The sequence below is a fragment of the Meriones unguiculatus genome, chromosome 1, assembly GCF_030254825.1.
Source record: "Meriones unguiculatus strain TT.TT164.6M chromosome 1, Bangor_MerUng_6.1, whole genome shotgun sequence".
Lineage (NCBI taxonomy): Eukaryota > Metazoa > Chordata > Mammalia > Rodentia > Muridae > Meriones > Meriones unguiculatus.
In genome coordinates this window covers 100,031,125-100,096,969 of record NC_083349.1, presented here as the reverse complement: position 1 = coordinate 100,096,969, position 65,845 = coordinate 100,031,125, and the positions used below count along the sequence as shown (strand labels likewise).

Below are 65,845 nucleotides of genomic sequence, written 5' to 3'. Positions count from 1 at the left end.
ACCTCACTGGACTGCAAGAGGAAATAGTTTTATTTCCCCTTCATTACTGAAAGACACAATGGACAGATTTGGACAGATTTATGATGTGGGCTTCTTTAATTCTCCATGACTATTAAAGGAACGAAAGGAGGCATGATTCAGTTTGAGGTGTGAGCAAGGAAACAAGAGACTAAGTGGGGAATTTTGAATCTAAATTGCTTATTTCATAATTCATCTACGAATGGCTCATTTCCAGTCTTTTTACTTTTACCCTCGGGACTCTACTAAGTAACTACTGTGCCTTCTAATATTATTAACCTGATGACAGGATCTTTGCTAATGTATTTCTCAAACCATGTGGCTCAATTCAGTGCTTCTTAGTTTTAGCTGCACATTAGAATCACCTGGGGGCCTTTAGACAGGCACATGCCAAGACCACACACTAGAAACAATTCTAATGTGTGTCCACAGTTAGAACTGTTGGCTTAACGTAGAATTTCTCCCAAGTAAAATCGCTTTGAGAACAATGCTTCTTAAATGTTTTGGTACCAAGAGCCCTAACATTAATAACAATTATGGAGGGCCACAGTAGCTTTTATTTATGTGGATTATGTCTGTCAATAGTTGTATTAAAAAGTGAAGCAAAGTACTTCATAAATACTTAAATGAGGATTTACTAAAAATAATGAAAGCATTACATGTTACATAGCACATTTTTGGATATAAGAACCCTACGTTTTTCAAAAAAACAAAATGATTTTTGTAAGAGCACTGGCATTGTTGAACATATATTTTAAAAATCTTTAGTGTCTAACTTCTTAGAAGACAGCTAGCTTCTGATAGTTACTGATAAATTCAAGCTGTTATTGGTTGAAGTATTTAAAAAAAAAAAGCCTGCCCCCCACATATGTAGCAGGAAGAGAGAAACATATTTTAATAGAATCTACAGATAACTGTTGGAAATCTTCATTACTGAACTGAAAGATGACAAATATGGCCTAAAAGTCAGATGCCATCTAGAATCTTCAGCCAAACTTCTTTACTCTGTTTTAGATAAAAGCTCCTGGTCTCGTTTGCTTTGAATGGATCGTTTCTTTGTATAACATGGCTGACTGGGAATCTAATAAATATTGACTCTGAATTATACAGACATTCAAATGTTGAGCATTTCATTATATATTATAATTACACTTTTAAAAAACCACTGATTTCATCAGAAAAAAAAGCTATGCAAAAAGGAAACTTGGAGCTTACGGTAGCAGAAACAATAGAAAAAGTTCCCTAAATCCAATTCTATTTGAAAGTTCCAATGTTATCATTGGCAACAAATAGTGTCAGTTATTGTCCTGAGGGTATAGGTACCATTTATTCATTTTAAAGCAAATGTCTGCCAAATACCCAAGTCTGCATACTCATAATTTATTAGCCATTGTTCTTTCAATTACAAAGTGGTATTTCATGAAAAAAGCAAATAGTTGACAATGCATCTCAAACAATGGCAGAACTGAGATAACAACCACCCTTCAGCGGGTAACAGAACTGCTCTATTTATGCTTCCCACTGTCATGCAGCATGAGAAAAGGGAGGACACTGATGCTTCCAGGCAGGATGTGACTGGGCTTATCATCGCATCTTGAAAAAGAAACCTATCCAGAAATGATGCTTGCTCACATACTAGAAGACAAGCACCATGGGGAAGTGATGGAAAAATGAGTGAAGTGAGGTGAGCCTGATGCCTTCCCTAGCTGACCTTACTTTCCAGGAGCCAGTGCCTCTGGGGGATTGTAAGCAGCGTGAGATGATCTCTGCAAGAAAAACAAAACAAAACAAAACAAACAAACAAACAAACAAAAAACCAAAATGGAGTTGAATATTTGGGAAGTCATGTGGTGGTTAGATTTGCAAAAGGAAGGTTAGGAAAAAAAAGAGGTTCACAGAAATCAGTGAAGTTTTTTTTTTGTTTGTTTGTTTGTTTTTTAATTCTGCAAGGGCTCAGTTGAGGACTGACTAACAACACACACAAAGATACTGCTCAACACAGGAGAAAGAACTATGAAAATGGAGCAGAAAGAACAAGTCCTGAGGTGCTGATAGAGTCAGGAATATTTCATGCTTCTGCCATTGAGTGGAAAAATCTCCAAATACAAACAATGAATTAGCATGTCGAAGAGAGAATTGCCTCAGTGGTGAATCAAAGGAGCCTTGGATTGCCCACTGCTAGCAAAGTTAAAAGTAGCTCTCCAAAAGATCAAAATGTTTCCAACTTAATCAACCCTATTCTAGGACAAAGATAAAAACTACTTAAAGGAATACAAAATAAATTCCCAGCATTTAAAATATTAAATTTTACTATGCCTGTTAACTATTAAAATTACTTGGTATGCAAAGGAATAGGTATATTCAATCCATAGCAAGGAGAATAAAAATCTACTGTAGAAAAAGATACAGATATAGGTGATCAGATGAGGCTAAACAGTTCTTATAACTGTATTCCATGTATCTAAGAAGGTGGAAGAAAATATATAAACATACAACCGAAGACATGGTGATATAAAGAGGATGTAAACCGGTCATATAAAGGAAATGTCTAAGATGAAGAAAACAACATTAATGAGATGAAGAGCAGATTAAATACTGCAAGAGAAAAGAGTTGTAAACTTGGAGAGAAATAAAATAAGAGTGAAAGAGATAAAAGGCAGACAAATAGAAAGAGAGAGAGAGAGAGAGAGAGAGAGAGAGAGAGCAACACATAGAACTCCCAAATCTAATGGAAAACTTTAAACAAATGACTGCATGGGCGACTAGAGATGCCAAACGAGTGTGTAGTATGTATGGGAACAGAGTGGTTAGACATATTTGAAGAGGTTATAGCTGATAAATTTCCAAATTTTAAGAATACTTAAAACCACTTGACCAAAGAAGCTCAGTATATCCAAATCACAAGAACACAAAAATGAGTTCGACTAATGAATTACACAATTAAATATAAAACTTGAAAGAGCGTTTGCTGCTCTTCTAGGGGACTGGAGTTAGTTTCCCAGCACCTACACGGGTGCCACCCATAACTCCACCTCCAAGGGGATCTAACTCCCTCTTCTGACTTCCTTGGGCACCTGTGTGCACCTGGATGTACACCCAAAGAGACACACAGATATACACATACATAAATTTCAAAGTATTTTTTTAAAAAGAGAGTATTACAAGTTGGGTGTGCTGGTGCACATCTGTCTTTTAATTTTAGAACTTAGGTGACAAACGCAGAGGGATTTTTAGGAGTTCAAGGCCAGCCTGCTCTACACAGAGAACTCCAGGGCCCCAGAACAGTCACGGCTACATAAAGAGACCATGCCAAAACAATATAATACTAAAAAAAAATAGCAATAGCAGCAGCAACAATATAAAAAAATGAAAAAATCAAAAGAGCAATTTTTTAAAAAGACATTATATACAGAGGCCAAAAAAAAAGGATGATAGCAGAACTCTTCTCCAAAGTAAAACAAGTCAAGATCCACTGTAGCATTATATTTGAAGCACTGAAAAAAAAAGTCTGTCAGCATAGATCCTATACTCAAAGAAAATAATAAAAGTTAATGATGATGAAAAAGACTTTTTCAGCATACACACAGAGAGAACCAGTTGCTACTGTACCTAAAACACAAGAAATATTGAAGATATATTTTAGGTACACAGGAAGCTGTACCAGATGAGTATAAGCCTCTATACAAATAAAGGAAGAAAACTAGAAATTGTTAATATGTTTATAAGGGACTTAGACATACTCATTTAAACATTCTTGTTAAAAGTCACTCCTTGGTGAAAAGACAATTTACTGTGGGTTACCTAACATACAACTAAAATAATACAAAGACCCAAGAGAGGAACAATAGAAGTCTCTCATGGTTCACAAATGACCAGGTCAGCTATTCTTTAAGATTATGATACACTAAAAATGTATACAATATAAATCCAAACACACATATACAAACTCCAATTGAAAAAAAAAACAAAAAACAATACCTTGCAGACAAAACCAAAAAACCCTGTATTGTAGCTAGGTCAGTCAACAAAAGAGATAAAACAAATTAGTCTTAAAAAATTCAGTTAACCATGGTAATCATAGAAAATGGTAAAGATTAACAAAATGCAGATAGAATACATAAAACATAAGTAGTAGAGTAATATATATGTCTATCTGATCATATCAATAACCACACTAATTACAAACCTCTCTTTTAAAAGACATCTACAGTGGAATTATATAAAAAAACAAGACTTATCTGTATGCTGTCTCTAAAGACTTATGATATTTCTTACCATAGAGGGGTTGGGTAAGATGACTCAGCGGATAGAGATGCTTATTGCCAAGTCTGGTGACCTTAGTTTGATGCCCAGACTCCCCAGGGTATCGGAACAATTGACTCCAGAGGGTTGTTCTTTGCCCTCCACACAAGCAACATAATAAGCCCCCCAAGAAGATAAATTTAATGAAATGCTATTTTATTCAATATGTACACTTTTGCCTGAATGTATGTCTGTGCACTAAATTCATGCCTGGTGCATGAACAGAGACCAAAGGCATCAGATCTCCTGGGACTGGCATTACAGATGGTTGTGAGCTCTCATGTGGGTGCTGGGAATCAAACCTGTGTCCCCTACAGGAGTATCCAGTGATCTTAATCTCTGGACCATTTCTCCAGCCATGTAACAAAAAAGATTTTAAGAAGAACTTGTGCTTCTACAAAATTTGTTTTAAAAAGGAAGTATGAAGATGGAAAAGTACACCACATTAACATTTATCAAAAGAAACCTCAAATGATTCTATTAATAGTTGAAGAAAATAGACTGAAGAGCCAAAGATATTACCAATTACAGAGTCATTTAATAAGGATAAAGGGATAATTTTTGAAGGGACATTATACTTATATATAAACATTATATACTCATCAGACAAGCTTAGAAATGAGTACTATAACAATTTATAGAACTGCAAGGAAAAATAGACAAATTCACAATTATAATTAGACATTCCAACATCGTTTTTTGAGTAATCAATAGAACAAGCAGATTTTGGAAACACATCAGCCACCTTGACCTAGGTTGCACTACTAGAACACTGTTCCTTTTAAAAATAGATCAATAACCATTCTTTTTACCCTCACAAGGGAAGATTTACAAAGACAGCTTTAATTCTTAGATATGAAACATTCCTCAAGACTAAAAAAAATACCGATGTACATATCCTTTGACTATGATGGAATTAAAGATGAGAGCAATAAAAATCAGTAAGGAAAATCTTCACCTGTCTGAAATTTAAATAACACAACTTAAAGAATGCGTGGGTTGAAGGTCGGAGAGGCAGCCTCGGGGTTTGAGAGGGCTTGCCGCTCTGCCACAGGACCAGGGTTTGGTGGTCAGCGCCAGTGTCGCGCAGCTCACCACCACCTGTAGCTCTGGCTTCGGGAGATCTGACATCCTCTTCTGGCCTTCGTGGGTACCCTCACACATGTGGCATATACACGTACACGCGCTGTGTAAAGAAATAGATCGAAGGGAAACTGAAGTAACCGAACTGAATGAAAAGAAAAAATCACCATAGTGACACATGTGGAGCATTTAAGGGGGGAATTGTAGTAACTCAAGGCTTCCTGTTAGAAAGTGGAAATGTGGTAAATTACTGACTCAAACTTACAACTGTCCACATCAGACATAAAAAAAAGTAGGAATACCAAAGTTAAACCAAAACAAGAAGAAAGGAAATAAATACAGATGAGAAGAGAAGTTAATGGAATAGAAAATAAAGCAGAAGCAGAACAGAGTGACCCCAGTCATCTCTCCTGATGGTTACAATTAGAGACTGGCCATGTGGAGCATTGGTGGGAATGTGGAGAAGCTGAAATTCTCACACCCGGTGGCTAGGAAAGCAAAGTTGTACGTGCTTTGTGTAATGACTCTGCAAGACAGAGCGGCTGACAGGTGGTTGTCTGGGATCAGGTAATGCAGGGATGGATTCCCAAGGAAGGAGAACATTTTGCAGGTAGCAAAGATGTTCATTTTTCTGTCTATGAACTCGCAGGTGTATGTGTATGTTAAAGTTGATCACAGTTTATATTTAAAATGTCTAGTTTAGTGTATCATAATTATAGCTTTATAAAGTCGTTTAAAAGATACGCATTTTGAAATTGAGATCTAATAAAATGGTACTTTCTATTCTTTCATCAAGAAATATTTTAAAAAGAGTTACTTTTACTTATTAATTTCAGTGTGTGTGTGTGTGTGTGTGTGTGTGTGTACTTGTATGTGGAAGCTTGGTGTGATAGCTTCCTGTCCGGCTGTCCATTATTCCCTTGAGGAAGTGTCTCTGTCTGAACAAGCCCTGACAGTCCCCTTGACTCCACTCCTTCATGAGTAGGATTACTACCCTCGGGGGAACACTCTGCTCATTGTGTGGTTGCTGGGACCCAATCTCCAGTCCTCATGATTGAAGGCAGTCTTAACCACTGACCTGTCTGTGTCTTTAGTCCGTTTTGATAGATTTTTAAGTAAATCTAGCTACTTTAATTTTAATTTTTATTTCTCTAATGTTTTTTACTCTACACACTGCAGTAAAAATGACTACATCATGTCTTTCATTTTCATTTATATATATTTAAATATTGTGTATTTCCTATATTATTTTTTCCATTTTTTTTGAGAAAAGGTCTCATCATGTACAGCATCTTCAGTGTTTAAAACATAAAGCTTACTCGTTACTTTCCACAAGAAGAGTCTGAGAATAGGAAAAGTTGCAATAAAAAAAAAATAGCGAATGTTAAAGATTTCCAGAAGCACCTAGAATGAAGTAGGGATGGAAGAATGAATGAAGAAAGGTGAAAGAAGGATATTTGGTGCATAAGACTCAAGAAAGGCTCTTAACCTCCCCCAACCCTGGTCCAGAGACAGCCGTATTTTCTTGTGCTGTGCCAGACTAGTCCCTGACACATGCTGGCAAAGGTGGGAGTGAATGGAGATGGTCGTATTGAGTGCCTAATCATCAGGGCTACCTACAACTCTGGCAGAGTGAATATCGTTGCTGTTAACCACCCCTCCATTGGCTTCAACTCTATGGTCTACTTGTTCCAGTATGATTCCACCTACAGCAAGATCCACAGCACAGCCAAGGCTGAGAATAGGAAACTTGTCATCAACGGGAAGGCCACCTCTATCACACTTCCAGCAGTGTGGTCCTGCCAACATCAAACGGGGTGATGCTGGTGCCAAATATGTTGTGGATCCTACTGGTGTCTTCACCACCGTGGAGAAGGCCAGGGCCCACTTGAAGGGTGGAGCCAAAGTGTCACCATCTCTGCCCCTCTGCCAATGCCCCTGTGGTTGTGATGGGTGTGAACCATGAGAAGTGTGACAACTCACTCAAGATTATCAGCATTGCCTGCTGCCCTGCCAACAGCTTTGCACCCCCACCCCCACCTCCACAGTCATCCATTACAACTTTGACATCATGGAGGGACTCATGATCACTGTCCATGCTATCCAGTCAGAAGACTTTGGGTGACCCACCTGGGAATCTGTGGCATGATGGCTCTGAGGCTGCCCAGAAGACCATCCTGGCATCCACTGACACCACCAAGCTGTGGGCAAGGTCAGCCCAGAACTGAAGAAGAAACCCACTGGCATGGCCTAGCCCCAGAGGATCTATCATGGTTGTGACATGCCATCTGGGGAAAGCTGCCAAAAATAGTGACATCAAGAAGGTGGTGAAACAGACACTGGAGAGCCCACTAAAGGGCATCCTGGGCTACACTGAAGACCAGGTTGTCTCTTGTGACTTCAATGGTAACACTTACTCTTTTGCCTTTGATGCTGGGGTTGACATTGATTTCAGTGACAATGCTGTAAAGCTCATTTCCTGGTACAACAATAAAGGGGGTCGGACTATGGACTTTGAAGGAGTAAGAAGCCCTGGACCACCCAGTCCTGTAAGAATGAGACAGAGAGAGAGAGAGAGAGAGAGAGAGAGAGAGAGAAACAGAGAGACAGAGACACACAGAGAGAGATCCTTGGTTGCTGAGGAATTCCTGTCCCAACTCAGTCCCCAATACACTGAGCACCTCTCCTCACAGTTTCCTGTCTTAGACCCCCCCCAGGAGAAGGGGAGGGGCCTAGGGAATTCTACTGTCTTGAATACCATCAATAAAGTTCACTGCACACCCCCTAAAGGAATCAAGAGGTGTGCAAGTGGAAGGTAGGGGTTTGTAGATTTGTGGGAGGTTGTAAGAAATTGAGTTAAAACTCAGATGATCAAAAACAGTCACTACACAAAATATTAAACATTTGTACAAGTTCCAACATCCTCTTTAAATGCACCTGAGTACTTTTGGGTACTAAATGCCAGGCCTATATGTGTATTTGTGTACAAATGCTCTTGAGTACATAGAGAGATATGCTGCTTAGGTCTCGCTTCAGGGAAGGACTGCTCCAGCTGTTGGAGTTCTGCTGGCTACAGCTTTCTTGGCAGCACAGTCTCTTGCAGAAAGCCCTCCATCGAGATGAACTGATAAAGACCCAGCCATTTTGACCCATCGCAGGACCACCTTGACTGCTATTTCAGCTCCATGGCCCCCATCTGGTGTAAAGGTCCCACTTATATGTTGACACCTGCCTCTGCCCATTCCTTGGGTTTGTCCCAAGGGCATGCCCTAAACACATCCTACTTTCTAAACCCTTCAGAGTCTGCTTCCTGTGGATGCCAAAGTGCAAGAACATCTCACTAAAAAATACAACACAAATCAGAGACCTAGGGAGAAGGAAGCATGGCAAAGTGATGTTAACATTTTAGCTTAAGCAATTCCACAGTTTTATTTTGAATGGCTTTCACTTAGCATGCTATTGTGGTTCACCCTTTTTTTTTTTTTTTCCCAATATAGGCCTGGAATTTATTCCTCTTCTCTCTCAAAGAGAAAACATGAAAAAAAAAAAAAAAAAAAAAAAAAAAAAAAAAAAGCAAAGAGGTAAGCAAGATAGGTTCTTCATTCCTTAACCATTCAGGAAACCCACTTATTTCAAGGTTGCTTAGTAAAGAGGAAGTATACTAGGAACTGTTGATAGTGGTTTGTTCTGAATACTGAACCAAAAGAAACTTCTAAAAAGGTCTGATTATGGGAACTGTCCCTGGGTATCCCAAGGAAAACAGCTAACATTAGGCCTGGATATGTAAACTGCCACACAAACCCTAGACCCAAATACAGCGATCCGTAGACTAGCAAAGAGACACCTCCATTCCGTTTTCAATTGCAGCACCGCGTGTTTACTCCCTAAAAACACCCTGTAGCAGCCAAGCTTAGGAAGACGTGTATACGTGTGTGCTTCTGAAAGATTTCATTAACTTTGGTTCCCTGGAAAATAGTTCCTTGTGTCTTTGTTCTGATTTTTCTAAAAATTCAATGTAGCTGGGAGCCGACTTGAGACAGAAGGAAGCCTTATCCTCATTGCGGAAGAAGAGACCATCTTCATACCTCAGGCCGGAAGTACCCTACCACTAAACCACTAAACCACCCGGCTAGCCCTGCTTCTTCCTCCTCCTGCCGTGCTGGTGACTGAACACATGTGCCTCACAACTGAGACCCATATCCAGCCAGTCTGTGTGTTTTTCTTTTTTAAGATAGGATTGTCTAGATAATAATGATTTATGCTGCCAAAAAACAAAAATCACCCAGTGTCTGCAGGAGATTGTTTCTTCTGGTATTATCCTCTCAGTATCATAATCCACAAACATGTAATCCCTTGTATACAAATGGCATAACATTTACATATAAAAGGAGCATCCCCCGCCCGTAGACTTTAAACTATCCATAGTTTGATTATAACAGTTAATGCCACACAAACACATATTATACTCTTTATGGAATAAAGATGTTCCTTTATTCCTTACTAGGATATTCACATACAGCACACATACAAACTCCTGTTATCTTCGTTTTGTGTTTAGTTGAATTTTCGACTCTGAACCACTGAAGTAGAAGGCCACCTCTCCTTTTGGAGACAGCCATTAGATATAATTACCTTCGCAGGCCACTGCAGTATTTTACGTCTCATATATTTCAGTAGTTATTTCGACCCACCAATTACCTGCCATTTTGGGAATACAGTGGTCTGTCTCTTAAAGGCGAGGCAATTCTTTCCGAGCAAAGAGACACAAGGTCAAAATGGCCACCTCTAGAGAAGTGGTCCTCAACCTGTGGGTTCAACGATCCTTTACAGGGCGCGCTTAGGACCATCCTGCACATCAGATACCTACACTGCCATTCACGACAGCAGCAAAATTACGGCCAAGACGTAGCAACAAGAACAGTTTTATGGTTGGGAGTCACCACAACTGTATTAAGGGATCGCAGCATTAGGAAGGTTGGAAACGGCTGTTCCAGAGAAACGCTTTCTCTAGGGGCTTCCAGGCTTTTCTAGGAAGCTTCCGGCTTCCTCCAGGGAGGTCTCACTTTCCACAAGTGTCAAATGGGGTTAGCGGAGTAAACGGGAGCACCTAGGTCCCGGGTACGGAGAATTGCACAAACACTGACTCTGTCCAGTCCCATCCATGAGTAGGTGCAGAAAACCACTTACAGCCCCCAGGGCCTGTTAAACTCTTTTCCTTTCCGTGACTCCCTTCTAAGGCTCCGTGGATCATAGAAAGTCTTTTCCATGCTCTTTCTTCCTTTCGAGCTCTCCAGGGCAGCCCAGTCCCCTGGCTAGGTGGCGTCTTGGGGAGGGGGCCTGCTGGCTTCTGTGTGTGCTGCGCAGCGGGAGGCCACAGGAGGCGATGGGGAGGCGGGCACAGTCAACCCGGGGGTGGAGAAGGGGGAAGGCGACCGACGCGCGTTCCCGGGCTCGTGACCGTCGGCGGCCTGGGCAATCCGCGCCCACACTCTGTTGCAGAGATGGCAGGCGGCAGAGCCCGGCGCGTCGTGGGCTCCCTCCACCTGCTGCTGCTGGCCTCCGTCCTGTCCCTGACAGCCGGGAGTCGGAGACCGGGCTCCACTGCCTGGACTCAAGAAAAGGTGAGGGGTGGCCGCTGCGCGCTCTACCTCAGTGGCTCGTGGAGGGTGCCAGGACGCGAGACTCGGTCACCTTCTCCCGGACTAGCGGGAGGTGGGTCAGAGATGCTGCCCTCCTGCCCGGTCCCTACTCGGCACCCGGGGGGGCCCTGCTCTCTTTCCCAAGCCTGGGCTCCAGGGCCGGTCTCTATGCTGAGCTGGAGATTCCTGGGGGCTGGGTGATGTCACCGCCTCCCTTTGGCTGAGCTCTGATGGGGGTGCTGATAGGCACAGGAAGTGTGTCTCCCTGGCTGTACAAGAGCAGGGATTTGGGGGCGCCACGGTCCACTCGCGACCCGCGAGGCCAGCGATCCCCAAGCTCACAGAGCTCCTGGGTGTCTAGACTGCGCGTTAGGGGTGTGTCCGCGGAACCCCAACTACCGCCTGCAAAGATGTTCCACGGGGTTTGAGTTTCCCTGCGGACACAGCGCCAACGTATTGTTAGACACTTAAACTCAAAAGAGGCCCATGCTGTTTTCAGATAAATGAATTCAGTTGTGGAAATCTCATTTAAGGAATACAGAATGAGAACGATTTGCCAAGTTGCTCAGTGTGAAGAAAACAGATTCACAATTACTTCCTTTTCTTGTGCAACTGTTTTGAAACCATCAAACTGCTAAGGGCTGTGCAAATGTTGATGGTTTCGGAGTAAAACGCCATGCCTTTTAAGAAACTAAGAAAGGCATCAGTCGAGGGATACAAACTACAAACAACACTACCAAATGGCTGTTCCCAACGCTTTCAGCACTTCTGCACGTCCGAAATGCTCATTCCCAGTTAGCCTCACGCACTTGTGTTATGAATGGCCCACTTCAGGTGAGCTCAAGCTTGGCCAGCTTCTCCCCGGGGCTCATGACAGATCCCCATTACACCCGGAGCGCAGTGGGGGTGAGGGAAGTCAGCTCGCTCAGCTTCAGTCACTCCCGGGGGATTAAAACTGGCATCCCGCAGGGGCTTGAAGCGCTGCCGGCAGCTGAGCAGAATTCTCTGTGGCACTTCTTTGGGAGTATGTGGAGGGTCAAGCACTGGGAAGGAGATATTCAAACCAGACTGTGGCACCAGGCCAAACGTTTCTTTAAGGGACTGAGCGTGTGTTTCTAGGTGGGTGTTTCTAGGTGGGAGAGCATTCTGTGATTATTTTTTTTATAGATGTTTTCTCTTTATTCTTCTCTTGCATATTACATCCCTACATATCACATCCTTATTTCAGTTCCCAGTTCCCCCCCACACACACGTTCTTCGCCTCTTCCCCCCCCCCCCTCCCCGCAGATTCACCGTTCTTCACCTTTTCTCAGAAAAGAGCAGGACTTCCAGGGACCTGCTCAACCAAACATGGCATGACAGGTACAGTAAGACCAGATGTACACTCTCACCTCAAGGCTGGAGGAAAAGGTCCCAAAGGTAGGCCAAAGAGTCAGAGGCGACCCCAGCTCCCACTGTTAGGAATCCTGCAAGAACACTGAGCTACACAACCATACACAGATGCAGAGCCCCTATGTCAGACCCAGACATGGCCCCTGATATCGGTGAGCCCCTTGAGTCCTGGGCAGTTGATTCTATGGACCGTGTTCTTAAAATGGTTTACACTAGTGTGAGTTTAACCTTTGAGAAATAGGAATTTCTGTTTTCTTTATTTTAAGAGGCTTCTAATGACTGTTTCACTGGGAAAGCAAACACTCTCAAATGGCACACCTGAGTGACAGTCAGCCATGACATTTCTCAGTTAATAGCTCCTCCTGCTTCTCCTGGTTCTGAAGGCCTCCATAAACTCTCCCAGGCAGCCAGATCCACTTTGCAGCCTGGGAGATGAATCAGTCCACACTAAAACACACGCCTTCCTGTCATAAAGGTATGACGTTTGCCTGTTTTAATCAGAAGGGGTGTGCTCTCTGTGCACCGGGCTGCCTACGGGAGAAGTGTGATAATGAAAGCATCAGTTTTGAAACCCATTGCCTTTGTTTAGAAATGGAGGTGTGTCTCTGTTATTGGGATCTAATGTGCAAAAGCAGATCAACCCTGGTTTATGGCTGTATTTAGAACCTCGATTTAATGATTTGAAGCCTAGAAACATTATAAATGGTTACGCTCCCAGCTGGACCGGCATCTGCATGTGTTCTGAAGGATATTGACATAAAGGTGCCAGTTGTCAGATACATAAAACCCCCTCACTTGAATGTCACAGTATCCCATGAAGACTGTGCTTATCTCCATTTACAGACTTGAAATAGGATTATTAAGCTAGTGAACTGAGGCTCTAGAATTTGGCTTAACCCCACCTTTTTTTTTGTTTTTGTTTTGTTTTTTTTGGTTGTTGTTGTTTTGTTTTTTACTTTCTCTTTTATAACATAGGTAAGTATTGGCTGATGGAGGAACAGTGTCTAAATAGCCCAGGAGTGTGTATGTGTGTGTGTGTGTGTGTGTGTGTGTGTGTTGGCTTGTGGTTTGGAGGACAGAGGAAGACCTTTCTTAACCCTAACCCTAATTAACCCTAACCCTAACCATCTCTGTGGGCCAAGATAGATCCCAAGTGGCATTCTGAATCAAGGAGCTTGTTTAGTGTGTCTTTTCTTCCCTCACCCCTAGACTCCTGTTCCTTGGCCTCCCTCCTCCAGTTTTCAAGTTATTATTATGCTTAAGGATGATCCATATCTAGAATAACTGTTAGTGAATCCCACCCCTCCCTCATTTCCTGCCCTTGTTCTTTACTGCAAATCCATTCTTTTGGTTTAGTGTTTTTGTGTTTATGTTTTTGTTTTTAAATAATCTCAATAAATCAATTATCCTTTAGATGAGAACTGCTGTCACGAAATTTGCAGGCAAATGGCGGGACCTAGAAAAGATCATCCTGGGTGAGGTATCCCAGAAGCAGAAAGACACACATGGTATATACTCACTTACAAGTGGACATGACCTATAATATAGAATAAATAAACATACTAAACTCTGTACACCTAAAGAAGCTAAGCAAGAAGGAGGACCTGGGTAAGATGCTCAGTCCACACTGAGAAAAGCTTCCTACATGTTAAATGAAATGTTAGCTCCAATGAGCTAAATGGCGCAGCCTCAGTTGAGTGTCCTAGTTGTGAATGTAACATGTACCCATTCTAGAAAACTCCAGAGACACAAAATAACGCATTCTAAAAAGAAAACGAGCACTACCCGCCATCTCATTCTTCATACAATTCACCTTAATCTTTGAGGTGTTTTTATTGCCCCACCCTATGTACACACACACACACACACACACACACACACACAGAGAGAGAGAGAGAGAGAGAGAGAGAGAGAGAGAGAGAAAGGGATTTATAGAGATGGGTAACTGATTAAATTTTAGCTAGTTATAAGGATTAAATGAGCATGTATAACAGCACAATGGCTAGCTTGCATTAAAAGCTAAATTCATGGTAATTGTCTAAAAATAAATATACATAAGTATTTTTGCAGAGTTAGAATTGTATATACAGTTTAATATGATTAATGGTGTGTCGTGAATCTTACTGTAAGCTGATAAAATCCACTGAAAGTGTAACTTGATTGCAAAGCCATCTCAGTTTATAGTTTATTTCTTTGTCTTGAACATTGATGTTGTTCGCAAATCTCTACCAGTAAAGCTAACACATGATGTATTTTAACTAGAAGAAGAATTTTTCCTTATTGTGATAAAGCTGAAGCAGGAAAATTCAGGTCATATTAGAGGCGGAGAGGCAAAGATTCTGCAGGGCACAGGGGAGGTTTCACAAGCTACAAACTGCTATCTCCAACAGTTCACAGCTTTCTGTTCTGAACCACTTGCTATTCTAAGCTGCCTTAAGATCCCCCCTTCTCCATGGCTCCCCTGTGACTCTTGTGGAAGCAGAAGACTTCAAGGCAGGGACAGAGAGGTCCATAGGACCTGGGTGGCAGTAGAGGGAAAAAAAAAAACCCAACTGTCATCTCACAGTCTCTGCTGTCTGGTGGTTAAGAAACATGACACTCACATTTACACATTAGGAAACTTTCCTTAAACATAACTACTCAATGAGGAGTTGGGATTGGTCCCTCAGTTGTTGTGTCCCTCTCTGTTCTTGTTTTAAGAAGCAAACCCATTCACATTGGACAAAAAGGCAGGATCTTGGTCAGTTTCCAACTCCTTTCCCAGAAGCATCGGTCCTTGGCCCCACACACCAGTAGGTGCTGGCTGTAAGAGTTTAATCTGACTACTGTCTAGAATGTTCATAAAAGATAGAATCTTGAACTGGTTGTATTTCTCTCATGATCTCTTTTACATTCAGTGCTTTGGAATCCCCATTCCCTGCAGGCTAGGCCACCTTTCCAAATTATGTAACCAAACGCTTCTGGCCTGGGACCATGCTGTAACCATGGGATTAGATGAGAGATGCTTCAGGATATCTGGTTCACAGGTTTGTTTTAGCTGAAAGGTTCTCGTCACCTAGAGCAGACGTCATTGTCCTCTCCGCCTGGATGAAAAGACAAGGCCAGGGCTGTAAGAGAGCCTTGTTCCTCTGAGAATGATGGCACCAACAGAAACTGCTGAAGTGCCTTTCAACTGAAATTCACCTAAATAAGCTTGGGGTTTGCATTTTCTATTGGGCTGCATGCTGTTTCTTTTTGTTTGTTTTGGGGCAGACCATCACTACGCAGCTCTGTTGTAGAGCTGGAGCTCACTGGGTAGGTCAGACTGGCTTCAAACTAGGAGTGATTCTTCTATCTCTGGCTCTCAAGTGTTGGGGTCACAGGTGTGCCCCTCCAGATCCAGCTTCAGCACTGCGTTGGGTTTAGATCCTGCCCTCTGAGCAAATCCTTTCTTCTTGCTCTTGTCTCCTTATTCATCCTTGTTTCGAAACAGGCTTTGTAGTTGGTGAGTTTGGAAGGTAGAATTCTTGTAGCTCAGTGGTTCTCGACATTCCTAATGTTGCAACCCCTTGATATAGTTCCTCATGCTGTGGTGACCCTCAAACACAAAATTACTCTCGTTGCTGCTTCATAACGGCGATTTTGCTACTTTTATGAATCCAAATGTAAATATCTGATATGCAGATGGTCTTAGGCAACTCCTGGGAAAGAGTCCTTTGACGACCCCTGAGGGGTCGTGACCCATAGATTGAAAACCACTGCTTTAGTTGAATGTGTGCTGTTTAGCTTGTGCAAGCTGTATGCTTTTCTGCAAGGGCCTTTTGTGAATCGAGGGACTTGCATAATTGATCGTGGTTGCTTTGCTTTCAGTGTTCTTCACCAACTAGGAAGTTTGTTATTTCTGTGATTTTTGCAGATTCGTCTGGTCTCAGAAAGAAAAGGGGAAGGAGGTCTCTATTGAAGTGCACTAATGTAACCAGCCATCTTTGTGGTTTAGCTCAGGAGGCTGAAGAGCAGATGAGTACTTGAGTCTGTTTTCAGGAGCATCCATGGGTCTGTCTGCTGCGCTTACTATCAGGATTTTTAAAATGTTATTTGGCATCTAGCTCTCACACACAGCGTCTTTCGCAGTTGGAGAGTATGAAGCTTAGGTATGGATCATCAATTTGACAGGCTCTAGAGCCAACTAGGAGACAAACCTCTAGGCATGTCTGTGGGGGAATTCCTAGACTGGGTTAAAGAGGTGAGGACGCACATCCAAAATGCAGGCTAGAGTCCTAGACTGGACTAAAGGATCAAAACAACAAAGTAGCAACATTCATCTCCCCCTGCTCCTGACTGTGTTTGTAACTTAACCAGCTGTCTCCTGAGCCTGTGCCATGATTTTGCATCAAGGGCCTTCAAAACTGAGCAAGCCAAACCTTTTCTCTCTTAACTTGTTTTAGTATGGTGCTGTACCACAGTAATATGAAAAGGAACCAATACAGAGATGCTGAAGGGCTATTTGTTTTTCTTAAGTCTTTTGAGACTCTTTTTTTTTTTTTTTTTTTTAGCTTCTAGACTGCATGTATTTAAACACGACTCTGATTTCCTCTCCCTGTGAACATGAAGTGAAGAACTCTGTCCCCAGTGACTAGGTTGGCTCTGGGTTGGAGCAAAAGACAAATAATAGAAAAGGAGACACTGATAAAAATAGCTGTGCAAATAAGAATATTTATGCATTTATTTATGTAGTGTGTGTGGCAGGGATGGGTGTCAAAGGACAGCTTGCTGGACTCAGCTCTGTCCTACAATCTGGGGATTGGTCTCAGGTCACCAAGCTTCTTAGTGAACACCTTTATCCACTGAGACATCTTGCTGGGCCCGGAAACAGGCTTCAACACTTATTTATCACTGTTACTGCCCTGGGCCAAAGAGCTATGAATTGTCAGAAGCATCGAGCAGAAATTTAAAGAACAAAGTTCACAAACATGGAACAAGGACATATCTTGTCCTCTTGCAACAGGTAGCCACTTGGAACCAAGCTAGGTCTTGTCCCCTTTCAACAGGCAGTTACATGTCTCTTCTGGCTTTTGTACCTGTTTATGCATTCACCTACTTTTACGTTTATGAAGACAGAGATGTGACTTTTACTTTTCTACTATGCAAACACATTTATAGCCAAGATAGTTTAAGAAAAATACTTAGTTTATCTGCCCATTACTTGAAACTACCCAACAGTTACCGGTGCTTGATATGAACCATGCCTTTGTGACCCTGGAGACAGACAGGCAAATGGGAAGAGTTCTAGCCCTCCTGGAGCTCGTGACTTATATGAACACAGACATTAGACGCAGTACCTGAGAATGGCCTTCAGGATAAAGCATCAAGAACACAGGAGTTTTAAAGGTGAAGAGGAAGAGGGGTTTGAAGGGCAGAGTGCATTGCTGGGATGCCATGATCCTAAGGGGAAGAACCTCAAAGTATCTGGATGCTAGGGTGACCAAAGCACGATGGGTGGGAGCCAGCAGCACACCACAGGGCTTCAAGACAGTGGAAGGGATACATAGGTTTTTGTCCGGAAGGTACAACCGTGGAGGTCTCCCCTTCTCCCCCCGTTTTCTTTGGCTCCTACTTCATATTTCAGTTGTTTTCAGATGAGGCCGAAGAATGAGCACTGGGTTGGAAACCCACCCACCAGAATTCTTTTTATGGATTTTCCTATAGCTCTCCGTACAGCTGGGCTCTACAAATCTCATTTTCCATTGGTGTATCTCAGGAGGTTGGACTAGATTATCTCTAGGAGGCTTATCTGAGTCTAATATTCTGTACTTCTTTACTGTATGACAGAGAAAACCAGCACATGGAATATTTACTAAGCAATATATAATATATAATATATATATATATATATATGTATATATACAATTGTATAATATAGTAACTCATTTAGTTCTAAGTCCCTTTGGATGTGGGTATTGTTACCTCCATTTTCCAGACAAAGAAATAGAACCTTAATAAGGTTAAGTAACCCAGCCAGAGTTACAGCTAGCAGTGGGTGCTGGGTTGAAAGAATGTATCTGATCAAACAGCCTGTGTTTTTTGCACTATAAACACTACAGAGTAACACTGGGCCATCTCAAACATCCAGGGATAGCAGCAACGAGGCAGCAGTAGTCTCTTTCTACACTGTCTCACTAGCTGCATGGGTGGTTCACACGGAAGAAGTGAATTACCGGCAGGATTATTTCAACATACCCAGTCAACAGCAATCTTGGAGGAAACTGTAGGATGGGCAGAGCTCTCTCAATTTCTGCTTTGCATTTCAAACAACTCAATGTCCATATGTCACTCACCTCCTTCTCACTAGGGGAAAGGTCCCTTGATCAACCGTGTGTCTCCCTTTGATGAGGAGTGCCACATTCCCTCTGTGTCTGATAAGCTTGTAATGAGTGGTTGATTCATTGCTTTGGGTGCAGTGAGAAAAGCACAGTGTGCACAAAGTCATATTCAGGATAGACACTTGGACGTAAGTCTAGTTAGCCTTTTAAGTTTCCTCCAATATATAACTGTACTAAACCTTACTAGAATATAAGACAATTTAGTTGATCATTTAAAAGGGTTCCTATTTAGCCAGTTACACAGTTGCCAAAGTCAGTTTGAGAGGATGTCACTGATCCCCTGAGTTCACGCTGATAGAAATTGAGGGCCAGGAAGAAGGCTTGGTGTGTGAAAGCGCTTGGTGTGCAAGCATGAGGATGAGAGTTTGAACCCCCAGAATCCACTTAAGAGCTAGATGAGTAGCTGTAGATGGGGGTCTGTAATCCTAATGTTCCCGTGGGACAACAGGAGACTGGGACAGGCCAGTGAGCCTGGTGTATGTAGTGGGCAAAACAGCAGAGAGCCCGTCTTCAACAAAGTGGAAATGTTGTCTTCTGACCTCTGTGCATATACTATGTCACTCAACACACACACACACACACACACACACACACACACACAATCACACACAACTTGTTTTTATTTTATGTATGTCCTAATTATGGTTATTGTTGCTGTGATGAAACACTATGACAAAAGCAACTTGGGGAGGGAGGAAAGGGTTAATTTCAGTGTGCGCTTTCAGGTCCATCACTGATGGAAGTCAGGGCAGGAACTCATGCACAGCAGGAACCTGGAGGCAGGAGCTGATGCAGAGGCCTCGGTGCTGCTTACTGCCTTGCTCCTCATGGCTTGCTCAGCCTGCTTTTCTGTAGAACCCAGGACCACCAGCCAGAGGGTGGTACCACCCACAATGGACTGGGCCGTCCTCCATCAATCACTAATTAAGAAAATGCTCTATAGGCTTGCCTACAGCCCAGGTTTATGGAAGGATTTTCTCAGTTGTGGTTTCTTCCTCTTAGATGACTCTAGCTTGTGTCAAGTTGACATGAAATTAGCTAGCACAATGTACGTGTGTGCTTTTGCCTGCATATATGTTTGTATACCATGTGAATACCTGATGCCCACAGAAACCAGAAGAGGGCATTGGATTCCTCTAGGACTAAGGCTCAGATAGTTATGAGCCTTCATGTAGGCGCTGGGAATTAAACCAAGTCCTGTTTAAGAAGAGCCAGTGTTCTTAACCACTGAGCTTTCTCACCAGCTCCAAGGAATAGAATTTAAAGTGTTCTAGTAACTATACTAAAAGGTAAAAGGTAAAATTAATTTTAACAATTATTTCATTTATAAAATTTAAAAATTGTTTCAGTACACACCCGGAAAAATATGAATGACAGAATTTCTTTCTTTTCTTTCTATAAAAATATCTTTAAAAGTGGTATGTTTGCCAGGTGTGGTGGCAGAGTTTTTGTAACTGGAGGACAGCCTGGTCTACATAACAAATTCCAGGTCAGCTAAGGATACTCAGTCAGCCACTGTGTCAACAACAAAAACAAAAGCAAAAGCAAAAATTAAACAATCCAAATTTCCAAACCTGGCGTACATTGCACTTAAAGCACACCTTAATTTTCCAGCTACATTTCAAGTGTTATTTTTCACAGGTTGGCTAGTGGCTTCTTCTGTTGGAAAGTGTAGATCTAGAACTAATCCGTTTAACTAGTTTTTGTTTTGTTTTTTTGTTTGTTTTTGTTTTTTTTCTGGGCAATGAGAAATTAAGAGAACTGGCTGATGTCACGGAGTCTGTAAATGGAAGCCGGAAGTTTTGCCTCTGGCTTCTCTGAATGGCAGTTCTGAAGTACCTCACCGCCTTTCACCAAACAGCCATACCAACGTGTGTTTCTTAGCTGTCTTCAGCTCTTTAAGTATTAAGGTTTCTTCAGATAATAGTCTCGTAATTGTTGTTTTTTGTTGTTTTGATAAAAGGTTTCTCTGCCGAGTCCAGGCTGGCCTTAAATTTGTGAGCTTCATGCTTCTTGCCTTCTAAGTGTGTATAGTTGCTATTATTTTTTTTTAAATTACAAATATATGTGTGCATGTGTGTATATGATGGTGTATGTATGGAGGTCAGAAGACAACTTGCAGGAACCAGTTCTCTCTCTCTACTATGTGGGTCCCAGAGACAGAAGTCAGCTTACCAGGTTCATTGGCAAAGGCTTATCCACTGAGCCATTTCTCTAGCACATTTTGTAACTTTTAAACTTACTTTTGCAGGGCAATTATCCAGAGAAATCATTTTAAGTCACGCAGGTTATAAGTGTAACTTACAGTGAAAGCATACTGTCAATTTTGTTTTTAAAACAAGCTGCCAAAATCTAGAAGATTCAAGGAGCCAATTTTACAGCTGAGTCCTTTACCTCATATAACATAAACCTTATTCCTTTATTTTGAGTTTTTTTTAATCTGTAAATGTGCCACAGTTTGTTATTTTAATTTAAATTTATTTTTTTATAATTCATTCACTTTACACACCTACTGTAGTCCCCTCCCTCGTTTCCTCCCCATCTCATCCTTCCTCTTCCTCCCCATTTCCCTATTTCTCAGAAAGGGGAGCCCTCCTGAGCCTACTATCTGACACCAGCCTATCAAATCACATTAGGACTATCTGCATCTTCTTCCTCTGTGCCCTGGCAATGGCCCCCCACTAGTGGGAAGTGATCAAAGAACAGGCAACAGAGTCGGTGTCAGAGAAGGCTCCTGCTCCCTTTATTAGGAAACTTACACGAAGACTGAGCTGCTTATTGGCTGTATCCGAACAGGGGGGGTTAGGTCCTTTTCATGCATGGTCCTTGGTTGGTGCATCAGTCTCTGAAGGCCCCCATGGACCCTAATTTGTTGGCTCTGTTGGTCTCCTTGTGGAGCTCCTTCCCTATTTTGAGGTTTTAAGGCCACTAGTCACAAATGTACCATGTTGAGTCTTAAATGCATGCAATCAGAGCTAAGCACTTTTATTTAATCACAGAACCACCACCAACCAGCACATTTGAATTCTTCATCTCTTCGGCAAGTTGCAGAAGGCACCAGTATTTCTGAGATGTGGCAAAACGACTTGAAACCGTTGCTGATAGAGCGATATCCAGGATCACCCGGAAGCTATTCTGCTCGTCAGGTGAGAACAGAACACACACATCTAAAGGCTTTAAAGTCTTTCCTTTCCCACAGAGGACAAGATGATGGCTAAAGTTCTGAGTTGTGAAATACCCGGATACATCATCTCATTAGTCACTGGTAGAGGTAACCAAGAAAGTCACACACCCAAGAGCAAACATCTATTCTGAATTGAATGAAGCACATTTAGTGAAAAATCAGTTAATGTGTGAAATCACTGGCTTGGCTGCAGCAGCAACAATACAGAATACTAAGCCTTCCACTCTTGGTCACTTCAATAGTACACTCCTACCCTATTAACCAACTTTTGTGGACCCTAGAATCCAAACTCCAACTTTTTACTGCGTTTGCTTAGCGGTTCCAGGGCAAGCACGAGTCTCTGAGCTGCCAGCCCTCTTGAAGGAACTTGTCTTCTTGGCTGAGGCCAATGAGTTGAGCTTCTCGGACGTTTACTTTGACAAACAGTGAAAGCATATTGTGTATTGTACAGACAAGCATGTTTACTTAGCTGTAACAAAAGTTTTTTGTTTTTTTTTTTAAACTACTTACTGTCATTACCTGTGATTTAGTTGGATATTGCAAATACTAATTTGTGAATTGAAGGGAACGCTCCAGGTGACTCACAAAACTGATTTCTGGGTTCATTGATCTTACAGGTGCTGTTTGGATGACTCTGCCGTAGAGGGTAGAGTAAGCTATGCACTGGGCTAGACCTTGGACTTCTCTTTGCAGTGACAATCTGTCTGAGCAACATGAAATTTTACCTCTCAATGTCTGTTTTCTGCACTACTCTCATTCAGGGGACAGCTTGGGAAAGAATGAGACTGGCCTTTCAAAGCCTCTTATTAAATATTCTACTCATTCAACCTCTTAGACAAAAACAAAACAAAACACCAAGACAAACAAACAAACAAACAAACAAACAAACAAACCTTGGCAACTACTGCTGTGCCTTGAGAGACCTGCAGGGTTTCATGTACCCAGATTGCAGCTCTTCTTTTTCTACTGTGTAACTTCTGCCCACCCACCAGCATAGCCTTAAAAGATGTGTTTGGTGGCTTTTTAGCCTCCTGATTCCCATTTGAATAGCTTCTTGGATGAGACCCGAACTACCATGGCTGGATTGATGAAGGCCAACTTTCGAAGAGCACTTAATAGCTCATTTAGTTTTCTCAACAATGCTACGTTCCTACCCCAATGTACTTATTATAAAATATCGGAGGTTCTGCATCCGAATTAATTTATTCTCCGTTATGTGTGTTTTATCAGTTTGAACTCAGATCTGCTTGATTTTCTGTCACTGGAGGTTGGGGAGAAATTAGATCAATGATAAATGAATCCCAATAGCATAGCTCTGTGTCTTCTCATGGCACACTGGATATCTCACAGTCTTCTTAATGTCTCATGTCCTGTCCTAAGAATTTTTTTAAAAGATCCTCAGCTCCTCATCAAGAAACAATCTAAGTCTATGATAATCTCCAGATCCTACTTTTCCCATTTTCTCACTCTATTGGCAGAGAAGGCCATCTACACTCAGTTACCCATATGTACCCTTGTGGTCCAGGTTCCTTGTTTTTGGATTCTAGAAGACCACAAAGACAGTGAACACCATTGAAGCTTTGTCTTCTACGGAATGTGTAGCATAAATAGTCTTACATGGGTATTGTTATGATTTAAAAGATTTGCATTCAGGGGCTGGAGAGATGGCTCAGCAGTTAAGAGAGCATACTGTTCTTGCAGAGGACCAGAGTATGGTTGCAAGCACCCATACTGAGTGGTTCACACTGCTTACAACTTGAGCTCTAGGGAAACCCAATACGTCCGACCTCGCATGCACATACCCAGACACAAGCGTATGCATAAGCAAGATAAAAATTAAAAATTCAAAAATAAATGTCTAACTAGGCCTACAACTATCTTGAGGGGGTAGAAGCAAACGGGAAATTTATTGATGGTATTTTAAAATGTGTTGGGCATCAGGCAGAAAAGCCTGTATGTGGTCTGACTAATGAAGCAGTAGATGATAACAGATGATGGCATCAGAAATTTTACTTAACCCCACCTCACGTAGAAGAGCTATCCCTGCCTCTCCCCAGCCACTGTCGACTCTCCTCAGTTGAGAGCTTCTGCTGGGGATACAGGCAGAAGAAGACTCATCCTCCCTTGAGGGGTTGACCACTAGGAATTTGACCACAAAATGGACTTGCTTTTTGCCTTTTGTTGGGAAGGGTCACTGGGGAGGGGGATGGGCATGGGAAGACTGGGAGGTGAGCGCAGTCAGGATACATGATGTGGGATTTCCAGATACTCAATGAAAAAATCATAAGAAAGAAATTTTACCTAAGAGATTCAGTTTTATTTATTTTTTTATAAGAAAATTGCTATCATTAATTTTCAATGACCTCCCCTATGTTGTGGAAGACAAAAGGTTTTTTCATTTAAGAATGAAAAAGAGCCAATTATTATGAGGGGGCTATGCTAAGGGTCTTAAATTGAGCAGGATCAGAGCCTTTAATTCAGAACTAAATTTAAGCAACCCTGATAGCAAACATTGTTCCCCTTAGGCCTCTTGGGAACTAGGTCAGCTCTTCTTCTGTAGTGGGAAAGGTACAGGGTCATGACTGAAGAGGATTCTCTGCCCTCAGAGTTCTGAGGCCTTGATTCAGAGTCAGTTTGTGGTTTAACTCTTGGTGTCATAGCAAAGATGCACCTCACTAAGAGTTCTTTTGGTTATAACGTATTTTGGAGAGTTGCAGCTTTAAATTTTTCTTTATTATTATTATTTATAATTTATTCACTTTGTATCCAGGCTGTAGCCCCCTCCCTCATCTCCTTCTGATCTAACCCTCCCTCCCTCATCTCCTCCTATGACCCTCTCTTAGTCCACTGATAGTCCCCTTCTATCTGACCCTAGCCTATCAGGTCTCATCAGGACTGGCTGCACTGTCCTCCTTTGTGGCCTGGCAAGGCTGTTCCCCCCTCAGAGGGAGGTGATTAAAGAGCCAGCCACTGAGTTAATGTCTGAGACAGTTCCTGCTCCCATTACTAGGGAACCCACATGGAGACTGAGCTGCCATGGCTACATCAGAGCAGGTGTCTAGGTCCAGAGAGTCACATGTTAAAACTTGCATTTATGATCTTTGATCAATGAGCCCTAAGCTGACTATTGAATTTTTGCAATTTTTGAATTTAAAGATATAACTTGTTTATAAAACAAATAAATTGAAGGCATTAAGTTGGGGCATTTCAGAGGTGTCTAGTGTAGACATAGAATATAAATTAAGTTACAAGGGTAGCATATTCTCATGAGGGACAAGATCCTTTTCCCTTCCTGTCCTCCCTTCCCTCCTCTTTCTTTCTTTCTTTCTTTCTTTCTTTCTTTCTTTCTTTCTTTCTTTCTTTCTTTCTTTTTTTTTGAGAGAGAGAGTTTTGTTTTGTTTTGTATAGCCTTAGGTGTCCTGGAACTTGCTCTGTAGACCAGGCTGGCCTTTAACTCAAAGAGTGCTGGGATCAAGGGTGTGAGAAACCACCACCCAGCTTAAGATCATTTTATAAGAGACAAACTAGATGCCCGGTGAGTGTGGAAAGTCAAAACTGAACTTCAGTGACAGGTATGTATATTGGTGGTGCACATCAATGCAGGACCCTGTGTGGAGTATTTTCAGCTCAGATCCCCTGAGCCTTGTGTTGGGAATAACTTAGAAAACAGTTAACTGGGAGTCCACCGTGGCAGGGTCAGAACCCCGACAGTAGCGCCTTTGCAGACTTAGTGCAAAGTGCTGGAGAATCTACTGCCTCAGAACAATCCTGGTCTACTGATGGCGTCACAGTTTCTCAGATACTCAAAATGAGAATTCAAGTTTAATTACATTAGACCTAGGACCATTCATTAACGTTAGCCTATAATAACTTCCTCTGTTGCTTCACCCAGAATCAGAATGCCAAGTAACAGTCTCTCCAGCCACCCCACCCCCCATCATTTCTGGAGGGCCCAGCCTTTGATCCTTCTGAGTCAAGCATGAAATGATGTTTAGACTTCAGGAATATTGTGATAAAAGCAGTGGTTTAGGGAATCTCCTTCAGAGACTTGGAGACTAAAGAAATCTGAAAGCTGAAAACACCACAAGTATTAGTGTCCTAATTCCCCATCCTAGTTACTAAGATAAATAAAAATATTTATTTTGCATACAAAAAGGTTACTTCAGGGTCAGCTCTTTGGGGCTCTTGTTGATTTTTTCACGGAGAGTCGTATTCCTATAGATGTTAGAAGTCATGGCCAAGGGTGGGGGGGGCTGAGCTGAGAAGGGGTTCTGGGTGAGGCTTCTGAATGGTCATGACAGATAACCTCTAACAGAGTCTTTAAAATCCCAATTCGTTTCTCAGGCTATCAGCGTTGAGAAGCCATTTTATGCAACGGTTTGTCATCTGGACACCAGATGTGCTGGAGTTGAACAGAGTCTAGGGATAACTCATTTTTATCTTCTTCAGAAAAAAACTCATCTTGGATGCACAGTGATTTATTTTCCTAGTGAAACAACTACTGTTCTACCTCACGTGATTTTTGTGTAGTATATAATATACATTAATATATATTTATATATTACATTAGCCCACGCTTAATGTTACAATCAACTCCTACTCCCTATGCTGTACCACTGTGAACACAACATGGTATAGGAATTGCGAGGACTATCAAAATAAAAGCGATATGAAAGCTGGCTGTGAAAAGGCTTTAAACATGTCTTTTGATGAACGGAGAGAGACAGCATGTAGAGTATTAGCCGAAAAGGAAGGTAAGGGATGCCATGTGCTGTTTCGGTTAAAGTCCACTGAGTGCAAAAACCAAAGGGGTTTGTTTGTTTGGCTTTTTTCAGGATCGATGGTGTGTCACGGAGCCTCTACCCCTGTGTCTAAGTTTCTGTCTCTTTGGAAGGTTCCTGCTGTAGTTTGTCCAAAGCCCCTCTTTGTGTGTGTGTCATGTTACATCATTAGGCTGTAGCCCACACAAGACTTGGCCAGAATAGAAAATCCTCTTTCTTTGGGAGGAAAAAAAACCCTTCACATTTGTTTCCAGGTACTGTGAGTTATTTGTTCATTATATCAAGGTCCCTCCTTTCTAGATGTTAATTGTTGGATGAACTGTCAGTTATTATAATGGCTAATTTGTGGTTTGAGGTTTAAAAATGTTTTTTAATGAGGCACCTTACAAAGATGAAAACAATACTGGAGGGAAATAAGAAAATACAGTGAAAAAAAAAAAACAGTCCAAGAAAAAAATTAGGACAGGAAAAGAGCAAAGCAAAACCTCAGTGAGCTCATTTGTCTCATGTCCTAAATTTTAGGTTTTTAAGGAAGACATTTTCAGTCCCTGGCATGGTGGTCCTTCCTCTGCTTCCTGCTTCCTGCCTCTGTCACTGTGCTGCACAGAAGGCCCAAAGAGGCCATGAGGTGGTACTGAGAGATTTCTCTGGGCTACAGGTCAGAAAGAAAGGTTGGGTTAGAGTTGCTTATTGCTTCTTACTATAGGTATGGCCTGACCTCATCCCTACCCATAATTTGCTATGGAACTTTCTTGTTTAAATTTTAATTTTTTTTCACAATTTATTCATTATATATGCCGATTGAAGCCCCCTCCCTCAACCTACCTACCTTCCTTCCCTCTTTCCCCCCATCCACTTCCCCTAGTTCACTGAAAGGGGAGCTCTCCTCCTCTGCTATCTGCCCATAGCTTATCAAGCCTCATCAGAACTGTCTGGATCCTCTTCCTCTGTGGCCTGGCAAGGCTGCATCACCAGGGGCAAGTGATCAAAGAGCAGACAACAGAGTTCATTTCAGAGATAGCTCCTGAGCCCTTACTAGGGAACCCAAATGGAGACTGAGCTGTCAATTGGCTACATCTGAGCAGGGGGTCTAGGTCATCTCCATGCATGGTCCTTGGTTGGTGCATCAGTCTCTTCAGAACCCCCTGGGCTCAGATTTTTAGCTTTGTTAATCTCCTTGTGGGGGCTCCTGTCCCCTCCGTGTCCTTCTATCTCCACACTCCCTGCACTCTGCCCAACGTTTGCCTGTGAGTCTCAGAATCTGCTTCGATCCCCTGTTGGGTGGAGCCTTTCAAAGGACCCACTATAGTAGGCCCCAATCCTGTTTCCTCTTATCCATTGCTTCTGGTCTCTATCCTGTTTGCCATTCTGAATGAGATTTAAGCATCCTCCCTAGCGTCCTCCCTCGTGTTTAGGAATGAGGTAACCCAGAAACAGAAAGATAGGCGTGGTACATGCTCATTTGTAAGTGGGTATTAGCCACTTATAATATAGACTAGCCGTCTATACAGGCCTAGAGAAGCTATGGGAACTTTCTAAGCCTCAGCATGTGAGTGCGAGCATCTCCCACTAGCGTTCACTACACATGGAGCATTTGCACAGCCTGGAGCACATTTCGTGAATCCAGCACTTGCACACACGCACCCACAGCTGCCACTTGTAACTCTCTGAGAGCGTAGAGTGGAAGCTTATAGATTCGAAATGCATAATTTCTCAAACAGACCACCTCAGCTTCTTACAAATGCCAATCGTAGTCTTTAGGAGTGCTGGGCTGGATTTGTCCCCTTATTTGTAGATGTATCCCCGACTGATTGCTAAGTGGACAAAGCAAAGGGAAAATATTAAGTAAAGCACACCCCTCTCCCACATAGATGTGCTTGTATGCTGGGAAGGTTTGTGTCATAAAAAAAAAAAAAACATTGTTAGTGTTGGCAAATATTGGCAACTGTACAGGATGGATAAGTAGGCAAAAGGTTAAGAGTGAGAGAGATTTGCCCCTTCTTTCAATGAGAAGTTGCTATTAACTGAAATAACAACTATCAGTAATGCCATCACTATCAGTTAGCACGCAAAGCATGGGTGACGTTAATCCCAGTGCTTGCAATGATGATGATGAGGATTACCATAAATTCAACATAACCTATGGCCTGACCATATCCTCATTTTTCAGTCCAGCCTGGGCTACAGAGTGAGACTGTTTCCAACAACAACGGAAGAAGGCACCTCATAGAGTTTTAGAGACACAGCTAACCAATGAAAACCGTTTGTTTTGATCAGCACATCATGCAGCGAATTCAGAGACTTCAGGCTGAGTGGGTCGTGGAGGTCGACACCTTCCTGAGTAACACACCCTATGGCCACCGGTCCTTCTCCAATATCATCAGCACTCTTAACCCAGAAGCAAAAAGACACTTGGTCCTCGCCTGCCACTATGACTCCAAATATTTCCCTCGATGGGACAGCAGAGTGTTTGTGGGAGCCACTGACTCAGCCGTGCCGTGTGCAATGATGTTGGAGCTTGCTCGCGCCTTAGACAAGAGACTCCACTCCTTGAAGGTATCTGCTTTTTGTTTGTTGACTCCCAGGATTAAAAAAAAAAAAATCGGTTACAACTCCACGAATTCTAAAATCCTTGGAGTGGGAAGGTCATTTGGAAATCAAACCCTTGGGGTCCATTTTAAATTAATTTGTTAAAAAAAATTTTGGGATTGAAGGAGTATGATTTGGGGGATTACATGATTGGAAACGCCTGCCAGGAGCAATCATTGACAGACAGATGGTAGTGTGTTCGTCGATTGATTTCTCAGACTTGAATAATTATTGTAGTAAGCACAATGTTCCTTCTCAAATATTGAAGTAAGAGGAAAGCGGGGGCTGGTTTATGTGTGTGGACTATGTTTTACAGTGAGCTGTGCTTATTTCTTGTTGTTTACACAGCCGTGAAACACCACAACCTTCTGCTGGGGGAGAGAGTGGCTCTGGAGTTAGGGGAGGGCTGTGGGAGGGCTTCTCCGGTGAGTGGGTAACTCAGATTGAGATAAAAAGCAAATGACAGAAATGTGGTATTGTTGTATCTGCAAATTAGGGCTTAGTTTTACACAACAAGGCAGTGCTTTTGTTATGCCTGTGGCTCAGAGCGCTTCTGGGACTCTCAGGTTTGATTTCAGTATCTGTGTTCTTGAGGGCATTTTTGGGGAAAGTGCTAAATTAGATGAAAGTGTTTTTATTCTGATACTGCTCATAACCAAGTAAATATGACAAAGCGAATAGAAAAACTCTGTTCACAAACAACAAATGCTTCCCAACTACCCTGAGCTGTAGCTTTTGATACAATGAGAGTAAAGAAATAAAAGGCTTATCTTGTAATGGAAGTAATAGATATATTTGGTTCTATTTTTGCTTGATATGCTGAACTTGAATAAAGCAAGGATTGTTTATACCCTCTTAATATCCTTTTCACATTTTTTTTCTGAGCCTTCTATAATGCCTTTGTTCCTGGCCCTGGCCTGCTTTGAACTGGTAACCATTCCCGAGGGAATTTGTAAGCAGACATACGATTTATTTTTTAAAAAATCTATTTATTTATTTATTTTATTACAATTTATTCACTTTGTATCCCAGCTGTAGCCCCCTCTCTCATCCTCTCCCAATCCCTTCCTCCTTCCCTCTTTTCCTCCCATGCCCCTCTCCCGGAGGAGACAGGAGTTCCACAAGGAGACCAACAGAACCAAAAAAACTGGGCACAGGGGTCTTTTCTGAGACTGATTCTCTAACCAAGGACCATGTATGGAGATAACCCAGAACCCCTGCACAGTTGTAGCACATGGCAGCTCAGTCTCCAAGTGGGTTCCCTAGTAAGGGGAACAGGGGCTGTTTCTGACATGAACTCAGGGTCTGGCTCTTTGATCACCTTCCCCTGAGGAAGCAACCTTACCAGGCCACAGAGGAAGACAGTGCAGCCAGTCCTGATGAGACCTGATAGGCTAGGGTCAGATATAAAGGGAAGAGGACATCCCCTATCAGTGCAATTTAGTTTTTTTTTTAGTAACAAAAAGACATGGAATTAATGAAGTGAGACTTAAAGGTGTATTTTTGCTTGGCACAAATGGATAGTAGACTGGATTATTGTTCCAACTCTCTGCAGTCCTTCTCATCCATCTCCAGTAACAGAACACCAATCAATCATGTATTGACATCCTGTACCTTGTAACTTTGCTGTGTCCTCCCAGTGTATCCGGTTACATTTGCAGTCCCTTGACTACTGGTCTTGGAAATTCACATGGTAGGGATGTGCCATGAGGCGGTACTTGCCATCCATGTCTCTGCCATCAGCATGGGAAGAGCCTGCCAGTCCCAGAAGGAGGATAAGAGACATGCGGACCAGATCCAGCCTCACTGGAAACAGGGAAAAGCAGAGCTGCTCTTAGCTAAACTCAACTCTTGATCCTTGGTTGGCCACTGATGTCATGTACCCAGAAACATGTATAATTGTTTCATGTTGCTGATTTGGGGGTATTTATTATATTTCACTACTGAAGTCTTAGCTAATGCACAGAGCCTTAGATGAGAAACACCACCGAAATTTGATGCTTTGGATCTCACGATAGCTGAGCCTTTAGAATATTACCACCCAAACCTTCAAAGCCAACTCAATAGCACTCGCCTGTAACCCCAGCTACTTAGAGGGCTAAAGAAGGATTGCAATTTCAAAGTCTGATTATACTACAGAGAGGGAAAGCCAACTTTAGCAACTTTTTTAGACACTGTCTTAAAATAAAAATGTAATATAGGACTGGGGCTGTAAAACAGGGCTAGAACGCTTACCTAGCATGCAGGAGGCCTTGACTTCAACCCTATTACTGAAAAGAGAAATACTAAAACATCAGGCCAGAAAGATCCTCCTAGTGTCCAGGTATAATCCTGAATCAGCAGAAGTTGAGGACCATGATTATTTTCCTGACAGTTCTAAAAAGAAACAAAAAGAGTAGCTTGCCTCATGGGACTTTGGATCAGTAGCCACAAGAGTCCACTCCAAGTGACCTAATGTTGAAAGAATAGGATGAAAGTGAAATTCCCTTTTGATGCCACCTGGCTGTTGACATTCCAGTGAGACCCACATGCCTTTAAGCCTGGAGGAAATAAAAACTACTTCTTATTGCCTCTGCCTTGGACACAGACAGAAGATCTCTGTCCTGGGCATGGCCAGAATGTTTCAGGTACCAAGCAGTCTGCTTCTGACCTCCTGTTCCATGGTTATGCTGTTTTGTTTGGAGTATAAAAGGCTCTTTTTTGTTTATAACTGGAGGTTTAGAGCATGAAGAAGACATCTTGTATATTTTCTGATGAGAAAATCTGTTTGACTATGAAATGCTTATTAAACCTTCAAGAGAATTTATGTTGCAGGGATATATCTTATGTTTAATACTATCAGAAGTAATTGGGGATTCAAAGTATAATGAGCTGTCTTTCTTGTGGTGTAATTAAAAAGCAACGCTAATCAAAATGCTTAGCATATAAAGTTCTCTACCTTTTCAGGTAATAAAATCTTTTCTTTTACTGGGTGTGTGGGAATCACATTTTTAATCCCAGTATCCGGGAGGCATTCAAGGTGAATCTAGTTTATATCAGAGTTCCAGGCCAGCCAGGGCTACAAACAAACAAAATAAAACAAAACAAAATCTACAAAGAAGCAAACTGTCAAACCCCTATTTTCTCTTTTATCTGGCATCACTCTAAAACAACCAGGAAAACTCTGTCTTGAAGGAACTAGAGAACATGTATTAGTTGGCAAACAACATGGAGGCAGAGGCGGGTGCCACAGCTGAGCAGAGAGAAGGCGCTTTCCTTGGTGAAATGGAAAACTTCCAGAAGGTGCCAGATAGTCTCCTGACAAACCCCTAAAGGATAGGTAGTCGGGGGAGGTATGGCACTCCTAGGAAGGAGGGCGCGAGGCAGGGAGGTGGTGCAGAGTATAGGGAACAGACACATGTGTTGATTCTGAATCCATGACAGGCAGGGAAGCGAGGGTTCCACCAGCTCCCAGAAACTTTCTAAGGAAATTAAGCCAAGGGTATTTTGGACTTGGGAGGACAAGCTATAAGGAAGGGCGGTGATGAGGAGCCCTAGCGAGAGCAAGGAGGTTAGGTGAATATGTTGAACAGTGAGGTCTTCAGACTTTCTTCCATTTCTAGCACCAGAAAGCTAGCAGCAGACAGAGGACTGGAGTAACTGTCTCCAGAGAACGCAGATGCCACAGAAAAGGATGCCAACGGAGATATTTGGCAATCCTAAATGAGACCATTGAATAGGCACCAGATTGCTCTGGAGTGACTGAAGTAGAGCCAGCCAATTTGTGTGTCCAGCAAACATTTTAGTACCTTGTTCTTCAATACAAATGAACACCAGGTGTGGTCAGATATTGGAGAAGAGTTTCAACTGTGGAAGAAAGCAAGAAAAACTAATTATGGAAATTGAAACATGAAGTTGGAGGAAATAGAATAGTGTAAGGGGCACAAGATAGCTTGACACTATTTAAAATTTCTTAGAGATAAGAGAATTTATAATCATGAAACAAAGCAGGGTATTCAACAACAGAATAATCACCTCACAGCAAAGAGCTCTTAGAAATTTGAAATTAAAAATACAATTTTCAAGAAAGACACTGAAAACTTAGGATACTGAAGTAGATGAAATATCAGTTCTAGAAAAAAAAACAAAATAAAATGATAATGAGTTGTTTGGGGGATCATTCCAGATGATATGAAAAGTAGTAAGAATAAAAATGACACTGGCCTTCTCAATAGAAATCTTGGGAGCTTAAAAAAAAAAAGCAATAAGGTTGTGTCTTAAGTATTTCAAATAAAAATTCTTTGCCACGTGAAACCACAGGATAAAGACTTTTTTTACAAGTGTAAAATAGCAGTAATCTTCACTCTCATGCACCGCTTCATTTTAGAAGTGTTGTCTAAACTTGCTCCAGCAATATTAAGAGGGAAAAAAAAAACCAATCAGGAAACCATAGGGGATGAAGTCTTGGAGTTCTAGTTCCTGGAGAAGAAGCGAGAGGCCACAGAGTGGAGGTGAAAGGTGATCAGAGATAATACGTGAGGAGGAAGGCAAGGGAGTAGCCAGCACAGTCTGGAACAAGCGAAGGGTGAAGGCTCTGGGAAGGGTGCATCCAGACAAATAAAGCCAACCTGACCAGAGGTTCAAAAATATCCAAGATGTCTGACAGCATAACTGTGGGGATGTATTAAGCTGAAAGAAAATGAAGCAAATGAAAAAATAGAAAAGATGGGGATTAGAAAAGGTGGGGAATAGTTTTGCAGAAGCCAGATGAGAGAGAGAGAGAGAGAGAGGAGAGAGACTGTCTGTCTTTATGTAGAAACAGGAAAGAGACTCCCAATGGCTTTTGGGCCAATTATGTCTGATATGTTTCTTTTAAAACCCGTGGCATGTATGTGCACATATATGCCTATTGAGCATTTGTGTGGAGATATTAATTTGCCAACTGATATGTTGGTTTGAAGATCAGGTATGAGATCACACACACACACTCACATACTCACACACACACACTTTCTCATACACACACACTTTCTCACACACACTATTCATAATAGGTATCCAAGGTATAGAAACCAGCAGAGATGGGAAGAGAACCAGGGAGCAAGTCTCTTTGACATTAGCAGGGAAGAGACATAAAGGAATCTGTATTTTCTTCTTCATCCACTCTTACACTGAGTATTTCACACTCTTCCTTTCTCTGACCTGCAGTTCCTTACTTTGCCCATCTTCACTCCCAAGTAATGAGCTTGATTTCTTCTTGCCTGTCTCATTAGATGGTGATCTCCCCATCTAATGATGTACCAAATTCCATCTGTTAGGTGAGGAAGGAAGAATGTGGTCTCTTAGGAGGCAAACGGAGGAATTCCACCCAGGATGGAGCATCAGTTATGCTGTCTGCCATCACTAAGTCAAGGATGCTGAAGACTGAGAGTTAACCTTTGGCTTTAGCAATGTTTAAGTCACAGGTGTTCTTGACAAGATCAGTTTCAGTAGATGATGGCCTGAAGATGAAGCCTGAAGGGGCAGACTTAGAACAGAACTCGTTAGAAAGCCTGGGGGATGCCATTTATTTGGTAGAACACTTGCCTTGCATGCTTGGGGCCCTCAGTTCAACACCCAGATTTAAAAAAAATGGAACCCAAGAATAAGACTCAGGCAAAATGCAAATTTAGAACTCTTCCAGTGAGCTTGTCTATGAATAAGAAGAAAGAGTAGAGGTCACCAGCCCATAGAGATATCCAGTAGAGACAGAAAACCTGACACAGGAGAAATGGTGTTTGCTGCGTCTGTGGAGAGATTGGCATCTAATGAGATTGGCATGAAGAAACCAAGGCCATGGCTTGGGAGCAAGGAAAGGGAGAGTGTGATACTCCGTGTCAGCGTTAATGAAACCGGAAAACACAGTGTGACTTCCAGTTAACAGGAATCAAACTTTGTGGTCCTGGATTTTAAGCTAGCAAACAGTATGGTTGTTTATTTTTTTCTAACCAGGTTCAGCATCTTGCGAATAGACCCAGAGCAGGTGGAGAATGGTATTATCATGAAGAGATAAGCAAAGGGACTGATGTTATGTAGGGAAAGGGTAGGAATAATTGCCAGGAATTTGGCCAAACATGGAGCAATTAGGGTCATTATAGAGGGTAACTATGAAGAGGTGAGATTAAGTGACCTTGGGGATTCTGGTAAGCATGAAGGACTTGGGGATTTGAGTACTGAAAGGACTAATCTGTACAGGAGTCATAGCCAGGCCAAAAGTGTAAACCTTTTTAGTTTGCACAAATAGTGTCTTTCTCAGAAAGCCTTGCTTGATGTCCCAAGGACCTCATCTCTCATTCCCTCCCAATCTTCAGTGGATGCATGTTGTACCCTTAAGCCCCTTGGCATATTACATACAATGCTTATGTGTTTGTTTTTATTTCTCATATCTCTGTAGACTCTCAAGAGAAACCCTGTAATTGTTCTGTTTGTGCCCCTACTTTGTTCCTAGGGCAGGGTCTTGAACTCAGATTCAATAGCAAATTTCAGACTTCAGTAAGGTGAGAAGAAGGTACCCAGCTGTTTTAGGTTGGGTTCCCAGGATGCACATTCAGAGGCTGGGCATTCAGGCCAGTGAGTAGGGTGTGGCCCTGGATCAACACTGGCAGCAGGGAGAGGGATGAAATGGGATTAGGAGGAGCGAGCAATGGAGCTGCAGTGCAGGTTTTACAGTGGCCTCAGCCAATATCTGGGGAGCTGTGGAGGTGGTGGCCCTATAGAGAAGCTCCAGTGCCTGAATAGGCAGACAGGGGATTAGGACACTCCCAGGAGGTGCAGCTCAGGAGAGGCTGCAGCTGGGCCAACGCAGCTCCCTGAGAGGGAGCTCTGTGGCATGCCACAGTGTTCAGCACAGCCGTGCTATAGCCTAACAGTTCAGTAGGGAGCAAGAGCAAATGTGAGACATTTCATTTTAGAAGGAGAGGGGTTTGCATGGCATGATGATGTTCAGAGTGGAAGCAGTGTGAAATAACTTTCAGCATATCTTCACTTGTTTGGACATCTTCTCTTCACGGGAATGTCTATCTTTTTGCCCAGTTACTAGGAAAGAATGTGAGTTTTTAACTGACTGGAGCATTTTTGCTCTTTCTTTCCACCAATGATCATTATGAACTCATCTTGAATATCTATATCCCGTTTATAGATATCTCTGAAGACAATCCCAGGTCAGTATGTCCTTCCTAAGTGCTTTTTAATATAGTCCAGAGGTCTGTGATTGTTTGGAGATGGAGTTTCCATTGGTTTTGTTTTAGTTTTTGAATTGTTCTTTTTATCAGGATGTCTCTGGTTCCAAGCCAGATCTCTCGCTCAGGCTGATTTTCTTTGATGGTGAAGAGGCTTTTCTCCACTGGTCTCCTCAAGATTCTCTCTATGGGTCCCGGCACTTAGCCCAGAAGATGGCATCAAGCCCTCACCCTCCTGGATCGAGAGGCACCAACCAACTGGATGGCATGGTTAGTCTGAGTAATTACCTTGGCTCTGTAGCTCAGTCCTTGTCTCCAGAGAAAAGGCTTCTAGGACCAAGTAAAGCCCTACAAGTGCCAGGAATCCTCAGAGCACTGTTTACTGAAGAACATTCCTTGGCATGCGCTGGATTTTTGAGGAATCCCAGAGCTAAGAAGAATGGTAGACGCTGTGTTTGGCTGAGCTTAATTAAAATGATGTGAAAATCAGATTAGGGGGTCATTAGATTCAGCATGGTTCACTGAGAACACATCCCCACAATACTGTGTAGTATGGAGAGAGAAAAGCCTTTTTCAGGAGGAGGAAGCTGGGAACCCCAGGAAATGGAGCAAAGAGGACAGAGTGGCGAAATTCTCACGCATTTAAAGCAGTCTAGTGAGTGCAGCGCCGACGTTTAGCTTGATGTGGTAGGTTGATGTGGCATTTACCGTGTGAGGGCAGAGACATTTTGAGGGTGCCTTAAAAGCCTGCTGTTACTAAACAGAGGGTACACGATCCAACCTTCACTCCTCCTCATTTTGTGTCCTACCAGTAACCTCCTCCTGGGTCTCCTGATCTTCACTCTGTCCTCACCTCCCCCGGCTTAGAACCTTGAGACTTCTCCCACTGCTCTCCGTTTATCTCTGACATTCCTTCTAAGCCCTCCACTCTGCCTCCACGCACCCCGTTGTCAGGCGGCTGACCTGCACCCTATGAATCGAATGAGCTAGGGCTTTCCCTGACAATCCTTATGTGAACACGACTTTCTCAGGTACATTAACAGCTCTCCGTGGGTCAAAGACAGGTAGTCAGTATTTCACTTGTTCACGTGTGCCTGAGAGGCTCGAAAGAGTTCAGGAAGTAGTTATTTACCAGTTCAGATAAACGATCCACAGTGATGGAAAGGGCCATTCATTTATCCAATCTCAGGAATGTGTTCCTGTTTCAAACAAGCGTTTTTCCAAATGAGTAAATACGCATATCAAGTATTTATATGTGTATGTATAGTATCACGTATACTCTGTCTTCGGAATCATGAAATCTGAAAACATGTATTCAGTATGTGTCAGATTTAACATTAGGTGGTTACCCACACATTATTTCACTTATCTAAATCAGGAGGACTTAATCTAGGTGGTGGTCCCTGGGGAGCCCTCAAGCTTGCCTGTGTTTTATGGCTCTAATAAGCTAAGGAACATTGGTTTAATGTGGAATGCTATAACCAGGAGGCTTGAGAGAGCTGTTGGAGTGAGCTCCTTGTTCGGCTCCACAAAGAAATGGTGATCCAGTATCACGATGCCTCTAGTTTCCCTTAAAGGAATTTTTCTCTTACATGCTGTATGAGTCGTAGCTTCCATCCTCATGATCACCTGTCATTACAGATTAAAGGTAAAAATGACTAATTGCAATGGCTTAGAGCATTAGACAGGTTTGAGCTCCCATGTGGACATGAAGCAAATGTACTCTTCCAACCCATGAAATACACATGAAATCTCTGTTTCTAATTCACCCTTAGTTATGTTCGTTTGGTGAATAATACATCTCCATTTATCCGCATTGCATAAGCAAGATCTAAAATGTTCTCTAAAATTGTTAGCAAATAACGTCACTAAACACTTTGTTACTTTATATCGCTCTCCGTGTGATTCTCAGTTATTAAAATTTATTTAGTTTTGACTGTTTTTCACTATTGATAGGTCTGATACATGCTTGGGTGATCCTGACAAATTAATGTTTTTTTCCCCCCTTAGGATCTATTGGTCTTATTAGATTTAATTGGAGCTGCAAATCCAACATTTCCCAATTTTTTCCCCAAGACTACCAGATGGTTTAATAGACTTCAAGCTATTGGTAAGCACCACAGTTACTAAAGAGCAAAATGTTTCTTCCTTCTGACAAGCATTACACGTTCAAATTCAAAATTTATGGTTTATAGATGGTTATGAGCCACCATGTGGTTGCTGGGAATTGAACTCAGGACCTTTGCAAGAACAGCTAGTTCTCTTAACCCTCTTCTGGTGGGTAGGCAAGCAGAACATTGTATACATAATAAATAAACAGATAAACTTTAAAAAAAGGAACTTTCAAAATTTATGGTTTAAGTGCGCTATTTGAATATTTAACATACCTCACTGGCATTTGTTTTACCCTACCAATTAGTTTATTATTCTTAATTCTGCAGTAGGCCCGGATTATTTTCCTAGATGGAATTCTATTTTGAAATGCAAACATCAAAACATTATTTCTTAGAAATGATGCTAAAAGATACTCTGGAATTTAATTTAATTTTCCATCTCAGATTTGTTTCATTCTTTGTCTTTTTTCTCCAAGGGCTCTGTGCTTTCCTTATTTCCTTTTCCAAAATGTAAACATCAATAATTTGTACCATATTGTGATTGAAACTCATTGTGATGTCCTCATTCGTGGGATTTATATTTTTAACTATATCTTTAATTGCATAAAACGTACCATATTGTTAAGGAAATATAAGTATTATTAATAGGAATATTATTTTTTGGGTTAGTTGGGGCTTTCTCAGTGTTCGTAAAACCCCATAACACTTGTTTACTTGTTAGTACAGTTTTACCCTTGAAATTTAACAATCACAAAACAGCTATCCCAGGGAGTTTTATTTTTCTGTTTTATAATCTCATGATCTCTTCTTATCTCATAACAAACAACATACATGTTACATGTTACAAGATAACAAGAGCGATGGGTTGCATAGCTCAGTGGTTCTCAAGCTTTCGTATAGACCAGAAAGAACCCCCTAGGTTCATACTAAGGCAAGGATGACTGGGCTGTGCCCTAGAATTTCTGGTTAACTAAGCCTGAGAGAGTATTAGCTAACTTGCCTCTCTAAGTCATTTCCAGGCGAGGCTGAAGCTGCTGGTCAGGAACCACACCTTGAGAATCTCTGATTTCGGTCATAGTAGGTACCCTTCCCCCACAGAGTGGCCATTTGATATACTTCATCTTACTCTGCTTGAAAGTTTTACTTTTAAGCTCCTCATTCCTCTGCAGGAATTCCCCAGGCACCATCTATATCTATGAACATTGGCACCTGAGCTTTGACTCCTGTTTTCTCCTTCTCAATCTCTCCATTGTCCTATTGAGCACCTACTCTTAAAGTGGATTTTACTAGCAAAGCCAGAGTGATGTGTCACTGTTGGTCTCTATTTTCCACCACTCCAAAGTGTACATAGGTGCAGCCTAGGCACTTATTGTCATATCTGTGGCTATGTTCGCTGATACATACCTAGAGAAGAATTCCACGTGTGATAAGGTTTCAGGCTTCCTAAATAAGAATGTACTCTAAGTGTTGATCAGATAAATAGATAAGTAGATGTTAATCTACTGTCTGATTGCCATCTGCAGAACAGGAACTCTATGAATTGGGTTTACTCAAGGATCATTCTTTGGAGAGGAAGTATTTTCAGAATTTTGGTTATGGAAATATTATCCAAGATGACCACATTCCATTCTTAAGAAAAGGTAACTATGTGTGTGTATTATTGTGAAAGTGTGTTTTTTCTACTATGCCTACTGTATTTATTATATTTTATGCGCATTTTGAAATTTTAAAACAGTATCATTTATACATTCTTTTTATCTTTTATTTTTATTATTATATGTTAATTGTACAGTGTTTCTTATGACATTTTTATAGATGTATATAATGTGGTTTGAACACACGTATCCCTCTGCCATTTCTTGATCCCTCCCTCTCTTCTTAATCCCTTCATCTTTCCCAAAGAATCTCCCTTCCCCTTTCATGTCCTTTTTTAAATGACCCAGTGGGCTTCTTTAGGTTTGCTTTTAGGAAGACAGACGGGTGGTTATTCACAGGAGTAGAAGGATAAGAACACCTTACCAACAGGTTCACCGCTGACCCACATGTCTCTTCTTTCCCCAACAACAATTCTAATTATGTACAGCTCCTCAGAGAGGGGTGGGGCCTTGTGAGATCTTTCACCCTCTATGACATGATGATCTTATGAAGGTCTTGGAAGGTCACGGCTGTTGTGAGTTTAACAGTGCAGTGGCCATGTCCTGCATGCATTTCACGCTGTGCTCCCCATCCTTCCCCTGTTCCTTCCATCTTTTTCATCTCTCTTTGATGTTCACTGAGCCTCAGATGATACAGATGTCTAATTTATGGCTTAACAGTCGACAGTCATTTATTCTCCTCATCTTAACCAGTTAGGGGTCTGCAGTTACCCTTGCTTAGTGTAAGAAGAACATCCCTAGTCTCTAAATTTTACCCAGCTCCCCAGTGCCATGACATAGCTTTCTTTAACAGTGGAAGTTGCCAGGTCTCCAACTGCTGCATGGATTCGAGAAACAAGTTAAACCTGAATAACATTGGTCCCACTTCAAATTGCTAAGCCCATGCTTTCTTTGTTGACTCCCTTCCAAGAATGACTGAATTAAATTTATATATTAATGTTTTGACCTATATAAAAGCAATTTAAAAGATCTGAAAAAGGCCAGCCACAGTGGCACACTCTTGTAATCCCAGCACTCAGGGAGGCAGAGACAGGCAGATCTTTGTGAGTCTGAGGACAGCCTGGTCTACAAAGTGAGTCCAGGACAGCCAAGACTACACAGAGAAATCTCATCTGGAAGCCCCATCCCCAGCTAAAGAATCTAAAAAAAGACACTAAATTGGTTTGAATGAGAGCCTATCTGTAAAAGGAAATACACATATTTTGCTATATGTGTAAGTTTTGGGTAACGTGTTTTTTTGAATATATATCTACAAGATAGATGTTAGATAATTAAACCAAATTAAGTGAGAAGAAAGACATCTAGACACACCCTTACCTAGTCTATATTGGTGCTAGGTACTATCCAGATGCTGCCTGTAATGCATTAAAAAAAAATCCCCTAACCAGGTAATCGGATACTCCCCTAAGTAAAAAGTCCTGCTCCTAACCAGAAGCTATATGCAATTTATACCCACTGAAGGAGAAATAAAATAATTGTTTTCCAATGTAGTGACAATGGGCATATTACCAGACTCCAGGACAGACCCCAGCGGGCAAGACAAAATGGACTCCATTTTGTGTGTGTGTGTGGGTGGGGGTGTGTGTGCATGTGTATGTGCATACGCCCGATTTTTGTTTGCTTGTTTTGGTATTTTTTGCTTTTTTTGTTTGTTTTGATTATTTTGAGAGAGAGAGAGAGAACGTGAAATTGGGAGGGTAAGAACTGGGGAAGATTTTGGAGATGCTAGGGAATGGGAATGAGAATGTTCAAAATATATTGTATAAAAATTAAAGATGATAAATACAAACAAATGAAATGAAACAAAATGGTCATTCCTTTGCCAGCCCTCTCTCTTTGAATTATCAAAAGAAATGATAGAGCCCATTATTGTTCATTGACATGGAAGAGTAAGTGGCATGGCATCCTTTCCTAGTCTTGCCCTTTTTAGTAAATGATCAACATTGATCCAGTAGCCCAAGGCAGAGTACTGGGAGCTGCCTTTAATGCTGTCCTTTCTCTGTCTACCTCAATATCGTACACACGTGTGGAAGTCTTCAAGGTGACATCTACGTTGAACCTTATATACAGCACTGGACTTACACACTAATTTTCATTTCTCCCGATTTTCAACAGTTTAGGAATGGGCACAAGTCGTTAAATATAACAAATCAATCAATCCAGCCATTATGCCATTCATTCATGGCTTCTCTTTCCTCATGAAAGACATTCTAAATTCTTGATGGTTGTTTTGTTTCTCCATACCCATAATATAGTTAGGCCATCTTAGAACCTGCCAGCATTCTGCCTTGCTTTGCATAAAGTTAGGCTGTATCCTTCATGCAGCTTTGATGTGGTCTGGCTTATCAGAAAGAAGCCCTGTGTCTAGATGAGGAAGTGTAAATTAACTTGGTGCCTCTTAGGTAGCCTCCCCACTGGCCTCCAGATTTTACTATTGCCTCTCTCTCTCTCTCTCTCTGCACAGAAATAAACTTATCTTTTACAAATGTAAATCAAATTATGCTAACACTGTTTAAAGTTTAGTGGTTTGCTGTCTTCTAGAGTAAAATGGAAAGTCTTTACCATGGCCTGAAATGACTTCTATTTTCTGATTCTGTTTCAAAATCAACTCCTACTTCTCTTCTCACTTCTTTCTGTGCTCTCCCACATTGGCCATCTTGCTGTTCCCTGTCGGGGCAAGCCTCATGACCTTTGCCCTTGGGGATATTGTTGCCCACAGAGCTCATTCCTAGGTCTTTGCCTGACCTGTCTTTCTTGGGTTTGTGTCTCTATTTAAATGTTACCTTCTGCAGGGGGCCTTCCCTGGCTCCTCACAATCCTCCTGCCTGCTTTCTATCCTTATCCCCATACCTCATTTTGTTATTTTTGAAAATCTTTAGTACTGCCCATGATTATGTTTCGTATGTGCATGCTTGTTTCTCCGCTAGAATATCAACTCTACATAGGCGAGGTCTTTCCTTTCCACCCCTAGAGCAAGAGCTTGTAGGCAATAGGTGCTTATCATCCCCTTTCTGGATTAATAAAAGTTTGTTTGCCAAAGCCTTGAAATACTCATACTTCAAATATGAAGTAAGACATGAAGATGCGCATGTGGACAATGAATTGTCAAGTGTCTTATAAGACGTAAAGCTTCCTCTGCTCAAAAAAGTCACTTTCTAGTTGACTCTCTGGAAATTCTTACCAACTTACAAGTTGCCTCTTTTGTATTAGGTGTTCCAGTTCTTCATCTGATAGCTTCTCCTTTCCCTGAAGTCTGGCACACCATGGATGACAATGAAGAAAATCTGAATGCATCAACCATTGACAATCTAAACAAAATCATTCAAGTCTTTGTGTTGGAGTATCTTCACTTGTAATATTTGAATTTTGTTTGTGGTAATTGCCTCTATATCAACTTCAACAGTCAAGACACTGTTTAAATGATCTGATTCCAGATAAATGTTGCATATAAATGTCTGTCCTATAGATTTATTCTGTAGCTGTTTTTGAATATATAATCAGTGAACCATAGAATTCTATGATGCCTTCATGACCCTTTTTTCATCTAGAGACAAGAAAGAAACATGCCAAGAAATGAAAAACAAATAGTTTTTGAAACTCTTTTGGATGAAATATTTAAATAACATCAGATCCACTTATCAATATCATAGACTTTAAACAGCACTTAAATATGATGATGTTTTGCAATATGTAGTGGTGGTTTTATATGTTATCTCATATAGTGTGTTATATAATATGTAATACAACACAGACATGTACTTTGACAGCCCTTAACTTTCTTCAAGAAAGCTTTGTGGGGTTTATTTCTTGAAAATTAAAATCTGAATTAAGGGTTATGAGTTTGTTTTCCATGTTCATAAATGAGAATGCCACTTGAAAGTGTCACCTCACTCTGTGAGGTCAGAAGAAGACATCGTATCCTCTGGAACCGTCAGAGATGTTTGTGAGTCACCGTGTCGGTGCTGGAAACTAAAACCTGGGTCCTCTGCAAGAACAAGCATTCTGAACCACTGAGCCATCATCCACTTAGCTTTTTTCTTTCTTAGACATAGCCTCATTTACACCAGGCTGGCCTTGAAGTCATTATGTAGGCGAGATGACTTTGGGCTTCTGGTTATCCTATTTTCATCTGAGTTGATAGGCTGAGGTCACAGACATGTGCCATTGCAGGCAGCTTATGAGGTGCTGGGGGACGGAACAGCAGGGCTTTGGGCATGCTGAGCAAGTACTCTGTCAGCAGAGCTGCCTCCTCATCAAGAGCACATCATTACTGAGTGACAACACATAATTATGTGTGACAGACGATCCCCGTAGTACTTCGTATATTTTTGCCAATGCAATCCTCTTACCACCTCAAGAGGCAGGTGGTGTCATTACCGTTATTTCATGGCACATCGAATAGTTAAATGTGTTCTTCAAAATCATGTAACCAAATCTGAACCAAATTTAGAATCTGGTCTTAAAGTTCGCACATATTCTGTGGTCCAGAACTTTAATGTTAATGTTCCAGTACTGTTACTGTTAAACAAAGTGACAGTTGCATGCTGAACACTTCACAGGGCATTCTCTCAGTCTGGGTCACATTTCTAGAGTCCTCTGTTGTGAAGATTCACTTCACAGGGTTATCCATCAGAAGTAAGTCATCTCTACGCAGATTTATTTTCATGCCATACCAAAGACTATTTTTGCACCAGCTCGAGTAAAACAGAAATCAACGCAAGTGGTTCCAGGGCTAGGAATCTAAGCCACAAAGCAGGATTAAAGAGAGCTGAGTTTTCCAGATTAAATTTTTTTATACGACAGAAGAACAGTTAAAGGGAGTTTATGGAAGATACAGTCTTGTTTTCACACCAGAAAATAAGTAGCTGTCTTGATGATGCATAGTGTAAGGGATATTAGGCCACAGGAGAACAAGTTTAGCCCAGAACCTGAATTTTCGTTGACAGTGCTGCATACGGAATTATAACCCGAAACGATAAGCTCCTTTTGAGGCAGAGTGAAATTAATAGGAGAGCTACTGTAATCTGTGCAGTTGGCATTCACAGAATTATTTTCAGAGAAGGCTGGAGGATATGTTGAAATGGGATACAGGGGAAAGCAAAAACATAAGCAGCTTAATGCAGCAAAGACCTCCTTGCTGTGCAGCACTGCCCTGTTCTGCTTCACCAAGAGCCTGCATGAATCCGAGGGAAGCAGCCGTGATGTCATAAAGAGAGGCTTTGGGGGGCATGGATTTGGATAGTAAGCTTTGAAATAGGTTTTGTGTAATTCATGCCAGCCAGAAGCATTCCTTCTCGAGAACTGCTGCTGTCGAGGTACTGCTCCATACACCAATCTGCATTTGGGATTTTTAAATGTGCATTTTGGAGCATTTTATAGCCTTTAAGAGATCAATCTGTATGGCTTGCCTATGAGTGTCGACCCTGCAATGCACGCGGCTATTTTTTTCTGCTTCTTGAAGAGTGACTTCAAAGGAAAATATTCATGAAAGAGTATTCATAACTTTGGTATCTGAAAAAAAAAAGTCACGAGCCTGTTATTGTAGCTTGAGGGCTGTGGCTGGAAGAGAAAAGACAGAGCCTTACAATGGAGGAATGTTTCAGACAGGAACCAGTTGCCAGAAGAACAAAGCAGACCATGTTTGTAATCTGGGATCCAGTTCCTTACACAGAGTATTTCGAGAAGCTGCCTTCACTCATCAAAGGAACACATTGACTCTGATGTCCCAGTAAAAATCACGTGAAAAGCTGAACATTTGCTCATCAAACCAACCCAACTGGAGATTGCTTTACTTAAAGGGGAGATGGACAGGACTCACGGTTCTTCTGTCCTGTAACAGCCCCTCATGCGGCTTGGTCATACTCTGCTTTGATGAAAGTAACATCTCAGTGTCTTTGGAAGATCTAAAAGTGAAGAATGAAGATGCGGCTATCAGAGGAATAAAGAGATGACGAGGACTATTCAGGAACTTAAAGCCAAGCTAATGTGGGACATTGCTTAAAATTTCTATTTATGAAGGCATGAGTATTCCTCATAGCCATTCTTCCAGTCTACTGTAGGCTTCAAAGATGAATGTAGGAAAATTGAGGTTTTCCTCAGTTTCAGGGCTACTGTCTATATAGCCTGAAACTCTGAAAGCAGTTTTGAAGTGGTTTGACTTTCCTCCTTCAGTATTAGCTCTCTGACACCCGCAGTTTATCTTTTCCAGTCTTCAAGAAGTAAAACGACTGTTCCCCTGCGTGGGGCATAAGCCATAGTATAAACGGGCTGTCACAGAGAGATATTGGATAGCCTATTGGGTAGTAGGGTGGTAGCGGATACTCCCCAAATGCTCCTACCCATAAAAATTGGCTCCAGAGTCCTGGCAATAGATCCAACAGCAATAATTTATGGCAGTTTTGAAGCAGGCTGGATGAAAGGCCTGCCTTGTGTCGTGGCTGGATCTCTCAGCCTCAGCTTGGTTGGCATGCTCACGCAATGTGAAGTCATTGTATTGTGCTCATATTTCAAAGGCAACGCATGGAATGTGGCCCAATCTCCCAACATATCCAAAACTGCAAGTAGAGAGCTAGACTACTTGAGAATCAATATCAAGATAACACACTCACCAAGAACAGAAAGCAAAGTAGCTTAAAGCAAAACAAACAAAAACAAAACAACAACAATAACAATCCACCCCCCAAAACCGCAATGTTATAAACACTGTGAAGGTGGCAAAAGTGAAAATTAAAACTGATAAAGTATAAATAGCATCACTTATAAGTAACCCCGGGATGTTTCTGTCTCTCACCTACCAAGCACTGTGGGTACAAAAGGTCCTTGGTGGGCATGGATTTAGTACCTGTGGGTTTGGCTAAGACTGACATGTACTGAATTATAGTTCCGGAAGTGACCAGGGGAGAGATGTGACTGAGTGGTGCTGACCCTCAGTCATCGTTTTACTGCTGTTCTTACATGTTTGCAGGAGCAATGACTGGATCTCATTTTCTTGTTAAAAATTAGTTCCATATCTGTTAGGGTACTTTTAAAAAACTCTTTTATTTATGCTTTTTTTAAAAAAAATCTCTTTCTCCCTACTCCACCCCAATCCCTTCCAACACCAGGTAGGAGAGAGAAAGGGTTAGTGGGAGAGGGGCCACAATTCTTTCTTAGCTGCTTCCTGCTGGTTAGGGTCATTGGGCTCCTGCGAGCCAGTCCAATCCTCATTTCAGGAGATCTCCAACTTCTTGTCTCACAATAGCAACTGGGAGCAGCAAGGGGAAAGCAGCAGCAGCCTTGTTCTTTCTTGGATCTTCTCACTCTCTGGGATCTGGCATTTATTCTCTCTTAGAGTCCTCAGATTTAAACTATGTGCAGCTGGCAGAGAGCTCCTCTCAGAGCCCACACGAAGCAAACAGTCTGCTGCTGTGACCATCTGAATCAGTCCCATATCCCACACCTGGGACCCAAACAAAAACATGTTTATATTTACAACACACATCTTTTCTCCACACTAGCTTTTCTTCCTGGAGACGTAATTAAAGAAGTATAGAAAAATGATGGATGCATGCATTAGGTTTTTAAACTCACTTTCATCTTTTATTGATAGAAGAATTAAAGGTTTTAAACACACTTTTAAGATTCTAGATATGCCAGGCATAGTGCAAACACTTTTAATCCCAGCACTTGGGAGGCAGAGGCAGGAGGATCTCTGTGAGTTCGAAACCAGCATGGTCTACAAAATGACTCCAGGATAGCTACGGCTCTGTTATACAGAGAAACCCAGCCTTGAAAATCCAAACCAAAACAAAAAAAATTATATAAAACAAAGTTAGTTAAGGATTTAAATAACTCTTTTGGGAATGTTAATGCTATATTTTAGATTATGTTAGAGTTATGTCAAGTATTGTATTGCAGTATTTTTTGATAGACTTATCTTTGATGTTGGTATTATTGTCATCTTTTCTTTTAACTTTGTTTTTTTATTATTAATTACACTTTATTCACTTTGTATCTCCCCATAAGCCCCTCCCACCTCCCCTCCCGATCCCACCCTCACTCCCCCTTCTTCTCGAATGCCTGTCCCCAAGTCCACTGATAGGGGAGGTCTCCTCTCCTTCCTTCTGATCTTAGTCTATCAAATCACATCAGGAGTGGCTGCATTGTCTTCCTCTGTGGCCTGGTAAGGCTGCTCCCCCCACAGAGCAGGTGATCACAGGGAGGTGATCAAAAAGCAGGCCAATCATATTATGTCAGAGGCAGTCCCTCTTCCCATTACTATGTAACCCACTTGGACACTGAACTGTCATGTGCTATATCTGTGCAGGGGTTCTAGGTTATCTCCATGAATAGTCCTTGGTTGGAGTATGAGTCTCTGGGAAGTTCCCTGTGGAACCTGCCACAGAGGGCTTCCGAAAGCCTCTGCCCTGCAAACTATCAAAGCAGACGCTGAGACTTATGGCCAACTGTCGGGCAGAGTGCATGGGATCTTATGTAAGAAGTGGGAAATAGTAAGAGCTGGAGAGGACGGGAACCACACAAGGAGAGCAACAGAACCAGAAAATTTGTCTTCATCTTCTTAAGAAAGGATTAGAAATTAGATTATTCTCTGTTGATGCTGGGACTGGATTCTAAGGACTTTAATTACCAATATACGGCATAGGTACTTTTCACATTGGTTATAAAGGCATCAGAAAAAGTTTCCAATTTGTTGGTTTTCATCTCGAGATAGAAGCCCTTGGCTTGGGTACATTCATACCCCCCCCCCCCGGGGTGTGTGTGTGAGTGTTAGAATAGAAAGTGCTTGACATACAGGACAATTTGTATAACAAGTAATTTTTTTTTTTTTTTTACCTCTATGCTCATGATGTCATCAATGAATAAGGTTGACTAGTTTTTAACGTCCTAGTTTTAGAGGTTCAAAATTTTAGGATCCTGAAGAGTGTACATTTTCCTACTGGAACTCAACAATTATGGAGGAGACCCTGTCCAGACACCAATCAGGTTAGGAAGACTAGAGAGATAAAGGCAGGTCTGCACAGCAGGGAAAGGTTTGTTGATTATGAGTGTTTTAGTCTAGAAGTTCTGTTAAAAATCCTGCTTCAGTCAGTACTTGCCTCTTAACCTCAAAAATATCTACTTTTTGTAACTCTTCACAGATGCCCATAAATGTTATCATGCCAGTGTAGAGGGTGAGCTGGGCCATAAGACTCCACCAAGGTCATTTTCAGACCACTGCAGGGACAGAGCTGAATTGAGATCCTTAGTAAGGGATTGAATCTGATTTTGTTGAAGCTGAAAACTGACCTTAGCTATCTCTAACACCATGGTGACTTGGGACCAGACACCAGACTTGGAGAATTGCATTTAGTTCAGTGCCTTTTTATTTTGTCTTGTAATTCCATTTCACGTCAAGCTGACACACTTTGGGGCTTCAGATAGGTGCCCCAACAGTTATAGAAGACATGTTATTAGAAGCAGAAAAACCAACAAAAGAAGATTTTGGTTTCTGGCTAGAGAGACAAAACTTGAAAACTTTGACAACTACCCCCAACATGGTTGAAGCTAGGTACTAGGAGACAGATGGAGCCACTGACCAAGGCTTCTACCCTTCAGTGAGCGCTGGGTTTCCAGGTGACTTTCTGACTCCAAAGCTCAAGCCTTGGATCGGGCCCTCAGTTTTCAGTAGAGTTTGGGAGTCTTGTAGCTCCCAACTCTGAGTTACATTGGCCACAAGGTTCAGTAGGTCAAGGATTCCCTAGGTCTCCTTGCCTCATCCCACCTCTCTTTTTCAGGAGGACGGCAGTTAAACAAATACCAGGGAAGAGAGATGAAAAATATCTGTGTGAAATAATGTGGGACTGGGCATGATAGTACATCCCTGAAAATTGTGAACTTGGGAAGTGGAACCAGGACAAACAGGGGTTCAAAATTTTTCTTAGCTACACACTCAGTTTGTGGCTAGCCTAGGCTACATAAGATCTTGACTTTTAAAAAATAGTAAAATCAAATGACAAAGTGTGAAGAACACAGTTCTGTGTACTGCTCAGCACCGGAGAAGTTTCTGGATGAGACACATACTTGATGTAAGGAATGCTAGGACCCCAAGACAAGTTCTCAGCACAAAGGAGAATTATTTGCCCCAGATGGCAGAGTGAAGGAAATAAGAGATAAATACAGGAGACAAATATAGAACAAACAGGCGTGTTTGTTCTGGAATGGGACAAAAATCTGCCTCTGGATAGAGAGGAGAGAGATGTGTCCCACAGGAAAATGGCAGTTTATAAAGGTAAAGGGGGAAACCCTGAGTTAGGATGAGTGTTTAATTTTAATTGGGCATGTTAATTAGGAGATCCAAAGGCCAAAGGGGGCTTTTGATTGCTGAACTTCAATACTTTGATAGCTGGACCTTAGTAGTCAGCCTCAGGAGGAGGAAGTGGCTAAATAAGGGAACAGACTGTTGTGGCTAGGTTTAGGGATGTAATGTATTTTTTTTTTTTTTTTAGCAGAGGGAATGAGGGAGAGGACAAGGCCTGCCAGAGCTATGCCTGCCACACTCCAGCCAGTCAGAGTCCCTTCCCTTCTGTAGGAGCAAAAGGTCAGAAGTTCAGAGATGAGGTGGGAGGGGAAGTTGAAGCACCTTCGGGCTTTGGGCAAGCAACCTGCCGTCAGCTCCCTATCACAGGTACACCTGTCTTCCTTTTGGCTTCTGTGTGTTGGCAGGGCCTTTGGGTTTAGGCTGTTTCTTCTGGTAGCAAAGAACTCAGTCTAAGAAAATTTGCGTGGGCATCTTTAAAACCTCAAGGAGAGGCTTTCTGACTCATCTTCATGCCTCCCTCCCACAGCTAAGCTCTCTGTGAGGAAATTCCTGGGGTGGAGTCAACACTGTCTGCCTTTTGGGTCTGGACCATTTTTCTTCCTGTGAGTGGGATGCAAGTGGAAGTGGGTTTTCTCTGTCTTCATCATCTCCTTTCACATCCCTTCTTCCCTTTTCCAGCCAGCTCTACTTGCAGTTGGAAGGGAGGGATAGCGGGCTTTATTTGACACACTTTTATAAGTGGGATCTCGAGGCTGGAGAGATGAGTGTGTAGGTAACAGGGCTTGCTGCTCCTCCAGGAAACTCATGTTCAGTTCCTAGCACCCACATGGTGGCTCACAACTGTTTATAACTCCAGTTCCAGGCCATCTTATGCTCTCTTCTGTCTTCTGTGGGTACCAGGAATGCATGTGGTACACATACATCTTAACTCAACATATAAAACCCCAAGACCTCACGATGCACCCCTAGGCAGCACCCTATGTGGCCCAGCTTGCCTTCACATAGTCCTCCTGCTTTAGCCTTCCAAGTGCCAGGATTACAGGCACATGTTATCCTGCCCAGTTAGAAAACACTTTGTAGGTGAGAAGTGGTGGCCCACAGCTTTAATCCCAGGACTTGGGAGGCAGATGCACAACGATCTCTGAGTTCGAGTTCAGCCTGGTCTATAGATCTTATTCCAGGACAGAAGTCTGTAGCCAGGTCTACACAGAGAAACCCTGTCTCAAAAAAAAACCAAACTCAAATCAACCAACCAACCAACCAACCAATCACAAAACACAACAAACAAAAACAAGCAAAGCAAAAACAACAACAAACTCAACCGCTTTTTAACAAGAGATTAAAATTAGATAATGTTGAAATCCTAGTTTACAAGTCCAATTGTAGAGTTGAAACTTTGAAGATATTTCTGTGTTCTTGATCCCTACACATTGCTACCCACTTAGAGTAGTTCCTGTGAGGACGTAGGGCAGGACATGTCTAGGGGCAACGGGTTTCTCCCCTCAAATGTGTGGGTGCTCTACACTGTAATCTGCAGATCTCTTCACTGAGTTGAGTGCCCAATCTTTAACATATGGCCGAACTCCTCAGCATTGGTGACACCCTGATATTTTGTTGTAAAAGCCTGCTGAAGCATTCTGTCATCCTGCGTTTTGATGGAGTTGCATGGGGCCACAGTCTGTGATTTGTATTTTGATATATAGCTCTCCTTTGGACACGGCTTATACCAAAGCTGTCTATCTCAGCTGTCTCTCCAATGTTAAGCCACATCTCTGTCTGTTACACAGTGACTATGAAGCAGGCTGGAAATGATTGGGCATGGAGATAGAAAGAAGAAAAAAAAAAAGGAACATTCAGGGTTTAGAATTTGTGTGCATTGACTCAGGAAATCACAAAGAATATTATCAGAGAATAGAATGCCCTCTACCATATACTTATTGAAATTAGAACCTGTCTTTCTCTGCTTTGTTTTTCTTCAACTCATAAGACCCTGTTTTCTGTTTCTTGCTGGTTTCTCCTCCTCTCCAGACCTGGCAATGTTGAGAGTTAGCTCTTGGTCCTCCTCATCATTCTGTCCATGATCAGACTCACCTAGCTTCAAGTTTTGAAAGAGTACCCAAGTGATCATAGGATCCCAAATGGCTCTAGGTTCATATACACCTCTACTGGCAGAGGTCCACTCAGGGGAGTTGGCCCACCCCACTGAACTCCTGAACTTTTGCCTGTCTGGAATTTGTTCTTCCTGTACCTCAGCCCACCATTAGAGCCATTTTTTTTTATTCTGGATATTTTAAAAAAAATTAAAAAAATTAATTTATTATAATTTATTCACTTTGTATCCCAGGTGTAGCTCCCTCCCAATCCCACCCTCCCTCCCTCTTCTCCTCCCATGTCCCTTCCCCAGTCCACTGAAAGGGGAGGTCCTTTTCCCCTTCCCTCTGACTCTAGCCTATCAGGTCTCAGCAAGACTGGCTGCATTGTCTTCCTCTGTGGCCTGGTAAGGCTGCTCCTCCCTCAAGGGGGAGGTGATCAAAGAGACAGCCCCTGTTCCCATTACTAGGGAACCCACTTGGACATTGAACTGCCATGGGCTACATCTGTGCAGGGGTTCTAGGTTATCTCCATGAATGGTCGTTGGTTAGAGTATCAGTCTTGGAAAAGACCCCTGGGCCCAGATTTTTTTGGTTCTATTGCTCTCCTTGTGGAGCTCCTGTCCTCTCCAGGTCTTTCTATTTCCCCCTTCTTTCATAAGATTCCCTGCACTCAGCCTCTGCTTTGATGCCCTGAAGAGTAGAGTCTTTCAGAGGACTTCTGTGGGTAGGCTCCTGTCTTGTTCCTTGTTTTCATTCTCTTCTGATGTCTATCCCATTTGCCTTTCTGAAAGAGGATTGATCATCTTACCCAGGGTCCTCTTTCTTGCTTAGCTTCTTTAGGTGTATAGATTTTAGTATGATTGTCCTATATTATGTGTCTAATATCCACTTATAAGTGAGTATATACCATGTGTATCTTTTTGCTTCTGGAATACCTCACTCAGGATGATCTTTTCTAGTTCCCACCATTTGCCTGCAAATTTCACGATTTCCTTGTTTTTAATTCCTGAGTAGTGTTCCATTGTGTAAATGTACCACAATTTCTGTATCCATTCTTCAATTTGGACATTGAAGAATGTCCCAATGGGACATCTGGATTGTTTCCAGATTCTGGCTATTATGAATAAAGCTTCTACAAACATTGTTGAGCAATGTCCTTGTTGTGTACTTGAGCATCTTTTGGATATATGCCTAGGAGTGGTATAGCTGGAAATAGAGCCATTCTTAACTTCTCTCTCACACCCCACAGTCAACTAGTCAGCAAATGGGCAGGCCAGATCTACCTTGGAAGCACACCCAGAGTCTGGTCCATCCTCTTGCTACCTTCACCACTGCATCCTGGTCCAAGGCTCCATCACATCATGCTCCAGTTTGTGTGAGAGCTTTGTGTCAACTCCACCTGCTTCTACCCTTCCCCTCAGACTCTACTTCATGCCACAGGGTGACCCTTTGGGGAGTACATCAGGCATGTCACTCTCTAACTCAAAGTCCTCAAAGTTACAGACTCACAGTAAATGCCACTGTCTGTATAGTGACCTTTTTAACCCTTTGTGATCTGTCCCTTCACATGCTCTGACTTTATCTAAGTCTTTCTTGCTGTTCACTCTGCACTAGCTACACCGAACCATTTGACTTTACTTATGCACCTCAAGCTTGGTGTCTGCTGTCTACATGGTGTCCAAGCCTGCTTCCCTTAACCGTGACAGGACAGTCACTGTTTTGGAGACTCTTTTCTACATGCCTTTGATCTGCCTTTGTTTCTGCCCTGTCAGGTCTGATACTCTTGCTTTTGTTTTGACTTTTCAGTTACTTGTTAGGGTTTTCAGCTTCTCTGTTTCCATCTGCAAACTGACTATTAATGAGTAGATTCCTGGGTTCTGTCTTATAGAGATTCAAATGTCTTTTGGATAATATTTAAAAACTGTCTGTTTTAATTCACTGGAAAGCCCTGGGGAAAAACCTTAAAAACAGCTAAAAGGTAAAGTATTTCCAACAGAGACTACTATTGTTTATTTTATAGTATAAAGGTGTCTGTAATAAAACCAGTTAACAGGGTGCTCATGCATAGAAAGGATAAAAGGGACCTTCTGTCCAAAAAATCTCTCCATAAATACTCCAACACTGTAGTTTTTATAGAGCTCCCTCAACTGGTTTTATAAAACCAGTTAACAGGGTGCTCATGCAAAGAAAGGATGAAAGGGACCTTCTGTCCAAAAAAAATCTCTCTATAAGTACTCCAACACTAGTTTTTATAGAGCTCAAGTAAATTCTGTTAGAGAATGTAAGCATCAATTTAATGATAATTATGATACAGAAAACCCCACCTCTATATGCTGTGTTATGTTTTCTATAGGATTTACCTGGACACTTAAAAGGCCCGATGATGTCACAGTACATACACAGGTAATTAATTTATTGCATCATTCTACATGTGTAATTTGGATTCAACCCTCCCATATTAAGGTGATGCTACGCAATATCTTCTAAGTTAAGCAATTGCCACCACCAAAACATCATCTGTGTGGCTTAAAACAATTACAGCTGGACTTGTTAAATGCTAATATTCCTTTAAAGAATGAGTAGTAGTCAAAGCTTTTGGCCCTTCACCTTTGTATCCAGTCACTCCTCTAAGCTGGTTGTTTGTGATTAGGCCCGAATTATAAGAGACAGCAAGGTTGTCTGGGTGTTGTAATTATATGAGACAACAAGGTTGTTTTTGTTTTTTGTTTTTTTGTTTCTTTTTGGATGTACAAGCTAAAAATTAAATTGAGGAGAAAGTCCACCTAAACAACAAAAATAACCTATTATATATACTTAGTAAAGGCCCCAAGTATTATCTACAACCTCTTCTTGTTGACACCCAGAGTCTCTCGCTACCTTCACTGAGCCATTCTGTCCCAGGGCTCCATCACATCATGCTCCTTATCGTGAGAGCTTCCTGTCAACTCCACCTGCCTCTACCCTTCTGCCTCGTGCAACAGGGTGACCCTTGGGGGAGTATATCAGACCATGTCACTCTCCAGCTCAAAGTCCTGCAACAGTTACAGACTCAGAGTAAATGCCAGTGCCTGCTCCTATGACTTCGAATTTGTTACTATTATGTATCATGGTATTTAATTTTTTCATCAAGAGAGGTGCATATGTAAAAGGTAAATCTCTAAATGTAATTCTGGGTGTTCACCTTCCTAAATACTCCCCTGCCTTCTTGGTCCTTGTTAACCCAAAACTTGCAACATGAACGTTAATAGTTAAAAAAAAAATCTCTATATAGGTTATCATAAGTTGCTACAACACGCCATGTATAAATTACTAAAGTTATAATGGTCCATTCATGTTAACAAAATCTGACTTAAAAATGTGAGTCTAATCACTTATGTCTTTGTTAACTTTGTTAAGCTTTAGCTACTTAGAAAATCCAAGTCTTAAATAAAACTCTAATGTTTTATAGAAGTATTCTATAAAAGGATAAAAAACGAGGTTTTTAATCTTTCGATGAACCATATCTATGGCTTATAGTTTATTAAGATACTAAAAGAACTTCAATTCAAAATTGTAATTTTTCAGACTCAAACTTAACAGAGATAAAATTATAAAATTTTAATCATAAAATTACTTATTGTAAACTGTTAAAGATAAATAAGACATACAAGATAGTGGTCAGTCACCTTGTAAATCATCAAATTCTTTAAAGTATGTTTGTTCACATTAAGTACAAATATCATTTACAGAGACAAGCTTGGAGGGAGGATCCAATTTACATCTTCCATTACATGGTTTCCTCTATGTGTTGCCTAAGGTTAAGCCTGAAGCAAATAGCTCAAAACAATTTTAAAGTAAACTTAATGCTGTTTAATGTTATAGTATTCAAAACCAGGTATAAAAAAAAAAAACCCAAAAAACCAAAACCAAAACAAACAAACAAAAAAAACTAGGTATGAAAAAGAAATGCTTGAGTAAAATGGGCTAAATTTATAATTCACCTACATGGAAGGTTGTCCCCAAACCCAAGTAGTTCCTTTGTATGGTGCACAGTGCCACCAGAATAAATTGCGTGCTAGCCTCATTTCAGGATAAAGAGAGATGCATGGGAAATAAGACCCAAAACAAGACCAGCAGAAATCTGCTGCTCCTGCTGCTGTCTGTATAGGCTTGACCAGCTCTTACTGTGTAGGCCCCACCAACTCTGGCTCTGTTGGCCAAACCAAACCAAATCAAAAGAAAAAGAAAAGCAAATGAACAACAAAGAAACCCAAACCCTCCTCCTTAGAAATCACTCCTCATGCCTCACATGACAGAGTGATGGGTTCTCTCGCCCTGTGGCTGAGTCTACACCCATGCTCTAAATGTTTCAAACAACAGCGAGGCGAATAGCAAGCACTCTGTCCTCAACATCTCTAGAACTGACATATGAGGGTGCTGTGAACAGGGACAACTTTTACCTAAGCCTACCACCCAACTGGCATGGGACCTACAGTTCAGTTGGCCACACCCTTTACCCTACTTTTGATTCTTCCCCTTAGCTAAAGTTAATTCCAGGGTTCATTCCCTAACCAACCATGGTCCATGATTATAGGAGACTGAAAGATTCTCTGTCATCATGCTCACAGCTTTGGGTGTTTATTCAAATAGACCATCAAAGTGGTGTCTTTAAGAACTTTGCTAGACAATCCTATTAAAATGACTCAATTCCTCATGACCCAACGCTATTTCCTCTGCCTAGAGACAGCAAGATAGTTTCATGACTAATTTATTTTTTTTCTGATCCTTACTAAAACATAATATTGCTGTGGAATCTTCCTTGGCCTCTATTTAAAATCAAGACCTTGATTTCTCTGTTTTTTTTTTTTTTTTAATCACCCTCTAGATACTGCATGGTTTATTTAATATTTTTAATTTTTATTATCTGCTTTCCTCTTTGAAAACGTAAACACTGCTAGGTAGGTCTTTGCTTTGCTAAATGAAGAGTTAACTGCAGTGGAATCAGGGACATTCTTACAAGGGGTCCCAATGAAAGGCCAGCAATATAGGCAGGCACGTGAGCATTTGAAATTGGAACTGACACTGTAGGCCATAACGGCAATGTAGTGGCCTTCTGGGTCTGTTGCACTGTAAAAAGGCAATCTCACTGGATGACAGTCAGCCACCCTCCTAGGCAGACCTTGTGAGCAGATGTGACTTAGAGTATTCTGGTCTTCCTTGTCCTAGTTATAAAAAAGCTAATACTATTTCATAATGAAAAGAGATACTTCTTCCCCCCCATCAGACTTAAAAAAAAAAAAAAAAAAGGAAGGAAAAGTGAAAAGTTCCAGGAGAAACATTTTAGTCATAGCTGGAGTGAGAGTTAGCATGAGCCAAACGGCCAAACGGAGAAAATGTGTAGGTGAATTCTTTCCGGTCTTTGCCTGCACTAGAGAACCCTGCGCCTTCCCCAGTGGGCTGAGACGCAGGAGACGCAGCCTTTAGAAACGGGTGAAGAGGTGAAGAGCACATCGGCAGACCGCTTCCAGACCATAACCTCCAGCTACGCTCAAACCGCCTCCATCTTTCTGCGTCTGCTCTCAGACCATTTGAGTTAAAGTCTGATCACTCAGCCGCTCTCTGACTTTCCCAACTTGGTGTCTCAAGAACACTGTCTTCCGGACGCGGTGGCTGTAGAGAAAAAGCGCGCCAGGAGTCCTCATTGTGATGATGATGAAGCTGGGAGCTTCCTGTGTCTGGAGGTATCCTGATCTCGGGCTCAACCTACGCGAGATGTCCTGCCTCCCACCTCTCAGCTGCCCACAGTGGAGGAAACTTGATTGTGGACATTCAGTTTCCCCAGAAGTTCAAAGGTTCACCAAGTACAGTTCAGAATATGTAATTTGACAATTGAATAACAGGGTGGACTCCAAGTTTCTGGTTACCAGAGAAGGGGAAGCGGTGCTCAGGGGAACAGAAACCCCAGTGCATGCCCTGGAACCAGGAACCACATTGGCTTAAAGACTGGACAGTGGATCTCACTGTCCTTGGAAGTGAAGTTTGTGGTGTTTCTTGTTAGCTGTCTGGGTCAATCTCGATGTTTTTCTGGGCTTCGATATCCTCAGCTGCAAGTGACGTAGACCCAACCGTAGCTGGGATCCTTTGAGCTCTAAGAGCCGTGTAGCAACTCAGAGCATTGTTCAAGGACTTTACCTTTGGGCCTGCAGCTGAATTAAAATTCTGGTTCTGCAATATAAAACACGTTCAAATTTGAGCAGGTTAAATTTCATTTCCCTTATGAGGATATTGGGGATTTTACTCACAGGGTCTTAATTAAGTGAAGTAACACTTTTAAAAAGAGCTTGTGTAAGTATCTGCCACCTAACTATTTATGAAGCATGCTCATGATTACAACTTTGCACGAAGCTGCTTTCTTTTCTTTTTGTTAATTTTCATGTAATAACAAAGTAATGCGTTTCAATATGAATTTTATAAATATATTACATCCTTTGTTCTTATTCATCCACAACTGTCTTCACCCTTTCCTCCCCTAAATAAGTGTTCCTACCTCTTCCATGTAATATATATTCCTCTGTCCTTTCTTGTTTACCTTTATCTCCTTTCCTCTTCTAGTTTACTCTTTCTCTGTTTTTCTACACACACACACACAAATTCTGAATATGAGAGAGAACATGAAATATTTATCATAATTCTGCATCTGACTTATTTCACCTAACATAATGAGCTCTATTTCCATCCATTTTCCTGAAAATGTCATGACTTTGTTCTTTATGGCTGAGTAAAACTGTCTATATGTATAGCATCCATTGTATTTATCCTGCACCTATTGATGAACATGTAATCTGGTCCTATAACGTGGCTGTAGTAAATAGTGCTGAAATGGACACTATAGTAGTGTACTAACGGTTCTCTATCTACTAACGTAGATTTCCTTGGGTATATTCCTAGGGAAAGCATAGCTGGGATCGTAGAGTAATTCTGTGTTAGGAACTATTAGGAACCACCATCCTGGTTTCTACCGTGGTCACCCACTTAACATTCCCACCACTAATGTACAAGGGTTCCCTGTCTGCCATGCCTTTTAGTTGTTATTTTAATGATAACCATTTTGACAGGGGTGATGTAGACTCTCACTGTAGCTGTGGTTTGCATTTTGGATGGGGTCACTTTCAAGGGTCAGTTTCCATGTAAAGGTGGGAGCTGTGGAAGGTCAGCTGCAAGTCTCTTGTCACATTTAACAACGAGAACAGTAAAGCTCAGCGGAGTTAGTGACGGCCTGGTATGCACAAGAGCCTGGACCTTGACCTACTCCATGGGGGAAATGAGCCCACCACTCAGGCATTCACTGGAGTGACGGTTGGATTCACCTACCTGGTGGAGCAGGCTTCTGAGTCAGGGCTACTTGTAGAAGAAAACCCTCCACACAGATGATACTGAGGCGGCTGTCAGCATCTGAGGACATCACCAGGGAACTCACACACAGCTGCCTGCTTCCTACGAACAGAGCCGCCTCATCCTCCTTCCTTCCTGCTGTTCCTTCTTCCTTCAGGCAGTTCTGCAACTTTGCCTGCTGACGCTGTTAACATCACCAGGAGGACCAGACTCTGCTTTTCTTTGTCCCCTCTGAAACGGTTCCTGAGGTCCTAGTTGCAGAAGCCCACCTCTGATCTTCAACACTCTTTGTTGTCATTTTATAGCTACTGTTCTTTTCTGAAAGAGTTGTTTGCTTCAAAAAAGTTCATATTTATTGCTTTTAAAATTTTTCTAAAGTAGTGAACACATATTACAGTAAAGTTGAAAAGTATATAAGTGTACCAATAAAAATGCAGTAATATTAGAGACAATCTTTCCCTCCCTCCCTTCCTTCTTTCCCTTCTCTTTTGTAATTCTAGGCATTAGACCCAGGCTTTGTGCTTGCCAGGCAAACACTCTGCCATGGAACTTCTAGACTTCTTAGATTTCTTACTGTGAATATGTACAAATGTAATTTTTTCTCTTCATAGAAACCATCAATTATTACTCTGTCCATATTTTCATAAATTATTTGTTTAATTATTTTTAAAGAATATTGTTAAGAAAGTTATTTGAAAATAGCTTTTAATGGCTCCATGATAGTCTATTTTATGAATATATTAAAATGTATCTGTTTTATCTCCCACTGCATTTCTAATATTTCACTTTTATAAATAAATGATACCCAATAACAACTTTGCATATAAACCTTTGTCCAGATGTCTGTTTCCTTGACAGTAGAACTTTATGTGTGCCTCGGGGATTTATCTGCCTTCTGCATGGGACCTCGTGCTGCCAGTAGGTGTCACCTTTGTCCCGTGTTTCTTTCTGCAGCTGCTCACCCATTTATTCTGTCTTGGAAGGCCCGTGACAGAATAGTTAGTGAACCGATAGAGTTCACGTCCAAATGTTGAGGTCTCTCCCAAGGGTCATACCTCACAGTGCCTGGGGCCTAGCTATTTTTCTTTCCTACGTGCTGTTGGTTTCATCCAACCCAGCAAAACGTGTTCTGCTGACCTGATATGAAGTGAAATGCAGTCAAGTCAGCGCAGCCAGCGAGATTCCGTCTTCTTAGACTCTCTAGGAAATGTGTACATGTTCAACACACACACACACACACAGCAGGGAGAGATTCAAGCTGTTGCTTATTGGGTGCGTTCTTGAAGCATCCTAAAATAAAAAAAAATCATCATAACCTTAGAGAGATATTTATTTTAGACAGACTCCTTTCTGGATAAGGAAACTGAGACTTGGAGAGGTTAACTTGTTAAGATAGTACAACTAGTGAGATGGTTAGCCATTGTTGTCATGGCGATGAGAAAGTCAGTGAGTGCACAGGAGGCTGAGGCAGAATTCACATCCAGGCATGCTTACATTGAGGTCTATGGCTTTAACAACCTCACCATGTTTGTTAAACATAATCTAGAATACCAAGGCTCTCTATTAGCCACCTGGGGATGGGTACCAAGAGCTGTGCTTGTAAGACCTCCCTGGGAGATCCCGTGGGCAGTTCTAACTGAAGACATCCATTTCATTTGCACTGGGACCGACCGAACCAAGTGGAAGCCACGACCAGAGAGGGCAGGTTGACTTGTGTGGTCTGAGGGTTCAAATAACTCGTCTTATTACATCCTATGACAGTTAACAAAGGTCTTCAAAGCCGGGACAGGCCTTACAGAGTCCAGGCAATGTGTTTTGAAACTGTGAGCTTTGTTGCTAGGCAACCACTCTTCTTTCTTTTGCTGGGAAAACAAAAAACAAAAAACAAAAACAATGTTATTGGCAGGTACCTGATTCCTTCTTTAGCCCAGCAGCACTGGTGGTGGTGGTGGCGGCGCTCAGGCCTGGCTCTGTGCTTTTGGGTTAGTCAGACCTGGAACTGACCTATATTTGTGCTACTTACAGTTCTCTGAGACTGACTAGGTTACTAAAGTTCCTTGCCTCAGTTTCTCCCTCCAAACACTCGGAGTAACTACTCCTGCCTCACAGGACTGAGGTGAATATGTGAGAGAGTAATGGTGTAAGTGTTATATCCTGTGCCAAAATTAGTGTCTAAGGACTGACAGAAAGGAATAACATTCAGCTAAATAACAGGCAAACAACGTTTTTTATAAGCCTAAACAATGTCTTTCTAATGATTCACAAATAGCCTATTTACATACATAGCTGAAGTTAGCCCCTTGCAGTTATTAAGTTTATGATTTCTTATTATACCTGTTCATTTGTGCAGCCTGTGTGGTCTGAACTTTCCTTGCTAGTCTCCCATTCATGCCTTTAGAATGGGCATTTACTTTGTTCTATTGTAGGTTTGAAGCACAGAACTTTCTTTTTGATTTTCCAGGGACTCATAGCTAAGACATTGCCTTGAGTCTCAGAAGAGACTCCAGACTTTTTGGACAATGCTGGGACTGTTAACAGTTTTAAAGTTAGACTGAATGTATTTTCCATTAGGTGGTAGCCATGAGGTTTGGGGCCCCAAGGTAGAATGATGTGGTTAAACTCTGGAATGGCCTCACAGGCTCAGGTTTTGAAGGCGGCGAAGGTAGGCAGTAAGGCCTGGCTGATGGAAACAGGCCATTTGAAGCAGCTCAACTCCTGTTTTAGGGACGTTTCTGTCCCCCCAATGAGTTCTCTTTTGCCTGTTTGCTGGCAGTCATCACTTACAGTCATCAGTTACACAACAGATCTTTTTTTTTTTTTCTGTCTCTAGAGATATTCCAATTTTGAACATTTCATGCAAATGAGACTGTAAAACATGCAATCTTTAGTGTCTGGCTTCTTTACTAAGCATATATTTGTAAGGTTTGTCCATTTTGTAGTATGTGTCGGTAGCTCTTTCCTTTTTATTGTTGAGCAATATCCCATTGTATGGCTATAATACCTTGTCTGTCCACTCACCAGGTTATGGACATTGGGTTGCTTTTGCTTTTTGCTCCATATGAATAATAGTGTCTTGAACATTTGTCCTGAGTTTTCCATCATACGTGTTTTCAGTTCTCTTGGATGTATCTAGAGGAGAAAGTGCTGGGTTATGTGGTTAACAGCTCAGGGGTTCTGAGAAACTATCAAACTGTTTTCCAACACACATACCATTTTAGTTTCTCCCACGCTTTTACCAACACTTGTTCCAATCTATCATTTTTATGACAGCTGTCCTAATAGATCAAAAAAGGCATTTCTCTGTGATGTTGGGCTTCATTACATGTTTGTATCTTCTTTGTAAAACTGAATATTCAATTTGACTGTTTTGAATTTTTTTTTTTTTTTTTTTTTTGGTTCAGGATCTTACTATGTATCACTGGCTGTCCTGGAACTCTCCATGTACACTCAGGCTGGACTCAAATGCACAGAGATCCTCCTGCTTCCACCTCCCGAGTGCTGGGATTAAAGGTGTGCACTGCCATGTAGTATTTTGCCCTTGTTTCGATTGGGAAATACATCTTTTGTGTTTTTCAGTTATATGTTCTTTACTTTTTACTCAATATATTTTTCTGAAATTGACATGAGTTGCAAATATTTCCCTAGTCTTTGAGTTTTTTTTAAAGCCCAATTGCCATGAATTGTTTTTGTGTGGTATATTTGTGTACACGTCATGTGAACAGGGGCCAGAGGTTGATATGCGTGCCCCCCTTATCATTTTTCATTGTATTTTTTGAGATAAGATCTCTTATCGAACTTGGAGCTTGTGATTTGGGTAGATTGTCTTGTCAGAAAGACCGCAGGGTCTTTCTGTTTCTGCTTTCCCAGTACTGGAATCATCGACGTGAGTTACTGTGCCCCAGCTTTTTTGATGTGGGTGATGGGACTCGAACTCAGGTTTTCATGCTTCTATGCTAAAAGCTTTATCAACTGAGTCAAATTTCAGGCTTCCCTTTCACCTCATCGATAACACCTGAAAGAGAAGGATTTTAGAATTTTAATTAAGGCTAACTTACCTATCTTCTTTGCTTTTTATTTTAATGCATGTGGTGGTTGAAATGAGAAAAGACACGTACAGGCTCATTGGAATACTTGGAATATTGGGATACTTGGTGCCTTGGACAGGATATTTTTGTCACAGCTACAGAAGCATAACTCATACAGTGCCCTAAGAATCGATTCCCAAATAGAGGTTATGAATGTTACTCCTGGGTTTTATTTTGAAATTTTTGTTATTTTAATTCCTATATAAAATCAAATTTGCAAGAGCATGAAGCAAACATTTCCATCCCAACCCTACTCCTACAGTTCCGTCATTTGCAGCATACATGGCATCTCTCTTGAGCTAGATTCACTTGGGAAGAAGCTATGTTCCCAGCATCTCCCACACCCCAGGTCTCCATTTCAACTTACGATATGATCCTGTTCCATATCGACTGGCTTCATTGCCTCCCTCCTCCCCCACCCCCCCATGATCCTTGGTATAAGTCTCCATGAAACTGTAGCGTTCTGCATCCTGGCAAAACTAGCACAGTGTGGATGATCTGCTGACAATTTGAGTATTGCCAGGCCCTCTTTTAGCATGGTTCCATCTGCCTCAGAATGCCTGGTTAGTGGAACCCAGCAAAACACACCCTAAATTGGCCTTGTGACAGCAGGGCATGCTGAACTCTCTCTCGAGTCAGGCTTTTTTTTTTTTTTTTGTAACTTCCTTTTCAAATGAAAGTCCTTAAAAATGAGTGTACATTATACGTTTTTACATCCTTCAACCTCTAATGGAAAGAGTCTTCCCCTTATCAGTATACAGTTCTGGACTCCTTAATTTCACTGATTTCTTTAGTAACTAACCCTGCTTTGTCTCTAGTTCTCACTCTGAAACTTAAATTTTTAATAACAAAAGGCTTATAGTCGTGGAGATAGAACCAAGGGCTTCACGCACTCTGTAAGCGTTCAAATGCTGCCTCCCAAGTATTGAGGGTGACAGCCCTGGGCTACTTGATTTAGGACTTTATCTGCAACTTCAACTATGTTCGCTTTTCCCCCTCTTCTTCACATTCTGCCTCCTGTTTAGCTTTCTCTCTGAATTCTCGTTATAAATCTGGCTAAAAGCAGTGAACAATAACCACACCTCATAGCCCGATGCTATGCTGCCTGAAATTTTCTCTGACAACTAAAGTCTCCTACTCTCATGTCAGGCTCATAGGAAATTTCAGAACAGGAACAAAATGTAGCTTGATTCTTTGCCAGAAGTTAACACAAATGTCCCTTGTCAAATGCAGTTCTTGATGGAATTCTTGCCTCTCTTTGAAACCTCAAGAGAAAAGTCTTTATTTAACTTATTCTGCTCTTTCCAGACTCCCAGAAGAACAATCTTTCAAACTCTGTTGGGGATATTCTGTAACTCTGTTAGACAATGTCTCCAAATTGTTGCAATTTTCCCACACAGCAGTTCCTAAAGCCCAAGGAACACATAGGTTGGTTCTAGCAACGACTGCACTTCTCTGACACAGACTTTTTGATTAGTTACTTTTGCGTTGCTCTGATAAAATACAGACTGGGACAATTCATGGAGGGAATTGATCTTAGCTCATAGTTTCAGAGGGATTTCAGCCATTATGGTAGGGGAAAACATGGCAGTACTCAGTCTATGGCAGAAGGAGCTTGTGACAGAGGCATCGCCTTTGTAGGCCTGTCCCAGGGAGCTGTTTCTATTATCTAGACCATAGCCTTCAA

At 41.7% G+C, this 65,845-nt stretch overlaps 1 protein-coding gene and 1 pseudogene across 1 annotated transcript; both read left to right on the top strand.

Moving 5' to 3' along the window:
• Positions 1-6,957: 6,957 nt before the first annotated feature.
• Positions 6,958-9,515, top strand: LOC110547087 (glyceraldehyde-3-phosphate dehydrogenase-like; annotated as a pseudogene).
• A 1,289-nt stretch (positions 9,516-10,804) lies between these two features.
• On the top strand, positions 10,805-44,148 carry Qpct (glutaminyl-peptide cyclotransferase). The gene is made up of 7 exons (XM_021634361.2): positions 10,805-11,024; positions 21,793-21,939; positions 29,036-29,314; positions 36,637-36,813; positions 38,554-38,653; positions 40,181-40,297; positions 43,523-44,148. The coding sequence occupies exons 1-7, from the start codon at positions 10,905-10,907 to the stop codon at positions 43,666-43,668; spliced, it is 1,086 nt and encodes a 361-aa protein (XP_021490036.1). The 5' UTR covers positions 10,805-10,904; the 3' UTR covers positions 43,669-44,148.
• The last annotated feature ends 21,697 nt before the right edge of the window (positions 44,149-65,845 follow it).

Coding starts and splice junctions, on each gene's coding strand:
- Qpct (XM_021634361.2), top strand. CDS start 10,905: ATGGCAGGCGGCAGAGCCCGGCGCGTCGTGGGCTCCCTCCACCTGCTG. Junction 21,940..29,035: donor GAAGCTATTCTGCTCGTCAG/GTGAGAACAGAA, acceptor TGTTTTGATCAG/CACATCATGCAGCGAATTCA. Junction 29,315..36,636: donor AGAGACTCCACTCCTTGAAG/GTATCTGCTTTT, acceptor TCTTTTTATCAG/GATGTCTCTGGTTCCAAGCC.